The sequence below is a fragment of the Periplaneta americana genome, chromosome 7 (assembly GCF_040183065.1).
Source record: "Periplaneta americana isolate PAMFEO1 chromosome 7, P.americana_PAMFEO1_priV1, whole genome shotgun sequence".
NCBI lineage: Eukaryota > Metazoa > Arthropoda > Insecta > Blattodea > Blattidae > Periplaneta > Periplaneta americana.
The window spans coordinates 117,632,816-117,701,699 of NC_091123.1; the positions used below are offsets into that span (position 1 = coordinate 117,632,816).

Consider the following 68,884-nt stretch of genomic DNA (forward strand, 5'->3'; position numbering starts at 1 on the left):
CGGTAAAAATAAGGCTTTATTTTCTGCGTTTATGACAAACGTTTATTGGAACGTACCAAAACAGTAACATGAAGTTATGAATAAAATAGTATGAAAAACTTCGATATACAGTTATTATTGCTAATTAATAATTATTCAATACTTGATTACCACATATTTACACAATATGATAAGTCCATACATAGTATTCCGCCTATAGACTGCGACAATGTAGAAACGTTTTACAAAATATTATTGATATAGCAGTAGATTAATAACAATATTAGTACAGAGATAACATCACAGAAAATATAATTAAACGAATAATCATGCTGCACAACTGTTGCAGACGCAAAGATTGATACACTAATTATTAGAGATTATTATTATTATTATTATTATTATTATTATTATTATTATTATTATTATTATTATTATTATTATTATTACTAGAAAACTTGATACGGTTCTTGCATTATTGTGATTGTGTTCTCCGTTTATAATAATTACAATTAGCCTACACCCAATAACAACTATCAGATGTGGCAAAAACAAAATCATTCCTGTGTGGGAGGGGAAAAACTACAATATTTATATTAGATTTTAAAGCAAGTTTTGTAGTTGTACTATGGAGAGGTTACTTAAACACTGCAAAGTTTTCAAATGATAAACATCTGTGATGTTAGTACAAGTTCATCACTGTAACAAGAACGAATGTCTAACGCTCGTCTTATACCTTCAAGGATTTATTTTACCCATCATGCATGTGCGCTACCTATCAGATTATGCTATGAACTACTTGGCTCTCGAGCGAAAACGTCCGATGCAGACCTCTGATATCCACCCTTCCCGACATAATGCCTTCAGAGTTGATGAGGTGGTCAGTGTTCGAATTGAAAGGGGGAAGCCGGAGAATTTCCCCATTCTGGATTTTTTCCATCATATTCAGTGCTGTGTTCATTGCCAACCAAGAAAAGAAAATTTCCCTCTTTGAATATACAGGCTGTTTCCGGACTAGTGTTACAGACTATCAGGGATGATGGCAAAGGGCACATGTATCAATTTGACATAAGGAACTCTGGTCCGGAAATGACTGAGTCAAAAGTTATAAGCAAAAATAGTTGTGTGGAAATGAAATCATTTTATTCCTCTGTACACCTTATTTATGCATATTTCTCTGTACATCTTACACATACTGTATTCATCTGACGTTGTTTACGTTGTCTACTTACAGTATTCCGTTCAGTTCGCTGTCTGAATGGTGGGGACAGGAAACTACACTAAAGCAATGCAGATAGCGTAATGTGTAACGAACATGGTCGGTCCTGATATGCATGTCTGTATGTGTACAAGTTGCAGTGTCCAGTCGATCAGTCTTAGTGAAATGTAGGAGTACACGAGAGCGGAATATGCAGACCTGATTTTCCAATACGGAAGAGCCAATGGGAACAATAGACAAGCTCACAGATTGTATCGGGCCAAGTACTTAGGAGACTTCCGGCCCATACCATCTTTCCACGACTGTTCCAAAGGTTGGGAGAAGGAGGGCACGTCGTGCCAAATTACAATTCCATTTCCACACAACTATTTTTGCTTATAACTTTCGACTCAGTCATTTCCGGACCAGGGTCCCTTATCTCAAATTGATAGATGTGGCCTTTCCCATCATCCCTGAAAGTTAATAACACCAGCCCGGAAACACCCTGTATATTTTAATATTATTAGTGTCATCAGCGTAGCTCAGTCGGCTAAAGCTCTTACCGATCCAGAGTTGCGCTTGTGCGCGGGATCGATTCCCACTTAAGGGTTGATTAAGTACCTGGTTGGATTTTTTCTGAGGTTTTCCCCAACTATAAGGTTAATGTCAGGTAATCTATGCTGAATCATTTGGTCAAAACCATCTCGCTATCAACAATTCCATCGACACTAAATAATCTAGTAGCTGATACAGCTTTGTTAAATAATCAAATTTAAAAAATATATATATATTATTAGTAGTTCACGTCGCTATGGAGTAACGATTATAATGTCTAACCGTGTGACGAGAGGGTCCGGGTTCACATCCTGGTTTGAATAAGTTACCTGGTTGAGGTTTTTCCGGGGGTTTCCCTCAATCCATTAAGAACAAATGCTGGGTAACTTTCGGCGCTGGACCCTCGACTCATTCTGTTGGCATTATCACCTTCATCTCACTCAGACACTAGATAACCATAGCTATTGATAAAGCGTTGTGAAATAACAAAAGATAGATATATATTATTACTGCCACACGAACAGCGATATTTTTTTTCCTGAAATTGCAGTCCCAAAAACTCACTTTTATTTTCTGTGTGTCGGTCAGAACATTTTCTCCTCTATAGTGAATTTGCTCTAGTGAACTTATTTTGAATGTGCCGGCCCGGATGGCTCAAGCGGTAGGGCCACGGCATGTCTCTATAGCTTGGTCCGAAGGGTTGTGGGTTCGAGTCCCGCCTCGGTCATGGGTGTTGTGTTTATATTAGTGTAAGTAAAACAAAGCAAACAAGTGAAAACGAAAACGGAAAACTAAGATAACTATGGTAAACGGCCTCTGGCCGTCTAAATTTAATAAAAAAAATGTCGTTTGTAAATATTACCTGAATTTCAACATTTAAAGAAAACGTTATCATTTAATGTAAAAAAAGTAACCTACATTAAAACATTTTAGACTGTCGTTCTAGAACTATGACAGAAATACTATACCTTCACTATTTTTGTAAATAAAGGTGTTGATGTCTGCTGTCTTCTACCAATTTACACAAATTAGTGCATAAATGACAAAGTGGGACTGTTGTCGGACAGTGCTTCTCCTATGTGGTTTTGTGATATTATACAGTTGGAACTAGTGAGTGGAATTCCATTGTTGTGAAAATATCTGCTAGAAAATATACCGATATCAGGATCTGAATGAATGAGAATGTGGGATGAACGAAAATTGAACCAAAAACGAAAAAGAGTATAAACGATAAATTTAAGAATGCAGGGCAAGAAACTGTTTAATTTCTTACGCGTATATAATAAGTGAAAAACAATTTCTATTTAGAAAAATCAGAGAATTCTATTTTCAATGTTACTCAAAAAATTATTAAGGTACTTGATCAAGGTTTTAAGCGTGTTGGTATATTTTTGGATATAAGAAGAGCTTTTGATACTGTAAGTCATCATTTATTCTTAGAGAAATTAAATTGTATTGGAATTAAAAATAATGCTTTCAATTTATTAAAATCTTATTTAAATGATAGAGTTCAAGCTACTAAAATTGATAATATATTAAGTGAATTTATTAAAATTAAAATAGGTGTTCCGCAAGGAAAAGTCCTTGGACTGATTTTATTTTTAATATATATTAATGACCTTTTAATGATAGATCTTAAAGAATATGAAGGTGATTTATATTCGTATGCTGATGATACCGTTTTACTTTTTAGTGGAAAAACATGGACTGGTGCTTATTATAATACAAGTTGCGGCTTAAAATTAATAAAAAAAAAATTGTTCGATTTAAATTCACTTGTAATTAATAAAGATAAAACAATACTTATCCCATTTTCTTTAAATAATAAAAGTAATAAACCAATTTAATCTATACTACAAATTAAAATGCATAATTCTGGTTGTTCCGATATAAATTGCAATTGTTCAGTTATTAATGAAGTTAATGAGGTTACATACTTAGGTATAATTACTACACACAACGATTCTTAGGTAACCAAACGCAGGACTTTTGAGGGAAAGGTTCTATATATGCATGCAGAAGGATCGGAAGATATTGTTTATTTGTTTATTAATTTATTCATTCTAATTTAATAACCAACATAATAAACAATACAGTTTAATATATTGATCTCATATTTTCTTATGGCACTTCTTAACCATGTCAGCACCTTTCTCGGCTATCATGATAGTAGGGGCATTAGTATTGCCACTTACGATTTGGGGCATTATGGAAGAATCTATTACTCGTAAGTTCTGCACCCCATACACCCTCAAACGAGGATCAACTACTGCATCAGGATCAGTGTCTGGACCCATCTTACACGTCCCCACTGGATGGTAATTACTATGTGTTCCCTGCATAGTCCCACACCTCCAATAAGGCTCAGTGCCATACCCAAGATGTGCACACTTCGGAGGAGGGGTCTTGTCCAGGACGAACCCATTCTCCTTGAATGATTTTGATTCTGCCAGTTTTGTAGCAGCTACAAAGCCGTCGATAATAGTATTCATGTCGTGATCATCGCAGAAGTTATTAGGGTATAATAGTGGTCTATCGAAGGGGTCCGAAGAGTTTATTGTAAGCAATCCTCGACAAGTCGGTCTCAGAATAGCTGGCATGAAGGTTATCCTGTTATAGTAACACCATGGAGAGACAGCATTATTTTCGCAATAGCCTGGTTCTTTACTATCTGTTGTGGAAGGGATCGTTGAAAACTGTATATCAGGAAAATCAATTGATGTGTTCGCATATCTTGAGTTCGCATAAGCTGTGACGGAAAGACTTCCTATTCCTGACCAAGGTCCGTTTCTATTAGTTTGAGAATATAGTATGGCATCTCTATTAATGTCATCGCTGTTCGGTCTTGTTGAATTGCCCACGAAGTAGCTGACGACGAAAGAACCTGTATGATCGTGAAGATTATGTCCCACTTTCAGATCTTGAATGACAGGTATTCCGAGATTTTCAAGAGTTTCTTTAGGTCCAATGCCTGATTGAAGGAGAAGTTGTGGCGAATTTATTGAGCCACAGCTAACAATAACTTCTTTCGAAGCTTTAATCTTACCATGGATACTCTTGTCTTTCTCTCCAACATATTCAATCCCAAGCGCTTTTTTTCCATCAAATAAAATTTTGGTGACTCTGACATTTGTAACTATTTTGAGATTGTTTCTAATGTGTCGGATTGGTGTTAGGAAGGCTTCGTTTGTACTTCTTCTTACTCCGTAATGATTTGTTGCCTGCAGATGAGCGACACCCAAGACCTGTCGGCCGTTGAAGTCGACTACTTTGTAACCTATGTCTTCAAATCCTTTCATTATTAGATTAAGGTTCCCGTCAGTATATGGAAATCTTCCAACGCTCTGATAACCACCAACACTATGATACGTCGTGTCATTAGCAATATCTGGATCCAGATTATTTTCTGATTTCTTGAAGTAAGGAAGAACATCCTTATAACTCCATCCGGTATTACCTGCAATCAAGTAAAAATATTAGTTGAGCTTTCACGCTTCGTACAAGAAGTTAATTTTTTCAGTTCATAACAAAATTCAGAAACAAATCAAACAAAAATGGTATTACAGGTACACATAGTTCATATATGAATTATCTAGGTTGAAGACCCCCAAAGACACTTTTGTTCAGAATTGAGTTATACCCAGATATTGCTTGCTAAAAATGAATACTAATGATTTATAAATTTTGAATTCAAAAAGTGACTAAATTTGAAGTAAAAAGTTTAATAAATGTTGTTATTAGATTGCAAATTCGCGCTATTTTCAACCAGTTACTGTCAAAAATCCTTTAATTTCTAAAAATGGTTATATGGGATTTTGAATGTATAGGATTCATGATATGACACACGGAAACTCTATGGTGACAAAATTGTTTAAGGATAACGAATACAGAGCTCAGTTTCTTTCAGATAGAGGTGAAGGTAAAGGTACAAGTGGTGGTGGTGGTGGTGGTGGTAGTGGTGGTGGTGGTGATGGTGGTGGTAATAGCAGTAACAGTAGTACTCTTAATCTTATCAGTAGTGTCAGTAGTAGTATCAGAAGTAGCGGTAGTAATAGTATAATTATTATAGACATATTAGAAATAGTATTGGTAGTAGCAGCAGCAGCACTTAGCAGTGGTAGAAGTAGCAGCAGGAGTAGCGGTGGTAATAGTAGCAGTAGCGATAGTAGCCTAACTGAAGTTGCGGTAACGGTAGTAGCAATAGTAGTTTTTGTTGTTAATCTTAATAGTACTGTAGTATTATTAGTATTAGTAGGTAGTATTGTCAGAAAGGAGACTGGAGAAAGTTACGCAACGCAGAACTGCATGTATTGTATTCTTCAAATAGCACAATCAGGAACATTAAATCCAGACGTTTCAGATGAGCAGGCCATGTAGCACGTATGAGTGAATCCAGAAATACATATAGAGTGTTAATTCGGATGCCAGAGGGAAAAATACATTTGGGGAGGCCAAGTTGTAGATGGGAGGATAATATTAAAATGGATTTGATGGATTTGGAGTATTATGGTAGAGAGTGGATTAATTTTGCTCAGGATAGAGACCGATGACGAATTTACGTGAGGACGGCAATAATCCTCCGGGTTCTTTAAAAACCATAAGTAAGGGAATAAGTATTGATAGTATTAATTGGTAGTATTAGTAGGTGTATTAGTAGTAATAGTAGATGTATTGGTAATATTAGCAGATGTATTGGTAGTATTAGTACATGTATTGGTAGTATTGGTAGGCATATTGTTAGTAGATAGTGGTGCTAGTATTAGTAGGTTGTGTCACTAGTATTAGCAGGTAGTGTTTCAAGTATTAGCAGGTAGTGTTGCAGGTATTAGTAGGTAGTGTTGCAATTGTTAGTATGTAGTGTTGCTAGTATTAGTAGGCAATTTCGCAAGTATTAGTAGATATTGGGTAGTGTCGCAAGTATTGGTAGTGTCGTTAGTATTAGTGGATAGTATTGCTAGTTTTAGTAGTTAGTATTAGTAGATAGTGTCACCAGTATTAGTAGATAATGTCACCAGTGTTATTAGGTAGTGTAGCCAGTATTAGGAAGTCTCGCAAGTATTATTAGGTAGTCCCGCCAGTATTAGTAGGTAGTGTCGCCAGTATTAGTGGGTAGTGTCGCTAGTATTAGTGGTTAGTGTCACTAATTAGTGGGTCGTGTCGCTAATATTAGTCGGTAGTGTCGCTAGTATTAGTGGTTAGTGTCGCTACCATTAGTGAATAGTGTCGCTACAGTTAGTGGGTAGTGTCGCTACTATTAGTGAATAATGTCGCTAGTATTAGTGGGTAGTGTCGCTATTATTAGTGGTTAGTATCACTAATTATTTAGTCGTGTCGCTAGTATTAGTGGGTAGTGTTGCTAGCATTAGTAGATAGTGTCGCTAATATTAGTAGGTAGAGTCGCTGGTATTAGTGGGAAGTGTAGTTAGTACTAGTGAGTAGTGCCATTATTATTGGGTAGTGTCGTTGATATTAGTGGGTAGTGTCGTTAGTATTTGGGGCTAGTATTGTTACCATTAATGGGTAGTAATATTAGCATTAGGGAGTAGTATTTTTAGCATTTAGTATTTTTTTCTTTTCTTTACTTTATAATTCATATATGTTTATTTTAATTTTCTTTCTGCAAAATTTATGTAAACATTTAATATTGTAAAATTCTAGTAGGAGAGTATACTGAGTCCTTCTGGGCTACCTCCAATGGGAGGCAGTTATTATAAAAAAATAGGTAGTATTTTTAGCATTAGTAGGTAGTATTTATAGCATTAGTAGTTAGTATTGTATTATTAGTGAATATCGGCATTGTTAGTAGTAGTAATTACTTGTTGTTAGCGGTAGTACTATTAAGTACTGCTATTCTTAACAGTAGAATTAGTAAGTAGTGGATTTGTTGCCGATAATATTAGTAAGTAGTGATAGTTCTATTATTAACGGTAGGATTAATAAATAATAGTAGTTCTATTATTACTGTTAGTATTAGGAAATACTCTAGCAGTATTGTTTGTATCAGTAGCAATAATATTTTATTTAATGGCGCTTTCTTCTTTTGATGTTATTAGTATTGAAGCTTACCATAGACAAAAGATAACAATAGCTAATACCATTTTAAACTCAGTTGTAGGGAAAGGTTTTTTGACCCGCAGTTAATCTACTACACGAACTCCCCTTTCTCTTCAGAAAGCTAGCTCACTTCTATTGGATTGCAAGGAAGATAATGTACTTGTTCGACTCTGATTGCATAGGATAAAAATAATGAAAAGGTGTATGCTTTAATATACTGCATGTGTGTACGTAGATCTACGTATGGGTACGATCATGTATTGCGTTACTATGCGTATGTATCACCACGAAGTGAAGAAAAACGACTAGAAGTATGTGAAATGTGTACAATGAAGAAGAAAGGATAGTGTGAAATGGACACCTAGAATAACAAACAAAGTTGAGTTAGAAAGAACGAATAATGCTGAATCTATCAGGAAGAGACAAAGGAATGGCTGGGTCATTGGCTAAGAAGAAATTGCCTCCTGAAGAAATGGTGAACGGAAGAAAATTTCGGAGCAGGAGAAGATTTCAGATGATAGACAACGTTGAGATATAGGCCTATGGATCTTGTGCGGGGACTTAAGAGGAAGGCGGAAAATAATGACAAAAATTATAACCTCAAACGGTCTTTTAAAGATTATTAAACATTTATGTGACCTTCGATTATAATTAAGGGAACTGTGCCTAATATCGCACCCATTTTGAAAAAGTAATATTTCAAGTATTAATATATTACAAAAATTTGAAATAAACATGGATTCTTAATACGGGGTTATTATGTTTATATCAGTGAGGTCAGATTTGAAAATTACTTTTATTTTGCATTTATTTTTCAAGTACAAAGGAAAAATTGCAAAAACGGTACTTGTAGAATTAGTGCTCCTAATATCGCACCCTTCTTTTTGTGGAAAATACATAGGACAAATGCTAAGTTTATTGTACAGAAACAAATTTTCTTACATATTTATTACATATATGTTGTATTTAAGCACAAAACATGTTATTTTTTAAAATAGCATACGAATACAGCTCGGAAATTATAAGATTTTCTGATACAATGTGTTTGACAGTAAATAACTACACATTCAACTGCTAAGGTATAGAATGTCTGTTAGTTAACGGTATACATAGTCCAGATATTTAGGGAACCAAATCTAACCTTCCAAACAATAAACACAAATGAAACTTTTGTAGTCATCCTCTCCAGAACACTCTTCGTGGCACCAAATTCCACATTTCTTGCATACGATCCATTTTTCTCCCCTTTTGTCACAAGAAAACTTGCCGTTGCAATATGGACATTCTGCGTCATCTTCACTGTCTTCATTATCAGTGGAGATGTATACTGGATCATCCAACTCTTCGCCTTCTGAATCTGAAGATATCTGGCTTTGTTTTTTCTGTCTCTTCCTCTGAGTGGGTACTTTATCAGCCTGCTTCTTTTGAACGCTTTTTCGTTCATATGTCTTCTTATCAGTGGGTGATTTCCTCTTAACATCATCAGCCAATTGGTTTTTATATGGTGAACTTGTTAGTAGAACGGCAGAACCACTTTTACGTCCTCTAGCAGTTGGATTTTTTTGTTGTATTGTAGGAACTGGTGAAATGTCAACAGGCGTAACAAAAGGTGTAGTTTGCTTCTCGACTGGTTTTGGTGGAGTTTTTGGCTCGTTGATACCGCTAGGGCCTGGCCGAGGTTGAGAAGTGTTGGCATCATGTAGTCTATTTGGTAAAGCTTCAGGTGAATGGTCACTTGCTTCATGGTTATTTGGGGAAGCTTCTTGAAATTCAAAGTCGCTGAAGATATGGCGGTTGGAAGGATACAGACCAGTTTTTCTGAAGCCATTTGTAGCTACAGCAACAGTTGCTGCTTTATTGAAAGCTTCTCCCAATAGCATACCAACCTGGTAGTGAGTCACTACTCTGCCTGCATTTTGTTTGAGCCACTGTTCAATTGCTTGAGCATAGTAAGTTTTGAAAGGTAGCATAAATGCCACATCCAAGGGCTGCATCTTATGCGTGCAATGTGGAGGTAAACACACAATATGAACACCATTAGCACGTGCTAGTTCGAGGAGCTCAACATTTCTAGTGTGGGAATAATGCCCATCCAACACTAGAATTACTGGGTCATCTTTCGTAGGCTTCACATTGCTGAGAAAGTGATGAAACCAATGAACAAAACTTTCATTATGAATCCAGCCAGATTTGTGACACACCGCTAAGCTACCATTTGGTGCTCCATCCAGAAGTTCGGTTTTCATGTTGACCCTTGGAAAAACCAACAACGGGGGCAGGAAATGGCCAGCTGCGCTCATGCAGGTCACTGCAGTGACTAGAGATCCCCTCTCTGAGAAGGTACAGATCCAACCTGCCTCTTACCTTTCAGATTAACTACTTTGTTGACTTTGTGTTGAACTACTGTAACCCAGTCTCGTCACAGTTGTACAGTCTGTTTGGTGAATGGTTTATAATGTTCATCAGTGGTTCATGAATGTCAAAAAACTTAATTACGTTCTCCTGATTGAAGCCTCTGACCCTTGCCATAGACGTGCTTTGCGGTTTCCGGAGACTCAATTCCTGGTGTCTTCTCAAGAAACTGTGCAGCCATTTCCATCCTGCGGCTTCATCGTTCTTTGAAAATGGATGCTTCAAACCATTCAGAGATGCTAACTGAAAAGCCATAGTTTTAACATCCTTTGCAGATAAACCATAAAATCGCTTCTCCATTTCTAAGCAATATGAAACCAAAGAATCTTCGAGTTCAAATGGAAGTACAGGTTTTCTGCCAAGTTTTGTGCTCACTAGCTTATCTACATCCTCCTCTTTGCTATTGACTTTATCTTTTAAAGTAGACTTAGGAACATTGAAAGTATTGGAAGCACGTTGCAATCCCATGACTTTGTTCCTAACTGATATGATTGCAGCCTTCATATCCTCCTCTTTCCACAGCTTACGACGTTTTGGACTCATCTGCAATGGCAATTTTTTATGAACCTTCGAATTACCAGATTCATTGTAGGATTATATTAGTTTGCAGTAACATCGTCCTAATATCGCACTGTGCGATAATAGGAAAACAGTAAGTGTGCGATATTGGGCAAATAACATACACGAAACATGATAGTTTGTTTCAATAAAAATAAAAAGTTTACAATATTTCTTTAGCTCATTAAAAATATTACACGACTAACTAAATCAAACTAAGAGTGTATAAAAATTTTGCTACTTACCGTTAGTTGTACAATCGTCCCGAACAACGCACACTACAAATATTTTCACATTGGCTATTCCTGACTCAAGGCGTGTAGTGTGTATTGAAGCCCGTAGCAATCCATCTGCGGGCGCTAACGCTTCCTTTAATTGAACTGAATAAGCTACTACTCCATTCAGGGTCTTATGCCTGCTCTCAGCTCAGAAACCATGGGGTGCGATATTAGGCGCGTGTGCGATAATAGGCACAGTTCCCTTACATATTAATCTTCTTCTTTATCTTTTTGATTGAATTTTGAGTGAAATAAATCTTATGATACAATTTCCTTGCAATCATTATTATTACATTCCAGTGAATAGCCATCCATGCCGGCCACAACTATTCTCAACGGCGATTAAAATCTTAACCAGACTTTAGGAAAAAGTGAAATTTTTAACTTAGACTTTTTTACTTGGTTATTTAACGTTGTATCAATTGCGGTGTTATTTAGCGTCGATAGGATTGGTGATAGCGAGATGAGACCAAGTATTCGCCATAGATTACCTGACACACGCCTTACGGTTGGGGAAAACCTCGGAAAAAATCGAACCAGATAATCAGTCCAAACGGGAAACGGACCCGCGTCCGAGCGCAACTCTGGATCGGCAGGCAGGCGCTTTAGCCGACTGAGCTACGCCGATGGCCGACTTATAACTATGTTCTCTTTATTAGATGGGGGGGGGGGGTAATTTTGAAAATGACCGTCGCATAAAAATGCAACCATCTCCATTGTTCTCCAACGTTGTATTCCACAAATATTAAGGAGAACAATGTGAAAACAAAGAGAAATAGAAAGTGAGGCGAGCAAGTCGATCAAAAGTAAAACAAGGAGAATACATCAGAACAAGAAGAACAACGGACATACATGTGGAGCAAGGGAAAGACAAGGGCCACAAGGGGAATATGAAGAGAACGAGGGTAACACAGGAAAGTCAATGAAAATACAAGGAAATCAAGTAGAATAAGAAGCAGGAGATAAGGAGAACTATGGTAATGAGAGGATATTTTATAATCATTACTGTTAATATAATTATAAACTATAGAATAGGATTCAATTGTGTTACATTCAAATATTTCAAAGTTTTTTAAGATAGTATAACTATAAATTATCAGTAATAAATAGATTTTTACAATAGACTTTGTTTTCGCAATTCCAGAATGTCAGTACTGAATATGTGACTGCAGTTTCCGAAATACTGTACAGGGTTATTTCCGATCTCCGATAGCGAATTTGAATGACGTCATGTGCGTCAGGAATCACACCGACAGTTGAATTGCGGCCAAATGTGACAGACCAGTAGTGACTGATTTCATAATCAGACTGCACAGTGTATCACAGTAGCAATGCCCAATAATTTGTTTTAATTTTTTATTTTATTGTGTTATTTTACGACGCTGTATCAACATCTAGGTTATTTAGCGTCTGAATGAGATGAAGGTGATAATGCCGGTAAAATGAGTCCGGGATCCAGTACCTAAAGTTACCCAGCATTTGCTCGTATTGGGTTGAGGGAAAACCCCGGAAAAACCTGAACCAGGTAACTTGCTCCGACCGGGATTCGAACCCGGGCCACTTGGTTTCGCGGCCAGATGCCTTGACCGTTACTCCACAGGTGTGGACCCCAAGAAAATCGAGCCTTTTTGGGAGGGGTACATAACAACCCTTTCCGATGCCAAGTACAGTTACGTGAAAATCATAGGAGCCTGCAGAAAACGTGGTTTCCTTATTTTCAAGAAAGGCATCTTATGTGTACCTAATAAGACCGGCAAAGGTAGGATGGAATTAATTCCAGAGTGTAAAAAGCAAGTAAATCCACCACCGTCACAAGTCGCCGCATCCCACGAGATGATAGAAATTAATTCCATTCTAGCTTTACCAATCTTATTAAGTACACAGAAGATGCCTTTCTTGGAAATAACGAAATCTCGTTTAATGCATGATTCTTTTATTTTCACTTAATTGTACTTGGATTCGGTATAATCAGAAGTATTACATAAATTATTTTTGTTTATTTATTTTATTTTTATGTTAAAATTAATTTGTTCTTTTTGTATATGTTGTTAATTTTTTTAAATTATAGTTTATTTTTACTGTATAGGATATTTTATTAATTTGTAAAGGTAGATTTTTGTTGTACCTTGTGTATCAAGGTTTATTAAATTATATTATACAGAGTTGTTATGTACCCCTCCCGAAAAAGGCTCTATTTTCTTGGGAATTTCTGCTACGAGTCGCCGTGAACTCTTTGAGATCACTCACTACCGGTCTGTCACCTCGCGCCACAGTTCAGCTGTCGTGTGACTCGGTGACGCACATGATCTCATTCAAATTCTTGTCAGAGATCGGAAACAACCCTGTAAGTATAATAGATGCTAAAAATAAATTTTAACCAATTTCAACTAGCTATTTTAAAATTGAAATATTTTTAAAACTGATGATTACATACTTCATATATCATCATCATCATCATCATTATCATCAACCAGTTCAAACTTATACCTAGTGATACTTCGCGGTCTCTATGGTGTCATGCCTACATTTATAAGACGATGTTACAAATTAAAAATATGTTTTAGTTCACCAAAAGTCATTGGTTAGCAAGTCACTATCTATATCATCAGTGACTTCCACAGGTTGAGTTGGTAGTCGATCTTTAGTGGAAATTACGGTTGGTTGAAATTTGTATGCCCCAGACGTTCGTATTTTTTTAGAATCGGTGCAGAAAGTTAGTAATTGTGGCAGGACTGATTTTTTTCTGCGTTGATCAGCACTTATTTCCAAATATCTTTCTACATATCTGTGCCCCTTGTGTTTCTAGATTTCGTTTTAACACACGCAATTTAAATTACTACAAATTCTTTTTACTTCTGCATTCAGTTAAGAAAGAACCGACCTCGACATTGTAAATTCTATTTCTTTAAATGGATTTGTACCACTGGCATCACGATAATAAAATATCTCTCAGCAAAAACTGATAGACCTCTTACACCAAAGAAACTGGATTTCAACTAGAGTAACTAGACATAATTTTTTTAGATTCCCCAATAGCAAGTAAGTGACTATTTTCCCAACTAAATTGACATTAATATATATATAGACCTATGCTGAAGAATGTAGACTACAAGGAAAAAAGTAATAATGGGCCGACTTTTGGATGTCGTTTCATAGCGCGATTCACACGTTAACGAACGTAAGGATATTGACACGCCGCTCAGAAGAGTAATCTTTTGTCTCGTCTTAATAGTTCAGATGGCTGAGTCTTCTGCCTCTCATGCGGAAGGGACCGGGTTCGAGCCTCATACCAGTGTTCATGTTCTTTTTTTCTGAATAACGATAAAATAGGAGTTTTACTGTATTGGGACCGATATTTCAGTTTGTTTAACAAAAAGTGGATTAATTACTGCCCAACTCCTGCGGGTTGTTATTAGGCTTGACTTTGAAGTAATGTTAAGTGATAATGGTAGAAAATTCAGGTGCGTCTATTCGCCACTTTTGGAGATATTTATTTTCAGGCATTGAGGCACAGATTACGCGGAGGAAGCTGCTACTTGTTTGGCGAGGACAGAGTGTTTTTTTTTTTTTTCTGAAAGTAAAGAACAAGTTCATGACTACATGCTGAAGAAACTATATGTGATTGTAAGGAATATTATTGACAATTCTGTATAGAGTATATAAAAATGGACTGAAAGTAATCGAACTCTTATGAAAGTTTTAGCTAAGAACAGAGATTGGTTTAATTTACTGTAACTGTGTTAAATGCAATTAGATCTTGTGAAACACCAGTATCTTGTTCTGAATTGACACCTGGTCCGAGCAGAGAAACTTCCTACGAAATTATTTGAGGAAAACAGTAAGAAATCTAAAAGAGGAAAAAGTGGAGGCATTGTTAGAAAGTACGAGTAAACACGAAGTAATATGCTGGTCAGATTAGTTTACGATCGGAATAACATTGAAGTGCGGTTTTAGAGGACATTTTTTTTTCTTCGTAAGTGTGTTTATCTGCCTGGGATTCGCGTTACGGAATGCACACTGGTTCCAATCCTCATGGGGGAAGAAATTTTCTCGTGAAATTTCGGCCAGTGTATGGGACCGGTGCCCGCCCTGCGGTGATGCACTTGAAGAGCTACGATAGGTAGCGAAAATCCGGCTTCGCAAACCAGCTATAACGGCTGGGGGGGATCATCGTGCTAACCACACGATACCTCCATTCTGATTAGATGATCGTCCACCTTTGCTTCGGCATGTGGACGTGCGGTCAGCAGCCGGCTAGTCGGTCTTGGCCCTTCATGGGCTGTAGCGCCATGGATTAACTTTACTTTTTAGGTGTGATTATCTTTATCTTGTTTGAGAAAGATAAACTATCTTCCAATTAATAGGTACCGGTAATTTGTTTTTATTATTATTATTATTATTTTGGACTAGGCCAAGCCGAATAATAACTAATAGGAGTTGGCCAGTAATTGTTCCACTTTTTTGGACCAAAGTGAAATATCAGTCCCAAGACTCTTTAAAACTCGATTATACTTACGGAAGTTCCAAATTTAGTTTTACTGCGCGCAAATCCATTTCTTTTGCGTCCTTTCAAATGCATTTCAGAGTAAGTTAAGACAATAGGCCTACTTGAAATAGAACGAATTTCAATAGCGATAGCGATAGCTAGTGTATCTGTGCTCTAGGTGTCTGAGTATGCGCAATATCTTGGGTCTGACAATTAAAATATTCAAGTGGTTCATTACTTTTTTCTGGTTCTGTGCATAATTTCCAAAACATTATTCAAGTATTTACTTAGTTTTCTTTTAAAACTTCAGACAGCCTCAGGGGCGAGCCGCTACAGAAATTTAAATACTTACCCCACTCCTCCCATAAGTCATAATCGTATCTGTTCCCACGGTTGTATATCATGTCATTGATGCTACTGCCACCTCCCATGACTTTTCCCCTGGGCCACTGGCAGGGTTCTCCCCCGCAGGACGTGCTCTCAGGCACGGTAGTGTACTGCCAGTCCAGATAACTTAATTTCAGATTATTTCCGAAAGCCGGTATCTGAGATTCGAACGGTTCTTCACCTCCTGCCTCCAGCAACAAGACATTCCAATCCTCCACTTCACTCAACCTGCAATCATTCACATTTTTGTAATAACAGAGATTATAATCGATGTGTGTGTCGCACTGTAACTGAAGCCTTCATTATGGCCATTTATTTCACAGAAAATTATAACTTTAAACGTAAGTTTTCAAAATCAATGTAATTTGACTTTTACATTATTGTACGAGTAATTACAGCTCTGAAATGTCTCTCTCAGGTAAAATAGTGCTTCATGTAAAATTGGAGTATAATGATAACTAGTTCCCGGATGTTAGGCAAAATGCCTTTTTTCAACTGAGTGTATGTATGAAAGACTTTCCACACATTTGGGGACGATAAGCCCAATTTTTATTTTGCCTTTTTTGGTTCCCGTTGCCTATTTTAAGGTTAAATACTATTTTTAGCCTTTTTACGTCGTTCTTGTACATTTTTTTTTAATTTTTAATGCATTTAAAATAAACTGCACATAAATTATATCAAAAATAAAAAAGAACGGTTGTACAAATTAAAAATATATATTCACCTCACACAAATATTTGCTGAGAAGTTTAATCTCCAGCAATACATAAGTTTCCAGAAGTCCTAAACTTTTCTCCCCTACCGATTAAGTCTTTTATATCACTTAACAAAGATGTTTGAACAGTTTAACCCTAAGTGCTCAGGTCACTTCGGGATTTACCAGCGAAAGAAAGGAGCTGAGGGAAGTATTAAAAGCAAGTCTCCAGGTCCCGTTGCTATTGTAGCTTGCACGCACAAGTCACGCGTACTTTGAATTCTCTAATCCCTTCTCACACCCCGCCTTTTGAGACAATACACAGTCGGTTTTTTACCGATCTCTGAAAAAAAGTAGAGACAGTACTTCTGAAATAAGTTGTTTTGAGTTTGCTCCAATCACTTCAGTAAAAGTAGAAAGTTCTTTTCGCACCTTGAGAAAACGTTCTCTCCGACAGGCGGCTCACTATGTCAGTTGACAACTTAAAAAGCATCTTGTTGTGACATGTAACCAAGGAAAGTGAGTACCATATGAGATAGTTTATCAAGTATTTTTCTATTTTTTTAATGTTTCCATGAATAATAAATACCTATTTCACTGCCTATTTTTACTATTTTAGTGCCTATATGCCTGTCTATTTTAACCAAAATAAATAGCTAAACATCCGGGCTGTAATAATAAGTATTATGGTTATTACATAACAGACCAGGTATGTGGCTTATAAAGGAGCTGTATCTTGAAAAAACGGAAAATTAAAACATGGCTTAAAAACTAAGTTAGAAGGCCACTGTTCGCAAAACCAAGCAGAACAGTTATCAATTCTAGAAGCCTCAGAATCATATAAGTAGCAACTTTACAGGACAACAGAATTGGTGAAAGAGTAGTAGCGGTCTTCAGAGATAGTCAAATTGCCATTGATCTATTTAAAAAACAACACCTTTAAACAAGACTACATAATACATAAATAAGAAATAGAAAAAGGAGTCCCCGAGAAAAAAATGGACTATACATTTTGGATGGATCGAAGCTCATACCGTAATTGTTGGCAACGAAATTCCTGACAGTTTGACGAAGAAAGCAGCTGCAGAAAATGGTAGAAAAGTAGTATCATGTAAAGAAGTCCAGAAGCACAATGTAAGAAAAAAAAAAAAAAAAAAGAAGGTACGGTAGGTCTTACAAAATGTCAAAACTAGTGTGACAACGCAAATAATGAAGACGTTGAAAGAAATTCTTTATATCTGTGCGACAAAGGAAACTGTAACCTCATCAGTCATAATTTTATTTCTATTTATTTCTACGAATTATGTTACCTAATTACTTTAATTTATCAATAATATTACTCTTCACCAAAGCGAACATGGTTGTATTGAACGCTAGTAATGTTATAAAATAAATAAACATTACGTTCTTCAGTTTAAGATTCCACGTTTTATTGATTATTTTATCCACTTTCCGTAATAGTAAATAATTCTGTGTGTTATTTTTAAGTGCTTTAGGCAGCGCTTCATGGAACCCGTTTCTTTCTATCATCTTTTTTAATTAGCTGCAGCTTTTAACGGTTGCAGCACATGTTAATTTATTAGCTGTTAGTATTATAAATTATTTTATCAATTTTATTTCGTTTGTCATAATATATAACAACACTGAAAGTTAAATAGGCCTTTCATACAATATAACTCCGCAAATAGTTGTAATTACGCAAATGAAATTTGCAACCGCCATTTTGCAATGTAGAGAAGCACTTTTTTCTCGTCAATTGGCAAAGTAAAAGCGCTTTACTACAACGCTTTTAATACACACTTGGTTTTACTTCCAAAGTACGTTCTAAAATCGACTCAGTCTATCTCAATTTTAAATCTGCCGCCACAAATTTGTACTCTACTGAACTCGGTTCAAACGAGTAATGACGTCACAGTAACTGCTCCGAACCGAACCGCTCCGTCCCCAGCCCTATTATTAACCGATTGTGGTTACGTTATCAAGTCATAGGTGAGGTTAAGGAACGTCATCAAGGCCGATGAAAGAAAATAAAAGCACGGCAGGATCAATTTCTGGTTCTGCACACTAAGGGTTAGCGGACTATCACTGCCGTTGCTTACGAGATTATACAAGCTGGCGCATAGCGCTTGAAATGCGGGTCTGAAGTGGTTCCCTCGTAATGCCAATTCCGCCGCTCGGAGCGCTGTTCCATCCTAAATATTCATAGCAGAACATTTAAATGACATTGACATTTGGGACATTTAAAGGACTCACCATTGCTTATTAAATGCTTCGTACAATATTTTATGGACAATAGACGTAATTTCCAAACTTCTACGTCTCAATTATATTACAATAAAAGGCTGTCATTCTTGATATTAAAAGATATTACATATTATAAACTAAGGTACTACCTTTCTGTTGTTCAATTAATACACCGAACCTTTTCGGAAATAATGAAAGAAACTTAATATATTTTACATGAACACTGTAGTCTACCCTATTCACGTATTCATTTATTATTATTATTATTATAATGAATTGAGGTACTGTATTATCTTCCATTTCCCTGACTTCATAATTTAATCATTTGTAAGTAGGCCTAACTAAATCCCTTTCTTTTTTAAAAACATATTGACGTTGGAGTGTTATGATTTTTACTAAAGCAAACAGCAGTCACAATACATGATTAATACAAATGTGCGATTTTTCTTGCACAACTTGCAGTGGTGAAATAAATATCTAATAGGCCTGCTGATTAACCTGTTACTTACAAATGGCTTTTAAGGAACCCGCAGGTTCATTGTCGCCCTCACATAAGCCTGCCATCGGTCCCTATCCTGTGCAAGATTAATCCAGTAGTGGGTAGTAATAGCAAATGCTATCATATTTTAGTGTGTGTAAACAGTTTTTAAATTAGGAGTTAGAATTATATTAATTAGGAAGTTAGACTGCAATATATGTGATTATAAATGGTTTTCGAATTTGACCATTTCCCAAAACTTAAACAAATATCTCAGGAATCTCAGGGACAATATTTTTTAGAACTTGCCGCCCATAGGCACTTGCGCATCTGCTCTCCCCGATCCCCAATTCATTTTTAGTAATGTCTGAATCTCGCTCCCCTGAGCTGTTTTCTGTCGTCACTCATGACAACATGTCAATTTAATGAAAACGTAAAGAAAAATCTTCGGTACACCATATGGTGATAATTGTACCTTATCACAACGAACAATTCTAGTAAATATTATTTATTTATTACTCCTAATATCGTAATAATATTTGATTTGGCTTGGAGGATGAGGGGAGTACGTTACACTAAACTCGGCATGCTCAACGTTAAAACCGCATTGCTGTATGTTGTATCCTAAATACTACAAATCGTATATGTGTCAATATTCAGCAGTAATAATTAACCATTGTCGTGGAATATTTCGCCACTATAAATGATGATGGTAAATCATACTCTTTTCCCCGAATAACGCTACTGATTGCCTTAAGGAAAGACAAGCTAAGAACTATATTAGTTTGATGATGATGATAATAATAATGATAATAATAATGTCTGAAAGTAACAGAAACCGGTAGTTCACTTTCAGCAATTATATCAAATTAGAGGGAACGAAATCTGAAGGAAAAACGCGGAACTGAAAACAATCAACTTGCCAAAGTAAATGAACCAGATGAACAATATAGTTTGGAAGCAAAATTTTAATTGAACAAATTCAGACTTTCGGGAAACAAAATTGTAAATTCCATTAAATGACGCTGAAAATCTGCATACTGATATTTAACAAGTCATCAATAAATCTCAAATAAGACTATAATATGCTTGTTATGTTTATAATCTTCGTACTCGATCAGTAATGCAAAATTAATCAAAGAAATTTCACGATACACAATGCTTGGTAATGGAACTATTCATCATTTAATAGGACTGCGAGGCGAACCTAGCGGCAGAAATTGTCATGACTCTCAGAGACCCTCTCTCGATCGTGCTATGCCCCAGCTTGTATAATCTCGTAAGCAACGATCACTGCCATGCAAGTTGTATCTGTCCTCCAGTACACTCATGGAGTTGTAAGTCAGTGTTCAGCAACCGGTGTGCCTTCACAAGGTGAAAGGTGTGACGCGAACTTTTGCCTATTATTGTAAGAAATTAATAAAATTAATTAAAATTAAATTCCTCTGTCTGCTGACACAATTAGCGCCCAGTTAGTGACATGGCCATGGATGGGCAACTCGTGCTCCCAAAGTGCTAAAAAACCTTGAAAGAGAGAAAGACAGACGGAGCCAGCCGCAGCAGTTACAAGTTGTTTGTAGTTTCGCTGCAAAAGCCGCGGTGCGCTCTGGCGGCTCATGCAGGTGGTCGTGATATCTATTCCATGATTTGAATTTCAGAATGACGCATGGTACAATAATTATAGTAATTTTAGACAGACTATACCTGAACACATAACAAAATTATTTTCTAGCTTTGTAAATTAGTTTAGTACTGGAAAAACAAACTGAATATAACCTTTTCAAGATACAACAAATATAGCTGCAACACTTATTTATTGTTACACTATTTGTTAATATTTCTTATTATATCTCTTATTTGAAACGTAGAACGCTAGAATTTACAAGTCTTTATACATTAAAGAGTATTCCTCTGTTCTCAGAAAGGTAATAGTCTGTATTCGCAAATAATAACAAATTCGACGAAGTATTTTTTACATGTCACGGCAGATGAAATAAGCTTATTTCTGAGCTCTTTCCTTACTTTGAGAGCTTTTACACTTCTTTCTTGTATTAAACTCTGCCTCAAGCACATATAGTATAGTATAGTATAGTATAGTATAGTATAGTATAGTATAGTATAGTATAGTATAGTGTATGGAAGCAAAGAGTGTATTTGTATATTCTAACTTAGGCAACATTACGAACAGTTCGATTCCTGATTTTGCTGGAATTTGAGTGGCGTGCTGTTCCTGTTCTGTAGATTTATTAATTTAAGCTATAAATTTTCAGGATTTTTCTATTGGCGTAAGCCAAAAAGATTTCAGAAAAATTTATATTCCTTATCAATTGTCACTGTTTCTCCAAACTTAACAGTGAATTCTGCTGTAGGTCTTGAAGTAGGGTCTCATATTTGATAAGAAGATTTTCTTATCACTCTTCAAGGTAGTTTATAGTCAAAGAAAGTGAAGTTGTCTATGTTCTACATGATACTATTACATTTCAAATTTATCCATAAATGTTCATAGCTAATCGATTATATGTGGTGCAATTCTGTAACTCGCACGCACAAAGTGTTAACGATATTTGATATCAGTCTCACCTTGTTGATATCCCATTTTTACCGTTAGCTGTTCCAAAGCAGATGCAGACAGTAATTCTTTACTAAAACCTTCACTGTTTATTTGTAACATAAAATGTCATGCATAATAAAGTGTAATAGAATACAAGCTTTACCTCTCTTCTTAATAAAAAATTATCTTTTTACTCGTAACTAAAGGGAAATGAAACGAGCCGCCACTTACTGCAGACGCGAACGAACTTGTGTCTTGAAAGAACCGCACACAGACAGTACAGCTAGTACAGAGTCCGTTCTACCTGCACTGAGATTGTGTTGACACTTTGAGAGCACGAGTTGCCCACCCATGGACATGGCCAATGACATTCAAGACATTATGAAGGAGAAAATAAAGAGCAGGCAGAAGTTCTCACTTCATATTGACGAGTCCACCGATATTAGCGGTCACGCACAACTTCTTTGCTACATTCGTTACATTCATGGGGATGTAATTGCAAGTAATTACTTATTTTGCAAAAAACTGCCCGAGCAATCGGTGAAGAAATATTTCGTAGAACTAATGAATATGTGGTCCATAATAAATTAACATGGGAGGATTGCATTAGCGTTTTAGAGATGGAGCCGCTTCTATGACAGGCCGAGTGAAAGAATTCATGGCAAAAGTACGTGAAGTAGGCCTATATCATAACCATTGTCTCATTCAGCGCGAAGCCATTGTTTTGCCATCTCCTCTGAACATTGTGATGGACAAATTAGTAAAAGTCGTGAACTTCATCAAATCGCGGTTCCTAAATATGCTGTTTTTTCTGTTTTGTGTTAGGAAATGGGATCAGAGCACGCTACACTGCACCTACATAAGAACATTGAAAGTAGAATTTGTCGAAGTGCCTTTGGAAACATTTTGGTTGTCAATAAGGAATGAATACCCGGCTATCTCTGACAAGCAAACGTTCTGATGGGGGCAGAAAAAAAAAGTTAAATTTTTTTCTTCCACCATGTTAATAATGTCAAAAGAAGTGCTTATACAAATTTTGGCCACTCGACCGCAATTACGGGGGGAAGTAAAAAAAATAAATTCGTCAGGGGCCGCTAACAGAAAAAAAAAATACAATTTCATTGGACAAATTTATTGGAACGGACACAGCAATTGAGCTATTTTTCAACATACTTTCCATCGGAACTGAGACATTTCTCATATCATGGAATCGACAGAGAGAGGTGCAGACGGAGTCAAACGCTGGTTCCCGTCTGAGACGGCTGACTTCCACGACACAAAAATTGATCCCATGGTATGACAAATGTCTCATTTACAATGGAAGTTATGTTGACAAACAGCGCAACAATTGTTGTATCTGTTTCAATAAATATTTCCATGAAATTGTGCTTTTTTCTATAAACGGCCCAAGGGAAAATCACTTTCTGGACGGCCTCGTAATTGCGGTCGAGTGGCCAAAATTTGTACAAGCACTTTTCACAGTATTAACGTGGTGGAAGAAAAAAATTTAACTGTTTTATCTGCCCCCATCAGAACGTTTGCTTGTGAGATGACAGTTAATATATTATTGCCATTTTCAGCTACATAATATATGAAGGGTACACGGGAAAAACGAACAATGTCACATTTCCATTAAGGTTGAGATATTGATCTATTTCGGTATATTACTGCTAAATTTATTGGTGTTTCTACTTGAAATGAAGGAAATGGTGAATGTATCCATGGTTTTAATTATCCTTTACCACTTTTGGTAAAAATAACACCAAAGTTTGTAGTAATACAGTGAATTAGATAATGACATCACCCTTAACAGCATTGTGACATTGTTCGTTTTTCCCGTGTACCCTTCATATGTGTGTGAACTGGGCTTCTCGACGTTAACATTAAAACATTAAAGAGGGAGACACTCAAATCCATCGATGAAAAAATTAGGCTTGCACTGTCAACGATTCTACCGCGGATCAGCCACCTGTTATGCAGCTAAGCAGGCCCAAGTATCGCTTTGAAAGTATGATTATAGTTATTTACTTTAATATTAGTACCGTAATTTCCCATAACTATGGTCCAGGCACCCAACTATGGTCCAAAACGCATTATGTACTACTTAGTCCCCCAAGAGTTCGGTGTTTGCCATTTAAGGCACCACTGTGATGGAATTATGTTCCCCATAGATGCTTCTATCTACCATTACACGTGGCAATGATATGGATGCTTAACAAGGTCAGTGTGCATCGTTCTATTGAATGTGTGAAGACACGAAATCATTCAGTTTGTGTTTGTCTGTTTTATTAAGCTCTCCAATGTAGAACTGGTAAATTATAGATATATGATTGTTTGTGTAATTAAATCTGGCTATATAGTGTTTACTTTCACGTAATAATTAGACTGGCAGAGGTTAAGGACTCTGCGTGAAAAATGTTTAACCTGAAGGCTAGAAGTCAGTCCTCAACTATGTACCACAATTTTTCGTGGACCACAGATGTATTTCATTTTGAAATATTTGTTTTAATGAAATGTGAACAATTTGATTTATTTACTTCTGCAAATACGGTATCTCAGTATATTCTAAAACACCATTTAACATTATAGTCCAGTAAATAAAGAAACAGGCTGTTCCAGTACTAGCACGAATAATGGTCAGGTAAAACGAAAACTTCAGGGTAGAAGGATCACAACCGTCCCTGTAAGTGACTGAGAGCGATGAAATTGAATTGGATACAGATTATGATGTTTCCGGTGTACTCTCCATATTTACAGACAGTGAGTCAGATGTGGAAAAGAAGACGAAATCTGTTACTTAAAATAATGCTAAAGGCACATAGTTATATGGTAGTTACTTATGAGGAGGAATTGTGACCAGGGAAAGTTTTGGAAGTGAAGAACAATGGAGCTGTTGATTCATGTATAGTAAGAAGCGGGAATTACTGAGGGGAGGCAATATCCGCTATTAGTAACATCTGGGTGGCCACAAAATCAGTTGAACATTTGGAAGAAAATTGAAACAATTTGTAAGTTTTTACACCTTTTAATTATATCCATTGTTTGGCGTTGAAAATAATAGCGCAAGTGATAATCAAAAAGAGTTTTTTTTTTCTGGAAAGCAATGTTTTCTTCATTTCATAATGGGTTTTCTGATTCTCACCTCATAAAAAAAAATGAGAAACTTCAGGTGGCCCGGTATTTTTGCCGGTGAGTGTAGTTGTTCATTATTGCAGGAAAATGACTTTCAGATTTCACTTGTTTATTGTATGTTTATACAATGTGTACTAATAAAAACAATCCATGTACTTTTCATTTATTTTTAATATTTCTGTGCTAGATTGTTTCTACCCTTAAATTAGAAACTCAGTTTATTGATTTACGAATAATTACAGATCCAGCTATAGTCCATTTATGCTTTCAAGCATGAATATATGAGTGGACCATAGTTGGGCAACTCAGAATACAACTATGTACCAATGCTTATTATTTTTTCAACACTTGTAATTAAATAATTTCAAACACATACGTCAATATTTATTTAATATACACTTACAAGAGTCCGAAGCCAAAATTTCACTTAATCTGGATGAATAGTATTGAATATACAAAGAAAAATGTGACAAATGCGGACCATAGTTAGGGGAAACTACGGTAATAGAAATGTCTATTTTCTACAGTGAATTAAAGTTAATAAATTGTTAATAAATACAAGAGTCGATTTTTGTTTGATAATGATAATGATAATAATAATAATAATAATAATAATAATAATAATAATAAATTTGATTACATTACGTGATTATATTAGGAGAGCCACATCATATATATTTTTGAGGGGCTTAACTTTTTGGTGTGCCTTGTTGAGTCTAGGCCTGTCTAGGGTGTGCCGTGAGTAGAGAAAGGTTGCGGAACACTGTTGTAAGTGACCAGACTACAAGAAACAGACTTCATGGAGCATCACTCTTCTCTCGACGCCCTCTCACAAGGGAAGGATTTCGGCTCGAACAGGAATTTCGTATCCAAAATTTGTATACAGGCCCATCGTTACATCTCTGTAAAGCTCCCAAAAGCATTTGTTTGTGCAATGTGTGGTTTGTCTGTTAGAGCACTGCACAAGTTGAGGGAGTAGGGAGAACACTGCACAAGTTAAGGGGATAGGACACCTTACCCGTAAGCCTAGCCTAGCCTAGAAGCTAGTGCGAGTGGTAAAATGTCTAAAACCCATTTAAGAACATTTTTCTCCAACGTTCTGTCTGAAAATATTGCAGCTAATGAAAAGTATATACTGTTGTGTGAGTCATTGAATGCGCACAAGGACGCAACCTTAATAAATGAATCATTCCAAAGCTAGGACATGGAATGTATGATCATTCCACCTAAAAAAACTAAATATATCCAGCCTCTGAATATATATGAGTAGCTTAATATCAAAGACGGACATCTGTCATATCCATAGTTTTGATCTAGAGGCAATTTTTTAATTCACAGTGTTCTTTGTAATATTTAACACAATTTATTTTATAAATATAGTGTTAGAGTTTGCATATGGATTCACTATAACTGGAAAGAGCATGAAAAATTGTATAAAAAACCACAGCTAAATAAATTTCGATTGAGGTCAGATGTCCGTCTTTGATATTAAGCTACTCATATTTCCTTAGACAATACAAAATATATGCTCGAAGGATAACACATTACATAAGGACTCTTGCTCAGAATCCAGAACTTGGGAAATAGAGTGATTATAATGAAAATGCACTCTGTTATTCATAACCAGTTGTCTGCTCCAGTGTACCGCCCTATGCTTCAGTATTCCTGACAGTCAGCTGGTTACGTGAATCCTGAACAAGTCTCGGACTTCAAAAATGTAATTCAGGTGGCATTTGATTTTTCAGCACTGGAGTATGGTTCAGAAGATTGTTCAGGTGTTGCTTCTGTGTGTTGTGCTTATTCATCTGATCCATGCTGTTTCATGCATTTTATAGAGAATCCTCATGTACATTTTTAAAGAAGTGTATTGACCAATACCAACCAAACGGAGAGTTACACAAATGAATGCTTTTACGGTCTTCATCACCATTGTGAGGTAAGCGTCTGTACAAATTTTTAACCAAAAATTCCTGTTCGAGCCGAAACCCTTCCCTTGTCAGAGTACCAGCCTTTCGGAGAAACAATCGGGCAGCGAGTCTAACATAGGCAGAAGAACGTGTCGATTGTCACAACTCGATTGCCATCTCCTTAATTTAGCTTCTTAAATTTCAAGAAGACAATACATCAATCGCTTACTGACAATCCGTTTTATCTTTTGAGTTAATTTTTACAGCTATAAATGATTAATGTATTTTAATTGATGTTACTGTAATTTATATATTATTAGGCCTCGCCCTCCTCATTGAATAATCAAGACTACTTTCTACAGCTAGTCGACATCATACCAATTATTGGAGAAAAATTCGTTCCGGCACTGGGAATCGAACCCAGGACCATGTCTGTAGTAACCTATTGGTTACTTATGACAAGAGTATATAATAATAATAATAATAATAATAATAATAATAATAATAATAATAATACCGTTCTGAATGGAAAAATTACTTACTTAAAAAATATGGCTTTTAGAGAACCCAAAGGTTCATTGCCGTCCTCACATAAGCTCGAAATCTGTCCCTATTCTGAGCAAGGTTAATCCAGTCCCTAGCATCATATCCCACCTTCCTGAAAGCCATTTTAATATTCTACGTTTCGGTTTCCCCAAAGGTACAGTATTTTTCCCTCAGGTCTCCCAACTAACACTGTATACGTATTTCTGAGTTTACCCTTATTATGTTAGATGAATAATACAATGTGTGCAGTTTAGCATTGTGTAACTTCCTTCATTCTCCTATAACTTCATCTCTCTTAGCTCCAAATATTTTTCTAAGCACCTTATTCTCGAACAATCTTAATCTCTGCTCCTGTCTCAAAGTGATAGTCCAAGTCTCACAACCTTACAGAACAACTGGTAATATAACTGATTTATAAATTCTAACTTTCAGTATTTTTGATAGACTAGATGAAAAAGCTTCTCAACCGAATAATAGCAGACATTTTCCATATTTATTCCGCGTTTAATTTCCTCCCGAGTGTCATTTATATTTGTTACTGTTGCTCCAAGATTTTTTAATTTTCCCACCTTTTCAAAGGACAAATCTCCAATTTTTATATTTCCATTTCGTACTATGTTGTGGTTACGAGACATAATCATTACCTCTACAAAAAATCTGTGTCACAATCCTTTTGTTCGCAGGTATTCTATTGTATATTTTTACGTGAAAGTTTCCTAAATATCTCAGAATGGTTAAAAAGAGTGGGGTTAATTACGAACCTGTTTGCCAGAACGCATCCCGCAGTACCTCCGCCGGCAATGATGAAATCGAATACTTCGTTGTCTTTAAGCGTCTTCGGAGACGACAAATCGGCCGGGGTCTGCGTCGCAAAGAAGACGCCCATGATGCTCACGAAGCTCTGCAGCGTACTGACGGCAGCGCAGGTTAAGGCTGGCATCGTGGCGGTTGCTCTTGATTGCTAACGGGCACTCCTCGGCTATTTATTTAATTTGCAACAGGGAAAAGTGTCATTAGCTTGTCCCCCAAAGCGGCTATTTGCATATCATTTACCTGTCCTATTTGATAGGAACGATATATGTTGCCAGAAACCGAACTCTTTGTGTACTTTCAAGCACGTTGATAACATAACCTATAATTAAGTAAAAAAAGATGAAGCAACAATATCCTGCTGCATTCTTGAATTTCAAGTTTGAAATGCAATGATCACTGGTAAAATATAGATACTGGAAACCTTGCCTAATCCTTTCAGATATCGTTATCACTTGTTTTCCAAGAACGGGGTTACGTATCTACATTTATTGTTGAAGTATTCATGACGTCAGACATGTAATATAAAAGTCCGAATTAGGGTAACTTGTAAATACAAAATACCACAATATGCAGAACATACTTTCCATTACTGCGTTATAACTTCCCATACACACTTTTATTTTATTTATTTATTGATTTAGTTTTGTTTTATTAATTTGTTTATTTATTTTCTCACATATTCATTTATTTATTTCCTCATTTATTTATTTACTTATTTATTCATTTATTTATTTACTTACTAGCCGTACCCGTGCGCTCCGCTGCACCTGTTAGAAATAAATATAAGGTAATTACATAATTAAAATAGGACGTTTGATCCAGGGAATATTCGTGTTTGATAGAAGGATGAATTGTTTAATATATTACTTAATTTAAATTGTATTTAAATAATGAAAATGCGATCATTTTGGTCCAGAGAGCACTCATTTGGTGCAATGACAATTCCTTTAACATGTGTCTTAATTGTTATTACATGCTATGAAGATTGACATTCCATTTAGTTTTAATGTGTATACTTTATATTACTTGCTATATGTTTCCATTGAATTATGGTAATAACTTAATTTTAACCATTGTTTTCTACGTCTTCAGTAAATGGCGCTTGGCCCACTATATTTCTGAACTCTTCAAATAACTTAAATAGTGATACAACATATATAGTGGTATTTCTTTCTTTCGAAAAGGCAAGAATTCACGATCTCCTATGTACCATTGCCATGGAATGAATAAATGTGTTTTTTTTTCCTACTCATAAATTTTATATTTTGCACATAGGAGTTACTGCAGAAACAACAACGCTATAATCTGAGGCGGCGGTGAAAATTTATTATATTGTTATTTTAAAAGCCTTGTATATCCTTAAATATCAGTCCTTCAAAATTTTGCATAGAATAAAACTTATCGGAAATCATTCTTAAAGAAACGTTTCTTATGTAACATTTTTCACAAAAATCAATAATAAGCGAGATTTTTCGATTCATTTAATTCAGGCCCCCTTATAACCTCCCTTTTACATAACGTATTTTGAATGCCATATAGCCTAAAATCTAAGTTATAACGAACTTAATTTATATTCCAATTTTCATCGAAATCCGTTCAACCATTATCGCGTGAAAAGGTAACAAACATCCAGACAGACAGACATACATACAAACAAAAATTAAAAAAAAAATGATTTTCGGTTTCAGGATTGTTAACTATACATGTTAACACCAATTATTTTTGGAAAATCGAAAATTACCAGAAACATTTTGGCTACAGATTTATTATTAGTATAGATTTACTTATTTATTTACTTACTTAGTTATTTAGTATGACTTATAGGAAAATAAACAGCCTAAATGCCCATCAAAGCACCTCACATAAATAATGTAAACGAAGAATTTAATTAAGTACAATTATTAATAATGAGTTACATGAGCGGCAGTTATAAATTAGGAATAAAAAGAGAGGCGTGGTTAATAATGAATCTAGATTGACATAACAACAGAAATTTAATAAATCGATAATAAGTTATTGTGGGACCGAAAAAATGGAAAATTTGAGTTATTCCAAGTAACAAAAATGTGCTATTACATGAATGACATGGATAGTTTTTCATAAATTTGGCTTCGGAATAACTTTTTATATGGGAAAATAAATAAATTTCCTCAGTGAGTTGAACTTCTATAACTTTTTAATTAATGGTAAGTTCATATGAAATACGTTCCTCAATTTCTAGGTATTAAATAGCAAGTTTCTTCTAGATCTAACTGCAAGAATATGAAATGATATCATTTTGAGTATTTCAGCTAAATCAATATTATTTGAAGACATCCTCGGAATAAGGATGTAACCAACATAACTAATTCATGTTTCATGAGAAACGAAAATAATTTCAGGGACATACGAGTATATCATTACGCCTATATTTACTATGACAATCAGTTGTCTAAACAAGAATACAAGTATATTAAGCTATTGAATTCAATAATTTATTGTTATAAATGAATGCTTCGAAATTGCTTTTCCACCTACATCACATAGGCTATTTCAAGAATCTTACGTTACATACTTTTTGCGGGGAGGTCTTCATTTGTTCGTAGCTGGTTAGCGCGGCTGGCCGCGAAACCAGATGGTTCGGGTTCGATTCTCGGTCGGGAAAAGTTACCTGGTTGAGGGTTTTCCGAGGTTTTTCCTCAACCCATTATGAGAAAATGCTGAGTAACTATCGGTTCTGGACCCCGGACTCATTTCACCAGCATTATCACCTTCATCTCATTCAGACTAAATAACATAAGATGTTGATAAAGCGTCGTAAAATAACGTACTAAAAAGTCTTACAAATATAATCGAGTAATGTCAGTAATAATCTATGTGGAACTGGAATGGACAAGGTACTTTGGATGTTTTATAGAAATCTAAGGAATTTATTGTTTCGACTCAAATTCATTATTAACTGCATTGATTCGTAAGAGATTATAACCTGTTGTCCTAGTCTCAATTAAGATTACCATATTCCTTAGAGTCGAAGGTGAGACCAAATGGTTGACTATTGCAGAAACTCCTCGGTAATTTTACCCGTCAAGTACAGTAGGCCTACACCAGTCTTGCGATGGCGACTAGTACTTTAGAGCGAGAGCTCTTTTCTGCCCGCTGCGCGCGCGCGGAGCTCTTTTACCTGTAAACATTGCTAAAGGATGCACAGATCTTAGAACACAGCGCATCATGACGGAACGGAAGCGCTTAAAGCTTTCAAGGAAGAGTGGAAGATACAATATTTATGCTTCGAACATGGTGATGAAGTCCAGTGTTTGTGTAAAAAATATATCATTTGCAAAAAAGCAACATAAAACGGCATTATTAGACGCAATATGAAAAAATATATATAGGCATTATTCAGGAGAAGAGAGAAAAATTGTTTTCGGAATTGACATCGAAGGTAAATTAATTTACTTTTGGGTCAGTAGACTGTATCTAGATTCCCTTTATTTTTTTATTTTATTTGTTACTTCTTGCTTGTTTCTGGATATTTACTTTCATTAGACTAAGTGTTATTTAATTTAGAAATAATATTTTATCTTTGATTGCACTTTAACTTATACTATTTCTAAGCTCAAAAAGCTAATTCACTTTCATTCCAATAATTATTTTCAGGATTTTGAGCAAATATGAAATAACATTTTGAAAACTTTGATGCAAGGAGCTTTTCTAGTAACGTCAATATAAAAATATCCTTAAAAATATAATTTCAAAACTATTAGACCTAATTGCATCAAATTTTGTACAGGTGATATTATTATAGATTTGTTTATACAGTTTAGATTTCACAAATTTTGGCCGAAAATTGTGGAAGTTTTAAAAATCATACGTATCCCCTTAAATGATTGACCCCAAAAATTACGATGGCTCTCAATATCTTAATTTAATTAATTTGTTTTTTTCGTATTACGTGCATCTCACAAATCGCTCTAAGAAAACTCATTACATAATCACGACTGGAGAGTAACGACAATTTTTTACAATCACACAATCAATATAATCTATTTCAATCAATACTGTCATTATTATTTTTTCAACAAATACTCAAAAGTACTTAGAGATCACATACTTGGAGCAGGTAGACCCGATTAGTTTCTCCTAACCAATGAAGTGAAGTATTTACATAATAAATAATTGCTTTTAACAAGAAAATTGTTTACATACAATTAATTTTTCCTATTTCTCTTTTTGTTCCTAAAAAAAATCCTTCCCTTTCCGATTAGTTTATATATGTACATGTATATTAAACAACTGAATAATTGGCCCTATTATATAGCCAGAAATTTAGTAAAGCAAGTTATTGTAATAATTGCTGCCTTTATTCACTGCATGTGCATGTACATCCCTGACATCTACGTTACGACGCTATGTAGCGGATGCGCTATGCGCTCGTGATCAAGGTCGAGCTCTTCTACCATGATTGGGAGCTAATATCGCCTCATCCCTGTCCTACACAGAAAAAAATGGACCGAGTCCTGGTAGCAGTTCTCGCGAAGATAGGCAACAAGCTTCGCAAGACTGTCCGCAAGTAGCATACATATAGGAGTTTTTATTTACTGCAAATGCGGAATGCTTTGCATCTAGAACTTACGTTAGTAAAATTAAGCAGCCCATTTTTTTCCTGAATCTGTACAAGTATTATTCTACACGCGGCCATAAATCTTTCTTGCTTTCTCTATGCTTCTGCACTTGCAGGGGCATCAACCTATGAGCCATGAAAATGCGAATAATTTGATGATGATAATAGGGGAGAGTTGGGTAGTATCGGACAGTGAGTTTCTTTCATCTACCACCAGATGACAGTACCTGAATGATGTGGTTACGTTTCTGTATGCGACATCACAGAAACGTAACCATGTCATTCAGGTACTATCATCTGGTGGTAGATGAAAGATACGTAATGTCCGATATTACCCGATGTCCGATACTACCCAACTCTTTTCTAAATCTGATTCAACAATAACATATATTATTAAATGCAAGAGTACCATATAACATGTTAGGGATTTTACTAGTGATATGTTTTTTTTTTTAATTGGTTTACTTGAAATGTGTGAGATATGTAATTTATTACGTCCATTTACAGATGTGTAGTCTGAACATACAGTATCTTGCTACAGATCGAGACGTGAAACCTGACATGTAAGCTACGCGAAAAGGGAAAGGGTGGGAGATCAGAAACAAAGTTTGTTTCGGTTTGGTTAATATTACACGAATCTGCCGACTCGGAAGTTCAATTCAGACAGAAAGCTTATTTTCTCCCTTCATATCCACTGGCGATATAACCACTGCGCGTTTTCAAGGTCACAGAACAGGTCTTTTCTCCTCTACTATAATTTGTCAACAATAATTTTAATGGTCTATATCAGTGGTCGTCAGCACTCGCTGAAATGGGTAAAGGGTATTCGGGGCAACATCATATGCCCGTCGTGCATCAGGGAGAGAGCATAGCTGCCAGCAGTTACGGATGCACCATAGTGCAGTCTCTTATCCGCGGTAAGAGACGCTAGCCAGAGGATGCTCTGTGCTGATGACCGCTGGTCTGCATAGTGCAATTCAAAATGTTTACTAGTAATTTGTGCACTATGTTATTGAAGATAATAGCAGAATGAATTAAAGAAATTAAATAATTAGTGAGCCTAAACATTCAAAGGCATTGTATAACTGACAACACACATCAAATAATATAGAATACAATATCAAATTGATATAGTGTTGGAATACGAACATTTGCATACATAGTCATAGCAGTAGGCCTACAGTTCTCAGTAACTATGCAAGCTCCTACGTTACTATTGCTATTAAAGGGCTGGATAGTCTGATTACCATTTTTGCAATATACATACTATATTTTCAGATATAATTTGGTTTTTAGATATCATTCTACGTCATATAATTTGTTTTATCAAAATTTTTAAACTTATGAAATATTGATTACATTTAAGTTAAAAACATAAGTATTTAGGAACATTTTTCTAAGGAAATCTTTGCATTACAGCTTCCTAAAAATTGAATAACATTTCCAATGCAGTTGACTAGATTTATCGCCATTTGCATCATATTATGAGTATTCGTTCAATAGAAAAAAAACTATTTTCCAACCTGAGAAACATTTATTTAAAAATGTTCATATTTTTTCATACTTTTCTGGCTGTAAATTCCATAATAATTTTGATAACCATATGAAGGTGGTCATCCTTCTTCATTAAAATATGAAATGGGAGTGTGCAAAATTTCAGCATTCTGGCCCCTGTAGTTTCTGAGAAAAATGTTCCTAAAATATCCATGTTTTTAACTTAAATTCAATTAATATTTTTCAGGTTTAAAATTTTTTATAAAATCAAATATACGAGGTAGAAAGATAATCTAATATATATACCGTACCTCTAAATATTGTGTGTATGCTGTAAAATTTGTAAATCAATTTATTCAAAAGTTGAGAGTAACAGTAAAATTACTCCACTTGTGTCACTTATACACAACAGCCAGCCATCGATCAGACTACCAAGTCCCCTTAACAAAGAGGCTCAAGCGCATAACACGAAATAGTACCTACGTCATGACACGAGTTTTTTTTTTTTTTTAACCCACGACTTAACGCTAACTCTATCTATATTTATAACTAGGGCTAAGAATTGTATGCCGTTACATTGCGCTTGCGTTGAGGTGGGGGATTTCAGTGTGTTTCGTTCAGCAGTAAACTTTAGTTGATCGGTTACATTACGACCGAATACTGCTATTCGTAACAGGCAACATTCAACGGTCTGCACCTGTGGAGTAACGTTAGCGAGTCTGGCCGCGAAACCAGGTGGCCCGTATTTGAATCCCGGTCGGGGCAAGTCACCTGGTTGAGGTTTTTTCTGGGGTTTTCCCTCAACCTAACAAGGGCAAATGCTGGGTAACTATTGATGCTGGACACCGGACTCATTTCACCGGCATTATCACCTTCATTTCATTCAGACGCTAAATAACCAGAGATGTTGATACAGCGTCGTAAAATAACCTATTAAAAAGAACATTCAAGGTGTTGTAAAGATGAATAATACTGTAGCGAGATGCCGAGGACGAAATTTGTGACTTAATTTAAAATGAGGAAATTTGTAATAATGATACAGATATTGAGATAAATAATGCTTGTGTAAAATATTTAAAATATTCTGTCATTGTTTCTGCAGAAATGGAACGAAGTTTCTCTAGATATAAGGCTGTGTTTTCTAGCAACAGGCAATGATTCTCCTTTGAAAATTTGAAAATGTGGTTTATTATTCACTGAAATGAAAAATGATGTAAAACAAAAACGTAATACACCACCATATTAACATAGTGAAATAATAAGGCTGATATTTGCCAATGTTATATTAGGTGTATTTTCTATAGATAGAAAATAACATGTAGTCAATGACATTATGGTGAAACTGAATAGTTGGAACACGAAATAAGAAAAAATGTAGCAAACAAAATGAAAAAAATACTGGATAAAAACATTATGCATATTTAGCTCTATGTAAAATTTGTGACTTAATATCAAATGAGAAAATGTATTAATGATGATACAGATTTTGATGCAGATAATGCCTATGTAAAATATTTCAAATATATGATTGTTTCTGCAGAAGTTTAACGAAGATTTTCTAGATGTAAGGCTGTGTTTTGTAGCAAAAGTAGTCATTCTCCTTTGAAAATTCCTCCCATCTACGTCTCGGCCTTCCCAAAGGCCTTTTCCCCTCTAGCCTCCTAACTAATACTCTATATGCATTCATGGATTTGCCCATACGTGCTACATGCCCTGCCCATCTCAAACGTCTGGATTTAATGTTCGTAATTATGTCAGGTGAAGGATACAATGCGTGCAGCTCTGCGTTGTGTAACTTTCTCCATTCTCCTGTAACTTCATCCCTCTTAGCCCCAAATATTTTCCTAAGAACCTTATTCTCAAAAACCCTCAATCTCTGTTCCTCTCTCAAAGTGAGAGTCCAAGTTTCACAACCATATAGAACAACCGGTAATATAACTGTTTTATAAATTCTAACTTTCAGATTTTTTGACAGCAGACTAGATGACAAAAGCTTCTCAATCGAATAATAACAGCCATTTCTCATATTTATTCTGCGTTTAATTTCCTCCCGAGTGTCATTTATATTTGTTACTCTTGCTCCAAGATATTTGAATTTTTCCACCTCTTCGAAGGATAAATCTCCAACATTTATAGTTCCATTTCGTACAATATTCTGATCACGAGGCACAATCATATACTTTGTCTTTTCGGGATTTACTTCCAACCCTATCTCTTTACTTGCTTCAAGTAGAATTTCCGGCTTTTCCCTAATCATTTGTGGATTTTCTCCTAACATATTCACGTCATCAGCATAGACAAGAAGCTGATGTAACCCGTTCAATTCCAAACCTTCTGTGTTATCCTGAACTTTCCTAATGGCATATTCTAGAGCGAAGTTAAAAAGTAAAGATGATAGTGCATCTCTCTACTTTAGCACGCAGTGAATTGGAAGAGCATCAGATAGAAACTGGCCTATACGGACTGTGCTGTAAGTTTCACAAAGACACTTTTTAATTAATCGAACTAGTTTCTTGGACTAGAACAACTCCCATACAAATGAATTCTCTAATGCTTATAGCGTTTGATTTGAAAGCAGAACTTTTTAACAGGAATGATAAATTCTCACAATAGGGACAGTAGCATACAGATTGATAATTACATGATGACAGTTCTACATGTAGTGGTTTTAATTCCTGAAATTTTCTAAGCTATTTTGTATATGGGAATACTCTGACTTAAATAACTGAAAACCTTCGTTGAAATTGAACATCAAGACCCTTTTTTGAATCTATAACTACTTTTTTAATTTTGGATTTGTTACAATTTTATAGTCTTTCTTGCCAGGACACTGACGTGATATGCTGTATAAACATGTTGATAAAAGTCTTGTACCAATTTTTAGTCTCTTCTGATATGGAGGCAACTCTCTTAGTTTTTGTTTGTTCCTCATTTTCCACACAATAAGCTCTTTCAGAACAACTTTTCTCTTGCATGGTCTTGCTGGAAGTGAAGTGTGAACTCCTCTTACAGTTTTCCTAATGTTTGTGGTGATTTGTATGGGAAATGAAGAGCTATGGACATCTGCTCTTTAATTAGCTTTTTTTCTCTCTCATATTACGCATACAGATTTTTTCTACTTCTGTTCCCTTCTTCTTGAACTCATTATTTCTTTCGCTTTTTGCCTTTCTTCGGCTATTTTATCTGCAGTCCTGAGTGCACGACTGTTTTGTTTTCTCCCCTTGGAAGTATTTGCTATGCTCTAGAACCCTCTATTAAATAAAGTACTTAACGACAGCAAGACTTTCACAGGAAGAGTCCGTCTATTAGCTTATAGCTTTTCAACATAACATGAGGCGTGACTAACGTAACATCATTTTAATGTTACGTTAGTCAGAGTAATACTTAAAAACTCTTTTTAAATTTAAAATTAATTTATGGATGATGGCACACAGTATATGTAGCACTAAGAAAATGTAGCATTTTAGTTCAACAAATAATGTACATGTTTCAGGACCTGAAAAATATTTCATTTTTGTGACTAACGTAACACCCAAGATTTAGTTTGTATTCAACATGTTACAAGTACTTACTGATTCAGAGCAGTATTCAAGTACAACCACAAATTACAATACCTGTACTACCAGTAAAGGGCATAGTTTTGCAGCAACGATCAAGTCGTGTGACTTTTATCTTGCAGTTAGAAAGGTTATTAGTGATGGTGCAAAACGTACTCATAACTCACGCCACTCTCCTAGAGGAATGAAGCGTCACAGTGTGTTTCTTTTACGCGGTATTATCAGATTAATGAAGCTCTAGTAACATATTGTATTATTAATAATTTTCAGTTGATGGGCCGAAGACTTAAATTTTGTATATTTATGTCCGCTTTATCGTGAAATGTCCCTATATAGTGCTGTACACATAGCAGTGACTAAAGGACAAGCGTGAACAAAATGAACTTTAAATAAAATCGAGTTACATTATAAAATTCCTCTAACTGCTGAAATGTAACAATTGCCAATATAATAACGATACTGTTATGCGAGAATAAACATTTTAACACGTAATTTCGCCAGAATTGCTTTTTCGATTACCGTCTGACACTAGCCTTTACGTCTCGTAAAATAGTGTTTGAAGAAGTAAGTTTACGTAAGCACAGCGCGTATACCAGAATCGAACAGCTTAATCCTTACTCTTGGCTTTGTTAAGCTCATCAATTATATACAGAGTCCGCCAAAAATGTATACACTCTTTGTCGGACTATATCGGGATATTGATATTGTCAATTGATTTGAATTACGAGTATGTTGTAGTATGGTCTTTCGCTCAACAGATGCCGGTACTTTCATCACGATAATAATGAGAAAACAAAATGGCTGGAGCACGCTTGACGTTCAGACAGCGAAACATGGTGTTTGATAAAAAAATTCTGAAAAAACATTCTGAAGTAGATCATGACATTTAATAATATCGTTGAAGTGCAGCGTCAGTGGAGGCAGGAGTACGAAACAGAACCCCCAACCCTCCTAACAATTAAACGCATTATTGGCGAGTTTGAGGCGCATGGAACGATTTGTGATATTCACAAAGGAAGATCGGGAAGACCGAGTACAGCTACAATTCCTGCTTCGTCGGCGAACGGAGAACATTTTGGACATCGGAAGTAACCATGTGCTTAACTGAAGACAGTAGTACATGTGTGATCAGTATTTAAATAAATAATAAATAGTTTTCGTTCCTTAAAGAGTGTATAAAGTTTTTGAAGACTCTGTATACGCTTCATCTACCTGTACATCTACATATGTGCTGCTGAAAACCGTAATACTGTAATTTTCGCTGCAAATCTAAGAATCTTCGGATACATTTCATAATTTAAGGAATTGTAAAGCTAAGAAAGTCCTCATTATACTTCGATTTCAATAGTGTAATATGTGAAATATCAAATATTTACAGCTACAACTCTCCAGGCAAATGGAAAACCCTTTCATTACTTCTCTTCCCCTCTTTCTGTGCGTCCTCGTAGGGGAAGAGAAATGACCCGCGGGCAGAGCAATCTGTCAGTGGCGTGAGCTTGCCCGTACAGGCTTGAATATCCACTACTGGCTTACGTGGATAGACAAGCAACTTTTAAATTGGGAGTTGCTTCCTGTAAGAGTTGGTCTTGCCCATGTGTGGGCAACTTGTGCTCTCAAAGTGTCAACACAACCTCAGTGCATGTAGAACGAACTGTGTACTAGCTGTAGTGTCTATATGCGGCTCTTGCAAGACGCAAGTTTGCTCGCGTCTGGTGTAAGTGGTGGCTCGTTTTAAATAAAAGACAATATAATCCCCAGATTATTTCCCCTTAATAATGAGTCGAAAGAGAAAGATTTTTTTATTAATAAGGTAGGTAAAGCTTGTATTATGTTCTATTACACTTTCTTATGCATGGCATTTTATGTTACAAATAAACACATTGAAGATTTTAGTAAAAGAGCATTGCCTAGATCTTGTTTATAACAGCTAAATGTAATAATGGGATATCAACAAGGTTAGCACGTGGGAGTTACAGAAGTGCACGAATATGATCGACTAGCTAAGAGCATTTATGGATAAATTTGAAATGTGGCAGTATCATGTAGAACATAGAAAACTTCACTTTCTTTGACTATAAACTATCTTGAAGAGTGATAAGAAAATCTTTTTATCATATATAAGACTCTACTTCAATACGTACAGCAGAATTCACTGGTAAGTTTGGAGAAACAGTGACAATTGACAAGGAATATATATATTTTTGAAATCCTTTTGGCTTACAGCCGATAGAAGATCCTGAAAGTTTATAGCTTGAACTCATAAATCTACAGAACAGCACGTCCCTCAGACTCCAGCAAAATTAGGAATCGAACTGTTCGTAATGCTGCCTAAGTCAGAATTTTCTTTGCAACGAGCTCTTCGCTCCTTGCTGTCTCCGTTTGGTACAATTTCTCCTTCATTCAAGCCACAGAGCTAGAAGTCCAATGATGTTAGGTCTGGGGACCGGGCTGGCCAGGCAATGGGATGACCCCTTCCAATCCATCTACCTGGAAAATGGTGTTCTGTCCATTGGCGTACTGGAAGTCTGAAATGTGCTGGAGCACCGTCTAGTTGATACCGTAGTTTCTACAATGGAGATACATCAGTATGGATTGGATAATGTGCAGCGAGAGGTCAGACGACGTGTTGAAGCGTGTGTTCTTGCGAGAGGGGCACATTTTGAGCATCAGCTCTAGACAACTGACAATTAGCCTACCTTCTCTCAAGCAGTCATGTCCGTTAGGTATGGAATCAAATGGGGATAGATACGATGTGATATTCGTGTAACTCGGAAACGGGGGTGAATATTGAAAAAGTGTATTAGGATTTTTTGTTGCAAATAAGATCCTGAATCATGTCTTTAAGGATTGACCTGAGCTTTCGATACACCCTGTATGTGGGCGTAATTTTACACCGCTTCTTTAGATGTCAGCTCCGCGAGATGTCACACTCTCGTCAATGCTACTAGTATAACTACAGCTGTCCGGTATTATTGTAGTAAGGTATTTGGTACCTGTTAAATATGGAAAAATGAAAACATGAAAACTATTTTACTTGTAGCTCGTATGGTAGCTTTTACATCTTTGTAAACCAGTACCAGAGGTCTGCATGGGACGTTGTCGCTCGAGTGCCAAGTAGTTCATAGCATAATCCGATAGGCAGCGCACATGCATGATGGGTAAAATTGTCACGAGCGATAAATCCTCGAATGGTATAAGCCGAGCTTTAGACATTCGTTCTTGTTACAGTGATGAACTGTGTAGTAACATCATAGATGTTCATCATTTGAAAACTTTGCAGTGTTTAACTAACCTCTCCATAGTACAACTACTATAAAACTTTCTTTTGCCACATCTGATAGTTGTTATTGGATGTAAATGTAATTATTATAAACGAGGAACACAATCACGATAATGCAAGAACCGTATCAAGTTTTCTAGTAATAATAATAATCTCTAATAATTAGTGTATCAATCTTTGCGCCTGTAACAGTTGTGCTGCATGATTATTCGTTTTATTATATTTTCTGTGACGTTATCTCTGTACTAATATTGTTATTAATCTACTGCTATATCAATAATATTTTGTAAAACGTTTCTACATTGTCGCAGTATATAGGCGGAACACTCTGTATGGAACTATCATATTATATATGTGGTAAGTCAAATATTGAATAATTATGAATTAGCAATAATAACTGTATATCGAAGTTTTTCATACTATTTTATTTATAACTTTATGTTACTGTTTTGGTACGTTCCATTAAACGTTTGTCATAACCGCAGAAAATAAAGCCTTATTTTTATCGTGTGAGCAAACATGTGTATCTTATCTGTCGCCTTCCATACAAGATAAGACATGTCGGTGAGATGTCCTTGTACTGTGCTTCTATTTATTACGAACGTATCACGACCGATCTTATCTCACTCGAGGGTGAGACACTCGACCGAGTTCAAGCGAGCGATTTAACTCCAATGCAGCACTCTTACCACTTCTGTAACTCCCACGTGCTAACCTTGTTGATATCCCATTATTACATTTAGCTGCAGCAAGAAAATATTTGTTTTATTAAATTAGTTGCATCCGAAAGGATCAATCTATTTGACAATCTATATAATAATAAAGCATGTGTCATCTCTATGACTCTAATTTATTCTTCTTTTCAGGCATGTTTTATAATCATTGTTTTATATTTTAAATCACTTAAAAGACGTCCGTCGCGCTCAACAGCTCCGTATGAGATATTACAAAGTAGGCCTAATGCAGGACGAGACACGAACCAGTCTCTATGGGGAAGGGATCGATCAACGCTTTCCTACAGGGAGTCGAACCTAAGATTAGTATCCATACTCAGATCACGTTTACGTGCCGACGTAATCATAATATCAAATGTTCTATACGGGAGCGAAATATCCCGATCTATTTTTATACTCGACGAGTTACATAACTTGGTAATAGATCAAAGAGTTACTTTAGGTCAGAGATCGGAAAAATATGTAGTCGCTACTACATGCACGTTGAAGTCTTACCCAAAGCATAAAGCTATCGATGGTGATGGCGTGCGTGGGCATGGTTGCGGCGGCTGACACGTTCAATACCGTACTTCGCAAACCACCACCGTCCCAGTACTATACCAACAAATTTCTAAGCTAGAGACAAACATTCTTTCTTTCCCTTGATAAGAATATCCACACTTCCCGACATAATGCCTTCAGGGTTGATGAGGTGGTCAGTGTTCGAATTGAAAGAGGGAAGCCGGAGAATTTCCCCATTCTGGGTTTTTTCCATCATATTCATTGCTGTGTTCATTGCCAACCAGGAAAATAAAATTTCCCTCTTTGAATATACAGAATGTTTCCGAACTAGTGTTACTAACTTTCAGGGATGATGGCGAAGGGCACATGTATCAATTTGAGATAAGGAACCCTGGTCCGGAAATGACTGAGTCGAAAGTTATAAGCAAAAATAGTTGTGTGGAAATGAAATAATTTTATTCCTCTGTACACCTTATTTATGCATATTCCTCTGTACATCTTACACATACTGTATTCATCTGATGTTGTTTACGTTGTCTACTTGCAGTATTCCGTTCAGTTCGCTGTCTGAGGGGTGGGGACAGGAAACTACACTAAAGCAATGCAGATAGCGTAATTTGTAACGGACATGGTCGGTCCTGATATGCACGTCTGTAGACAGCAGTGTATGTGTACAAGTAGCAGTGTCCAGTCGATCAGTCCTAGTGAAATGGAGGATTACACTAGAGCGGAATATGCAGACCTGATTTTCGAATACGGATGAGCCAATGGTTACAGTAGACAAGCTCACAGATTGTATCGGGCCAAGTACTTAGGAGACATCCGGCCCATACCATCTTTCCATGACTGTTCCAAAAGTTGAGAGGAGGAGGGCACATTGTGCCAAATTACAATTTCATTTCCACACAACTATTTTTGCTTGTAACTTTCGACTCAGTCATTTCCGGACCGGGGTTCCTTATCTCAAATTGATACATATGCCCTTCGCCATCATTCCTGAAAGTTAATAACACCAGCCCGGAAACATCCTGTATATTTTAATATTATTAGTGTCATCGGCGTAGCTCAGTCAGCTAAAGCTCCTACCGATCCATAGTTGAGCTTGTGCGCGGAATTGATTCCCACTTGGGTTGATTACCTGGTTGGATTTTTTCTGAGGTTTTCCCCAACTATAAGGTTAATGTCAGGTAATCTATGCGGAATCCTCGGCCTCATCTTGTCAAAACCATCACGCTATCAACAATTCCATCGATACTATTTAACGAAGCTGTATGAAGTACTAGATTATTTAATCAAATAAAAAAATATTTGATTGGTAGTTCACGTCGCTATGGAGTAACGATTAGAATGTCTAACCGTGAAACGAGAGGGTCCGAGTTCACATTCTGGTTTGAATAAGTTACCGGGCTGAGGTTTTTTCCGGGGTTTTCCCTCAACCCATTAGGAACAAATGCTGGTAACTTTCGGCGCTAGACCCTGGACTCATTCTGTTGGCATTATCACCTTCATCTCACTCAGACACTAGATAACCATAGCTGTTGATAACGCGTTGTGAAATAACAAAAAATGTATTGTAAATTTATTTCAACTCAACAATAATGTAACTTTATTATCCCAACAATAGGATTTACTTTCCACACTGTAGCACAGTATTCGTTAGTGCACTCCACTGACGACAATGACAATTTACTTGGACTATTACGAACAACAATGAACTGTTAATCTTAACTAATATTTACAAAGTACTATTTACAAATCAGAACTGTCAGTTCTCAGTTCACAGTTCTTCTAGCTCAGTCACTAGAGTTCACAGTATCTCGAACCACAGACCTTCAGAGACAGTCCACTGTACTCGAACTCAGGTCCCTCCAACTGCGGTCCACTGCACTCGAACTCAGGTCCCTCCAACTGCGGTCCACTGCACTCGAACTCAGGCCTTGGGATACTGACAAAGTTGCGGACGCACACTCAAGTCGAACTCCGGTACACAAGACTGGCTTGCTCTGTTCACTGGCTTACTCACTGAACTAATCATGAATCGCACTCTGATTTCACTCGCGTTTCTTCTTTTATAACCACAGCGACGTAGCCTGGAAAGTTCCACGCGTGTGTCCATTCTCGAATCATCTCGTACGCTGCTGCTTCGACGGACTCCTCTAGAAGATTCGGGAGGGTCCGTCCTCCCTTCACTCCGCAAGTAGCAGCTGCGCGCGCAATCTCCCTCGCCGCGTAGGACCTTTCCCCTCTCTTCTCTCCGCCGCGCACCGTCCCTCAGTGCTCCGTGGAGCCCGCGCGATCTGCTCTCTTGCGGGACGCTGGTCGTGAGTTCGAATCTCACGTCGCTGTCACAATATATTATTACTGCCACAACGGCTTTGGACAGCGATATTTTTTTCCTGAAATTGCAGTCCCAAAAACTCTCTTTTATTTTCTGTGTGTCGGTCAGAACATTTTCTCCTCTAGAGTGAATTTGCTCTAGTAAACTTATTCCGAATGTCCTTTGTAAATATTGCCTGAAGTTCAACATTTAAAGAAAAAGTTATCATTTAATGTAAAAATAGTAGCCTACATTAAAACATTTTAGACTGTCCTTCTAGAACTATGACTGAAATACTATACCTATAAAGGTGTTGATGTGTACTTTCTTCTACCAATTTACACAAATTAGTGCATAAATGACAGAGTGGGGCTGTTGTCTGGCAGTAGATCTCCTTTGTGGTTTTGTGATATTATACAGTTGGAACTAGTGAGTGCAATTGAATTGTTGGGAAAATGTCTTCTAGAAAATACACCGATATCAGGATCTGTATGAATGAGAACGTGGGATGTACGAAAATTGAACCAAAAACGAAAAAGGGTATAACCCGATAAATTTAAGAATGCAGGGCAAGAAACTGTTTAATTTCTAAGCAGAATATATTAAGTGAAAAACAATTTGGATTTAGAAAAATCTGTAGTACAGAGAATTCTATTTTCAATGTTGCTGAAAAATTATTAGGGTACTTGATCAAGGTTTTAAGTGTGTTGGTATATTTTTGGATATAAGAAAAGCTTTTGATACTGTAAGTCATCATTTATTATTAGAGAAATTAAATTGCATTGGAATTAAAAATAATGCTTTCAATTTATTAAAATTTTATTTAAATGATAGAGTTCAAGCTACTAAAATTGATAATGTATTAAGTGAATTTATTAAAATTAAAATGGGTGTTCCGCAAGGAACAGTCCTTGGACTGATTTTATTTTTAATATATATTAATGACCTTTTAATGATAGACCTTAAAGAATATGAAGGTGATTTATATTCGTATGCCGATGATACTGTTTTACTTTTTAGTGGAAAAACATGGACTGATGCTTATTATAACGCAAATTTCGGCTTAAAATTAATAAAATAAATGGTTCGATTTAAATTCACTTGTAATTAATAAAGATAAAACAATAGCTATCCCATTTTCTTTAAATAATAAACGTAATAAACCAATTCCATCTATACTACAAATTAAAATGCATAATTCTGGTTGTTCCGATATAAATTGCAATTGTTCAGTTATTAATGAAGTTAATGAGGTTACATACTTAGATATAATTGCACTAGCCAACAAAATTTTACCTTTTTTTATAACTGGAATGAAAACAGCTAATCTGTATGTTTTCGGGTGTGCTGATAAAGAAAATGATAGTGAAAATGCAAGATTAGCTCTCGTTTTGAAGTTATGATAACTACATGTTATTGCCTAGATAAGCTTATTGCATGTATTTACCATGGTGTTATCCCTCGGGGGAAGGTCAATGAAGGCGTAATCACTTTGCCTGGCGTTTGTAGTTTTCTGCTGGTGATTCCCTAGTTAGTGTCCAGCAGTAATCGGCTAACATTGATGCATTCCACTTTCCCTGGTATCTCATTTCCACGTCCGAAATTTGCTGGTGGAAGCGTTCGCCGTGCTCGTCGCTTACAGCACCACAGTTGTCAGGGAAGTAGTCCAAGTGGGAATGTAAGAAATTTATCTTTAAGGACATATTTGCACCCCAGTCTATTGTAGCAGTACAGAGGATTTCCCACAAGATTCTTATAGTTTTCTGCCCTCTTATTTCCTAGAAAGTATGTTGACACTTGAACAAAGGCATCGCAAGCTAACTTTCCATCACCTATCAGGATGGTCGAAAAATCGAAAAATCGAAGGAGAATTGGGAGGAAAATTTAAAAGATACGCAAAACGCGTCCTTGCAAGGGGTTGGGGGCTGTACAAAACTAAATATGTGAGCTCCAAGCCTGTTGGCCACTAGTCTCACTCCGGGTTACGCTGCTCCCCTGAAGGAGCTCTAGAAAATTTTGAAGGGGAAGCCGAAATTGGACGTAACATCTTAGGTACCACATACGCGAGGGGGGCTGACATTGATCAATTGATCACGGAACGGGGCGAGGAGGAGTTGGCTGGTGTTTGCCGTTAGGATGGCAAGACGCCGTCATCTGTTGTTCGATGACAAAGCATGTGAAGGCCGTCGGAAGAAGCGCCGTGTAATCTAATCTGCAATTTGAGAGGTCCCTGTCCTTTCAATTTGCGACTTATTGAGTGACCTCGTATATTTAATAGACTATATTATCTGAACTAGGGCATACATCGTTTATAATAAGGGTGGAATATATATGGGGAAGGGCATATAGGTCCGTGGCCCATTTCTTATAGGGCTCATCCCGACATTTGTCTTACGCCTGAGGAAAACCACGGAATACCTTAGGCGAGATGAGTTGTCTCATGTATAAGAGACTAGCCAATTTGGCTATTATGTAGGAGGGTCAGGATGGTGTTGAAATGCTCATTTTTGTACAGTTTGCGTATCTGGAGACCTACGAAAATCCCGTCTTTTATTTTCGCCTCACTAAGACGTCCATGGCCTTAACGAAGTTTTTCATTAGGCCCAAATTTATATGAAGAGCAGGGAGAATTATATTCTTGGATTCAACCAGTTGCTCGTGTATAACATTGTGAGATCCTGGTTCAAGTGATTGACGCTTAGGCCAGTCTTTCTTTTTATAATGAAGTGCTTTGCGCGGCTATCCCAGAGGCACAGGAAGCAACAGAATTCGGTGCAACCGTGTTGTAGCCCAAGTAATATGGCTATGACTTTCAGATCCCCGGAAATCTGCCATTCAAACTTGTCATAGTTCAATCGCAATAACAATTTTTTCATGTTATATGTTTCTTTCATGTAAGGTGCATACCCAATCGGAATTGATGGTAACACGCTGTCATTATGTAGCAGCAGCACACTTGAGACTTACTTTGGAGGAGTCGATGAACAACCTCCACTCATCACTTTTATAGTCAATGGCCATAGCTGCCATTAGTCCCTGTACATCACTACAAAATACAAAGATTTTTCACGTTCGAAACATAGAAGGGATGGCATATGGCGGTTACGGAACGCAGTCATATTTACCGTCTTATCAAAATCATTCCACTGTTGTAGTCTTGACGCCAACAGTTCAGCTTTACTTTTCGGCAATTCAAGATCTCGCACTAGGCCATTAAGTTCACACTGTGTTATTTTGTGAATCTCTGTACACTCATCGTTACACACAAAATCAGCACCTTTCGAAGAACTGGGTTTTGAAGGTGATGGTGCAGCACTAGTTTCACTGCCGCCCTCAACTCTATCATTATCACAATCAGCTGGGACAGGAACAGGCAGTCCGTCTCCGTGAGGCACCGGTCGCATGGCCGACGGTATGTTAGGATATGTCAAGGAAGACTTTGTCTTCTTGGAAATACCATGTGTTAATGGAGTTGTCATACAAAAGTAACAATCATTCACATGGTTTGATGGTTCACGCCAGATCATGGGTTTGGCAAAGCCCATGGAAGATCTTTTACGATTCAACCACGAATGAAGACTCAAGACAAATGATGTGCAACATACATGAAGAGCCCAGGGCTTGTCCTGATCCCCGATTTCACAGCCAAAGTACAGTCTGTACGCCTTCCTAAAATATGGATTTTGAGGGGAAAATGATAAACCGAACAGACTGAGTCAAGCGGAATTGAGTGATCTCAGTAGAGATCTTGACCTGTCAAAGGAGAAGGCAGAAATTCTAGGGTCTAGACTACAGCAATGGAATCTTCTCGAACGTGATGTCAGGGTCTCACAGGTCAGACAACGTCGCAGGAATCTGCTTCCCTTTTTTGAGAAGAAAAACAATCTTGTTGTTTGCTGCGACATTAATGGCTTGATGAAATGTTTGAATTTGAACCATGATCCAACTGAATGGAGGCTATTCATAGACTCCTCCAAGCTTAGTTTGAAAGCAATCGAAAGGGCCTATCTTCCTCAGAATGGACCAATGCTTTAAAAATGTCAAGCAATATTTCGGCGGTTCGCGCAATACCGGGCAGAACTCTAAGCACAACCCGCTGCCGTCATCCAGACTGTAGCGAGCTTGAAACACTTGGACACGTGCTTGGACAATGCCCCAAAGGCTAGCTGCTGATCAATGCTAGACATATCGTGTACAACATGCTTTGGCGATATCGTTAAAAACTTTAAATTGGGAGATTCATGAGGAAGTACATTGTGTATCATCAGATGGTTCTTTTAGACTGGCAGACATTATTGCTATCAACGGACGCTTAAAACGGGCTCTTGTTCTTGACCTTACTATCCGTTTCGAAAGAAACCTAAATCAGGCCACTGAAGTTGATATTGAGAAGAAGTCCATATATGAACCTTGTCTGCCGTATCTTTCTCAAAAGTACAACGTCCCTCTTAAACAATGGTCCGTCATTGGTTTGCTGTTTGGCAGTAGAGGTTCAATCACAAAATTCACATGGAATTATCTTAAGGAACTTCACATTCTTTTTGATTATGTAATGTCTATTCTTATAAATATTATCAAGGATTCTCTTCAAATATTACATCATCATCTCTATTTCAATTAATCAACTTATATTTGCCTTCAACAATTAACTTTCTTTTTTCTTTAATGTATCACATCACATTATATTGTACATGTTTATTTTATTCAAGACCCTTGTGGTCACTCAAAATTCTTTGAGCTGATGTCTATAATTTAGAAATTTATTACTTCACAATGGTAACCGTCTTCTTCCTATTCCTGTTGGTCATGCAATTCACATGAAGGACACTTATGCAAATATGACAGCCCTCTTCGACTCAATCAAATATCATGAACACAAGTGGAAAATCTGTGGTGATCTAAAAGTCATTGCTGTTCTCTTGGGAATGCAACTGATGTACATAAAATATTGCTGCTTTTTATATACTGTATGTGGGACAGCAGGGATAGGAAATCACATTATATTCAAGCAGACTGGCCTGCAAGAAATCTTAATCCTAGCGAGAAAAATGTCGTTGCCGAGCCTCTCGTGGACCCAAAATATGTTCTTCTTCCACCCCTACATATTAAGCTGGGTTTGATGAAAAATTTTGTCAAAGGTATGAACCAAGAAGGACAGGCCTTTAAGTACGTAAGAGAGAAATTTCCGAAATTAAGTGATACCAAAGTTAAGGAAGGTATTTTTGTCGGGCCACAAATTCGAGAACTGCATTTGACCAAGTTTTGGAAGGGAAAGAAAAGGAAGCTTGGGTAGTATTCAAGAGAGTTATTCATGGATTTTTAGGCAACAAAAGAAATGATAACTACACTCAGTTGGTGACAGTGCTCCTGCAAAAATACCATCAACTCGGATGCAACATGTCCCTTAAAATCCATTTTCTCCATTCCCACCTAGACTTTTTCCCTCCTAGTTGTGGAGCTGTCAGTGATGAACACGGAGAAAGATTCCATTAGGATATTTCTGTTATGGAACAAATATATCAGGGCCGTTGGACCACATTACTGCTAGTCTTTGTGTAGGGATGCTCCGGAACTCGCTTACAAGAGGCAAGCTAAACGACGACGATCTCATGAAGCCACCACATGATTCTCTTCAGACCCAAACATCTGCCAGGTATTCTTCCATCAATTTAGAACTCTTAGAATGTAACTGCCATTTTTTTTTAATTCAAATTCACTTTCAATGTTGTTGGCATATGTAATTAAAATGTATCGTTTTATCTTAATCCGTTAGACTGAAATACTTCGAAATACTTCCACCTATTGTGTATCACAGAATCTAGAGCTAAGAAAAATTCTTCATTGTCATATTCGTTTTTCTCAACCCAAAATTAGTAAGAATTGATCCACGAAGTGCAGGAAACATTAAAAAAGAAATTTTTTGTTGGCCAGTGTTATAATTAAATGCACCCCCCTTTAACTTGGAAAGGAGAGCTAATTCGAGTTTTTGATTGTCGTTTTCGTTATCAGCGTGGTCGATATAGTTCACGAACATTTATTTCATCGCAGTTACATTTTCACTGTTGGCTAGTGTTAGTGATAATCATTTAAAATGGAATAATCATATTCATTATATTATTTTGTAATAAAGTACGTAAAACATTATGTTACTTTGTTGTTCTAAGAAATATTTTGTCAATTAACTGTTTACGTATAATTTATTTAGCATTATTTCAATCTACATTTATATATGGTATCATAGATTGGGGTGGAACTTATAAATCCAATCTTTATCCGTTAATTTTACTACAGAAAAAAGTATTAAAAATTTGTTTAGAAAAGCAGAAAGATTATCCAACTGAATTGTTGTTTAAACATTTCAAAGTTTTCAATATTAAACAAATGTATTATTTTATTTTTTTAAATATTATCATAGAAATTTGAATAACTTTGAAAGGTATATACATAAATATAGAACTAAAAATATGAATTCTCTGCGTTTGTGTGAACCAAAATGTAAAACCAATGCAGCTTTTTATCATAGCATGAGTCAAGGTTCCAAATTATTAAACAAATTTTATTCCAATATTATTTTAACCACAAATCCTCTCCAAATTAATAAAAGAATAAAAAAAAATTGTATTGGATTTATAGTTTGGCTTTAAACTTATTAAACACTTTTTAATCTGTATTCACTCTCAATTTTTATTTTATTTTTGTCTGTATTGGAATCCCCTTCTGAGCACCAGTCTTACTCATTCAGGAGTGAGCTAGTTTATCTTTCATTATATTTATTAACTTGTATTCATTTCAAACTTACTAGCAATAAAATAAATAAATGAATGCTGAAGACTATTGAATATAAAAGTGATCAATTTAACTCTAGTTTATCGTCTTTCAGTGCAAGAACATTTAAAAACATCATTAAACATTTACAACTTCAGAAGTTTCACTCCTGTCGCGTGTAGAGATAATGGGTGTTACACAAGCAATAGTGGAATAACCTTCCGGAATGAGAATATATGGCTCAGACCTGAAAGTTTCATCAGAAAACGAATCAAATTTTTTAAATATTATTTCCAGGCATAATAAAACGATTTATTTCTTCTGAAAACAAGTTTTAACAAGGCTACACTTAAACTTATGTAAAATAAATCAAGAGCAGCCAGTCTTTCACTCATGTTGACACTAAATCAGGGAGAAAGTTCTATGAAACTTTGAATAAATTCAAGTCTCTTATCAGTTGTGATTGTATGTGTTCTTTGCCTTTCAACTGACCTTATCCAAACATTTCCTGTATTAAGAACTGTTTAGTGAACCTTGCCTCAGTAATTACTAGACCTAGGAATTTTAGGTGCTGCACCTTAATTTTTGTTTTTATTTGCTATTTAAATGTCCAAATTGGCTTGTCTTTCAAAGAAAGCATGAAATAAACACTCCTATCTGTGTTTTAGTTGCACCTTTTTGCACCGTTTTTCAATGTCAGCATCTTTTAGCATATTTTGTCAATGTCAACACCTTTTTTGCACTTTTTTTCCTCCTTTCTTTGGCTCGTTTGTCGCATTTTATTCTTATAAAAACTAAACAAGGAAAACCGAACGTGTGTGGCCTGACAAGGCTTCTATCTACGCCATTCTACTCTACTGTTGATATTTTTAATAAGTGGACAGACCTCTGAATATTTTTTATTAGAATTGACTATTTTAGTGTGGTACTTCCTTTGCTTCAGTGCAGTCCTGTTTGGCGAAAGTTTCAAATTCGTTTGCCCTTCAATGAACTCCCGTTTGGTAAAATTTCTACAAATTACTTTTAGCTTCATCGCTTCACTGCTAGACGAAAACTACTGAACAAGAAGAAAAGGAATTTGAGTTTGCTCCTTTATTGGCGAAAGATTATTTCTTTTCCTCTCCTTGTCTATATCATCTGCTGTATTGACTGAACCCCAAAACAAGAGGACTGTCTCTTGCCACGATCGTAGGTCAATCAGCTGACATTTTCACCAAGGAGGATGAAACTAAACTTATTCAAGGAATATTATGGATTTATTAATTTGTCCTACAGAATAATCTCTGTAATGTTGACAATTAATATTTGAGGAGAAAAATTCGCTCCGGCGCCGGGGATCGAACCCGGGTCCTTGGTTCTACGTACGAAGCGCTCTGACCACTGAGCTACGCCGAATTCAATCCACAGCACCGGATCGAATTTTCCTCCTTCAGTATTTCCCTTTGTGGCCTGACTCCAAGTTAGGCATATATGTTGACGTATATGTCTAATGTCAACTGCCAATTGTCAACATTACAGAGATTATTCTGTAGGACAAATTAATAAATCCATAATATTTTCATAGCTAGCAGTGCATCATAACTGCGGAATCCCGGCCAAATAAGTCACTCAACTGAGTGCGCTCCTAGTATAATGGCAGTTGACATTGGACATATACGTCAACATACATACCTCACTTGGAGTCAGGCCACAAAGGGAAACACTGAAGGAGGAAGATTCGATCCGGTGCTGTGGATTTAACTTGGCGTAGCTCAGTGGTCAGAGCGCTTCGTACGTAGAACCAAGGACCCGGGTTCGATCCCCGGCGCCGGAGCAAATTTTTTTCCTCAAATATTAATTATTCAAGGACGTTCCTGTCCTTATATGTGATGTAATTGGTTTTGGTACTGTTTGTAATGAACATTTACATTTGAAATTTGCACCTTTTTGACCAAAATTTCTCACCTAAAATTCCTAGCTCTAGAATTACATTTTTCCATTGCTCTCACACATAGACAGTTGTAACTCGCTTTCTTCATACCTAATGCTAAAGAGAGATAGTAGCCTATATTACTTGCAGCTAGAGAAGAGCATCGCCCTCGTTTGTCCCCAGTATCTCTGCCTATGTTGAGACGTATGCTAAACTCTTTCTACGAACTCAAGATAAGTCACTACAGCAGAGATCACGACTATAACATCGTGTATGGCTGGTCAAGAAACAAGAACAGCAAAGATTTAGGTAAAATAATTAAATAATCGATAAATAAACCCGAACATGTTGATAATTCTGATGTCAGTGATAATTCGGAACGTACCGGTAATAAAGAAGATGTATAATTTGGTACCTCAGTAACTGAAATGACCTGCAAGTGGTTTAAAAGGACTATTCCATTTACACGTTAGTCATCTAATAGAGGATCAATCAAGACCTGTGATTCTGTCGCTGTGACAGGTTTGTCGCTGGTCCCGATTGCAACTATTGTTCGAAAAACATGGCTCTGAAAAATTGCCAAATGCTTTTCCCAATATGTGTCTCTTAGCGATGATGGCGACGATTATATGTAACTATCATATGTGACTGTTTCAGACAATGTCTCCAAGTGAGAAGATTCATACTAACTTGATTGACAAGATAACTGGGATCTATTACACAGGCCTGCCATGAAGAAAATTTTTAAAACATTTTTAGCTCTCCTTTATGCATTTTTGTGCAGAAACCAGAAATTATATAAAAATCGCACATCACGCATCATTTTTACACAAGACCATATTTTATGTTTTATAGTATTAATATACTGGTCATTTTGCTGCATTTATAACCCAGTGTTGTAATGTACTAACCTGGTGATAAACATCAGAAACATAATCTTGAAGATTAATATTTCAAGAGAAAAATTCGCTCCGGCGCCGGGGATCGAACCCGGGTCCTTGGTTCTACGTACCAAGCGCTCTGACCATTGAGCTACGCCGAATTCAATCCACAGCACCGGATCGAATTCTCCTCCTTCAATGTTTCCCTTTATGGCCTGTCTCCATGTTAGGCCGGGTTCGTTCCCCGGTGCCGGAGAGAATTTTTCTCCTCAATATTAATTGTCAATATTACAGATATTATTCTGTATGACAAATTAATAAATCTATAATATAATTTTGAATACCGTATGATCTAGAAAGTGAAAGTCCTGAAAAGTTTACCAGTTTGAACTCAATGATTTAATAACAGATTTAGGATTACCCAAGGAAAAGGCTGAGTTCTTACGCTCCAGATTAAAATAAATGAATTTCCTGGCACCAAGAACATTTCTTCGTTAGTATAAGAGTAGAGAACAGGAATTTACTCCATACTTTTCACAAGAGGGTGCGTTAGTATACTGCAGTGATATTCCTGGTTTGATACGAAGTGGATGAATGGAGACTTTCATTGATTCCTCTAAAAGACGTCTGAAGGCAGTGATCAGTGCTTTAGCACAATGGCAATAAGTATGATTCGGTACACCTTAAAGAAACTAAAGCGAATCTTGAACTTGTTCTTAAAGAGATAAAGTATAAAAATCATAACTGGATGATCTCTGGAGATCTGAGAAAGTTGTGCATGCTTCTTGGTCAGTGTATACTAAGTTTCCATATTTCCTCTGTGAATGGAAAATGGAACACCAGAACAAGAAGCAATCATTGGAAACAGAAACGCTGAATACAAAGATCATCTCTTGAACCTCACACAAGAGGAAAAGCAACAAACGCAACCACTATGAAGAGGAAAAGTCGGTATAAGACATTTAACGAAATGTGAGTTGTTAATTTTGACAGTCTAATAGTTTTTGTACAATATGTCTTTAATATTTTTCCACAGGACATATCTCACCTCGTCACTTTTCATATTAAATTAAAAAAGGGTACATTCAATTGCTAAAAGTGCCAATTCATGTTGCGGAAAAATGGTACGTGATAGAGGAAATTTGACCTCAGTTTTCGAATCAGCTCCCCAAGGAACAACAAATGTGGCATACAAATGTAACATACATTAAAAAACTTTTTATGATCCTTAATTTTGCAGATCTCTGTTATCGTCCCACTCAAGTCTATGATATCCAAGCGTGCAGTGCTCATCAGAGGTGTCAACTGTCAATGCTGAATGTTTCTAAATACTACGTAAAGAGGTCTCCACTTTCAAGTAAAATACCCCAAATTCGAAATAAATAAATTATCTATATTTTTTGTGTAAATACCGAATAATAATAATAATAATAATAATAATAATAATTATTATTATTATTATTATTATTATTATTATTATTATTATTATTATTATTAATGTATAAAACACGCATAACTGTTCAATTTGTTTTTCTCCTTATAATGATACAGCAGGCCACGTTCTCCTTTCCATTAATTCTTCACCAGCATGTGCTTTACACAAAGACTAATATTACGATGAACTGTTAGCATATTAATAATGCAAGGGCATAAAAACTTTGAATACAAGTCTGAAGGTGAATTAAATCAGAAAATAAGCAGACCAGTGGTCTTGTACCAAGTCCAAGTGTTTGGGCATTAAGTTTAATAAATAATAATAATAATAATAATAATAATAATAATAATAATAATAATATAGGACGAATAACGGGAGTTTAGACAATCAGTGAACTTCATTATACCTATGTATGATAGGAACAACGTAATAGTTCTACTTGTTCTGCTAGATCGAAAAAAAATCACAGTATTTCCTATGAAAAATCTTTACGCGCCTATGTCAGCCAACAGAAATCGGCTGCGTTCGTCCCAAAGTCACGTGGCTCGCCTGTGTTTCGATGTTGATACCCCTCAGCAGCCTTCTGCGCAGCTATACGCGCTCTCTACATTATACTAGCTCTATGGCTGTGAGTTTACTATTTTAAAGAAATATGCTAACAAATAGGTTTCACAAATAATCATCTCCTTAACACCATACCATCCCTTAAACATCTTGTACGAACGTTCATATCATTTTTTTATTTGAGCGCCAGTAAAAACTCGCAAGCAGCTCTTGATGCTTCTTCAGCATCAACTTAAATAACTTTTAATTTTCAAAATGCCTACCACTTTTCTATGTATAAACAGTTTTACAACTTCTTTAGCAACTAACAATGTAATAAAAAAACTGAAACGCGTTCACTGATATTAACAGATGTAAATCTGAACCAATTTTAGAAAAATATAATATTTTTTACGTATAAGTGGGAAAAATATTATATGTAATTCGAGAGGTAAGTAGATGTGACCATTCTCGCCCTCTCTGTCCTCGACTGGTAAATACTACATATCTCCTTTGTAGCATAAATAACTATACTTCACCACTGGAGTTTTTCCTTTTGAATACAGTCGAGCCGATATAACGGTAAACCTTGTTGCAACGATAAATTTTATCGCCCGGCGTATTTCCTATACTTTAAATATGATATTTTATCCACCATAAGAACCATGGTTAAATTTGAGAGAAACCTTGACGGAACGATAAAAACATAATAGTATAAATGTTTTAATTTACTTGGTTTTCATATTCAGTACTTCACTTGTAACTTGGTATCGCCCTCTTAAAATGTTTTCTCGTTACTTTGTCGTTCATATTTTTGTTAACCGATCTTGGCATTCTGCGAAAGTAGTATGCTACAATAGAACTCTATATACCTGCTTCAAGGGCGCGTAACCCTTAAGAATTTTTGCCTTTATGGTTCCCTTCCACTGTCTTCCTGATCGCCTGGTGCCTTTTGCATTCGACTGTTAATTTTTATTGATGGCTGCATTTAGTAATTTAGGTAGCCGATTAAAACTGACTGAAGTGGCTAAAAGGTATAGATTTGCAATATTCATAAAGAAACGCAAGGAAATAGAGGAAAGTGTCACAATTGTTAAAATTAATCCTGAATGTAAGCGTTTAAAAATTGCTGCAGCAGAAGACGTTGACATTTCTACCTTGAAGTGGTTCAATGTCTCTAGTATATCACTGAACTATCTGATAATGATAAGAAACACCCTTGTTGCTGAAAACCTCGAAACCAAATTACAGAGTACAATTGAGGGGAATGGCTGGAAGAAGGGCGTAACTCAGCAAACATAGTTTTGAGATAATCAACAAAAACTATCTGTACCCTGCATCTCTTGCTGGAATATGACATTATTCATACATATTAGGTATAGGGTGATACGTTCTCTTGTGATTACAATGAGTTCCATGGTTAATGTTTAAATATTGTACGAGAACGAACCATTCATTTTTTTTTTATTTACGCCCTTCTTCCATATAAGAGGACTGAAAATACTGCAATACTGCTAACTTTTCTATATTTCTGTAGGAAAGGTTAGATATAGGTCTATACTACAATAATGAAGATAATTACAATGTTTGTTATACAAAAAAATACACATATACGTGTATATATGTATATATTCTTTATTGTTATTGTTTACTGTTAATAAAATAACACTCTTATAATATGTTCGTTTATTAAATTTTTATCACTACATTAAAATAATTAAACCTACTTATTTCTCATTATCATTTTAACTGAAAGTACCTAGAATATAGGCTTACAAACACTATACCACTTTAAATGACCTAATAACCTAACATAAACAACATCTAGAATCTTGTGAGGCCTATTGGAGTGTTTGCATTTCATATGTCATTACAGTATCACTTAGTTTCACTATATTTAGTACAGTTATTACTCGTTTCTTAGATATTTTAAACAATGACAGAATAAAGGACTTGCATAAAAATTCTTCAGTCATGATACTGTTGAGAATAAGGTTCTTAGGAAAATATTTGGGGCTAGGAGGGATGTAGTTACAGGAAAATGCAGAAAGTTACACAATGCAGAACTGCATGCATTGTATTCTTCACCTGACATAATTAAGAACATTAAATCCAGACGTTTGAGATGGCCAGGGCATGTAGCACGTATGGGCGAATCCAGAAATGCATATAGAGTGTTAGTTGGGAGACCGGAGGGAAAGAACTTTTGGGGAGGCCGAGACGTAGATGGGAGGATAATATTAAAATGAATTTGAGGGAGGTAGGATATAATGAGACTGGACTAATATTGCACAGGATAGGGACCGATGGCGGGCTTATGTGAGGGCGGCAATGAACCTGCGGGTTCCTTAAAAGCCATTTGTAAGTAAGTCACAATACTCTATACCCAAGAACATTCTCGGTGCTGTGGTTTTATAGTTGTCTGACGTTGCTTAATGGTTCTCCTCTCCAGATATCCCATAAGAAATATATCCTGTTGGTTTTTGATTCCAGTTTAAAAAAATTCTCAATGGAAAATGACTTGTTCCTCTGTAGACATCTCATATTTCTTCTGGCAGCAACTGGCTTAAATATTTTGCTGCTAACCTGTCAGAAATATGGTCGTTCCTAAATGACTGACTGCTAGCCTGGATCTAACATTTTATAGCACTGCATACGTCTTATTATTACTTACTTATTCATATTAACATCTTCCCATCTACGTCTCAGCCTCCCCAAAGCCCAAAGGTCTTTTTCCCCTCCGGCCTCCCAACTACACTCTATATACATTTCTGGATTCGTCCATACGTGCTACATGCCCTGACTATCGCAAACGTCTGGATTTAATGTTCCTAATTATGTCAGGTGAAGAATACAATGCGTGCAGTTCTGCGTTGTCTTTCTCCATTCTCCTATAATTTCATCCCTATTATCCCCAAATATTTTCCTAAGAACCTTATTCTAAAACACCCTTAATCTCTGTTCCTCTTTCAAAGTGAGAGTCCAAGTTTCTCAACCATAGAGAACAACCGGTAATATAACAGTTTTATAAATTCTAAGTGTAAGACTTTTTGATAGCAGACTAGATGACAAAAGCTTTTCAACTGAATAATAACAGGCATTTCCCATGTTTATTCTACGTTTAATTTCCTCCCGAGTGTCATTTATATTTGTTACTGTTGCTCCAAGATATTTGAAACGTCTATATTATTAGTACCTTATATTCATTCTCCATTGACAAAAATAAATAGTAATATTGTATCTCTTCCAACATTTTCCTGATCTATTTGTGAAAGGTTCGCCGTAATTTAGTCGTCGCTTGCTAGATTATTCTTTCATAGTTTGCTAAACCGTTTCCGTTTTCTATCTTTCCGTATGTAATTCATTTTCACTTATACTTTCAACATCAGAAAGGTTATTTTCACTTCCATTAGGCGAAAAATGGGATAGATCAGGACATTCGTTAAACAACGCAAACACGCTTGCAGTTACCTTCGCCAGTCTTTGAACCACACTAGTAAGATAGAAGACGGATGCAGTTCATTAATACCTCTCTATTGCAATCTATTGGGAGTAGAGGCATAACATTGTGGTGGTTGGTAGAAACGCCGCCAAAGAACGCATATAGCCATTTTACGGATAAACGTCGTGATTCGAATTACCCTCTTCTTCCAGCTAACCTCTCAATTATTGATTAAAAACGTGCTTGAATGTTAAATAAAATTGTACTTCAAGTACAGTAATCAAGTGTAAATGATGTCATTTCATAGTATGTGATTTTTAATTGGTTATTTTACCGCGGTTTATCAGCAACTTAGTACAGTATCTGAGTGACATGAAGCTGATAATGTCAGTGCGAAAGTACCCAGCATTTGCTCTTAATGGGTTGAGGAAAAATTCCGGAAAAATCCTCAACTAGGCAACTTGTCCCAATCAGGATGTGAACCCGGGCTCGCTCGTTTCACAGTCAGGCAGGCTAACAGTATGTAATGTTGTTTTATACTATTTCTACTATTCTCTTTTAGAATATAAATTTAGACAATATTTGTTAATCAGTAACCCTCATGTAACAATACAATTTTCATAGTCCCCAGACACGGCAATCATGTGGATGGAGTATTGCCTTCGCGATCGCCATCAATGTGTGTCTCACAATAATCGGTTTTCTTCTTGGCGAGACGTGATGGTAGGAATCCCTCAAGGGTCTGTACTAGGGCCTCTATTTTTCGCTATTTACATTAACGACATCTCTACTGCCCTTAAACATTGTCAGCACCATCTCTATGCAGATGATCTTCAGATATATATACATTCACGACCAAACTCACTTAATGATAGCCTATCAAAATTAAATCATGATCTTACGTTAATCAGCAGCTGGGCTAGAAAATGCGGGCTAAACCTTAATCCCGGGAAAACGTAAGTAATTCTACTAGGACATTAAAGATTACTATCTTCCATCAGCATTAATACACTTTTGCCAGTGACTTTAAATAATACTATAATACCATTCAGTACTGCTGTTAAAAATTTAGGTTTCCATTTCGACTCGAATCTCAGCTGGAATGCACAGGTAAAATATGTCTGTAAGAAAACTTTCTCAATCTTGCATTAACTGAAAAGACTGAAAAATTTCTTTCCTTCTAAACTGAAACAGATCTTGATACAGACCCTGGTGATGCCTTACTTTGACTATTGCGACGTTTTGTATAGTGATCTTAGTGTTGAATTGTCATTGAGGCTTCAACGTGTTCATAATGCTTGTGTTCGTTTCATTTTTAACAGCCATCGCTATGATCATGTCTCCGAGTATTTCTTTCAATTATCTTGGCTTCGTTTACGGGAGAGACGTTCAGTTCATTCACTCTGTTTGCTGTATCAGATTTTAAATAATTCCACACCTATTTACCTAGGTCCTCGCTTCACACTTTTAGCATCCCACCACAACCGTGATACACGTTCACAGTATAACCATGTTCTATCAATTCCATTCCATCAAACATCTCTCAACTCTGCTTCCTTCACAATACACACAGCTCGTTCCTGGAATTCCTTGTCACAGGAAATCAGGAGCAGTTGGAGTCTAAAATCTTTTAAGTACACACTACTTAGAAATGTTTTTAATGAACAGAACTAGACTCTTGCGGAAGTTTCTAAGTAGTCTTAAATGACCAAGTTGTTATTTTTTTCTCCTCTCTCTTCTTCTTCTTTTTTTTCTCTTTTCTTGTTTTTTTTTATTATCTTGATATATTTCTTAATCATTTGTGTTTGTATGCCATTTAGTACGAATTTGCTAATCAACATTTTAAGTCTTGTAACTCACATGTATTCTCCTATTAGTATATTAACTGTATAATATATCTCAAGTGAATTAAACGTCGTATTTATCTCGGGAATTTTAGGTCTTATAAATTATGTGTTTGTGTGTGTGTGTGTGTGTATTCCCCTTTATATTATGTAACTGATTTTGATTATGTGTAATTTTCTACTATATTTTTTATATTACATAACCGATCTTGACTATTTGTAATTTTATATTATGTAACTGATCTTATCTATTGTAATTTTCTACTATATTTTATGTAATTTCTAAGGTATTTTCTTTTGTGTTGATTTGTAATCAAATTTTGTATTTCATGTATATTATTGAAACCTGGTTGAGTGGAAGAGAAGGCCTCATGGCCTTAACTCTGCCAGGCAAAATAAACCTACTACTACTACTAAAAATTGAAGGGTTGAGAACCACAGTGGGCAAAGCGCCATTCACTAAAACCGTAGAAAACAAGGGTTAAAATGAAGTTATTACCATAATTCAATGGAAACATATAATAAGTAATATAAAGTATACACATTAAAACTAAATGATATGTCAATCTTCACTAAACTATGGCATTCACTTAACTTTAACCCTTGCTTTCTCCATTTTTAATAAATGGCGCTTGGCCCACTATAGCTCTGAACGCTTAAATTGTTGCATCAAGGTTGGACTGTAATGCTATAAACCCCCTGGTTGGATTACGTGGATCCGTGGAACACCAATTGGGAATAACTGTTCTTCCGTTACTACCTAGTCAATTTAGGTAGCTTTGTATCACTTTCAAGTGATATATTCTGTTTGCGACAATTTTGGAAAAATTCTAACTTCTGTCACTGGTCTTACTTAAGAATCAGTCTCCTCGCTAAAGACGCTTGAATTTAAGAATAAAAGCTGTAAGTTACCTTCTTGGGAAACTTGAATGGAGGAAACTCAGTGGTGTATTTCTAAGAAAGAAAGTGTCCTGGCTCTGGGATTTCGATAGAACCTGTAGTAGTTGCCCTCGTCGTTGTCGTCACAGTCTTCAGCTTCATCATCATCACCACCACCACCACCACCACCACCACCACCACTTCCTCAGGAATAGTTATGGAATGTCAGACGAAAATACAAAGTTTCGACTTTAGATATAGAGGTTGTTGGGTCTGTGGAGTAGAACTCAAGAAATTGTTTAAATAAGAAAAACATATTATGACCTTTTATAAATGCAAAATTTTACGATAATATAAAACTCATAAAAGTGCTCTGACGCCGCCCGGTCTCGAAAAATAGTACACCAAGGGCCCGCCAGGCCTGAAATACATCTCTAGAGAAACTTATTACTAAGCAATAGTCAACGATGTACAATGTCTGGGAAGCGCCGTCGTTGTCCACTGAGAATAATTCATTCTCAGTGTATTTATAGCTAGCATATTAGCCGATGTAGTTCTCTCTGCAATAGGAGAGTAAAAAGTTATTGTTTCTTACAGAATGAATCACCAATCACTGGTAGAAAGGAAGTGGCTTTAAACAATAGGAACATCTCTCGTTTAGTGTCCTTCTTCCTTGTACTTTCTCTGACGAAAGAAACGGGATGATGAACTCTAGTACATGCAGCAATCTCTGCTATTTGATTGTATCACTTCTACATGATACCAAGATAGAAGTGTCGTGGATGTACAATATTGAAATAAACTGTGAAACATGACTAACGATCTTTGAGACGTCCCAAATACACGGTTAAATATATATAATATGTCACTTGTTTACTGACTTATACATGTATGTGTTTATTTACACTGCAAGTGGGCAAGCACCCGGTGGCAGTGGTACAAACCATATAAACAATACACAATAAAATTACAATACACAATACAATTATACACACAATACAATAAAAATGCACAATAGAATTACACACAATAATTACAATTAATAACAATAAATAAAATTACCTAATTGATAAGTGAACCTAATTTTACTTTACAACCTACATATGAGCCGTTCAGAGCAAAAGTGGTGTAAGCCAAAATTGAGTAATGAGGTTTAAAGAAAAAATTCTATAAAATACAGCGCAAGTAGCAATTAATATGTCCTTCTTGCTATCCACTGACTACTAATAGTTTAAATAAATTGAAAATTAATAGCTACTTTGCGCTGTATTTTACAGAATGTTTACTTTAACCCTCATTACCCATTTTTGACTTACACCACTTCTGCTCTGAACGGCTCATATGTATAGGCCCTACATAGGTTTCACATTGCTACGGATAATAATCTTTCACTTTACTCTCATCTCACTCACTGCACTGGCAATATGACACGTTTCACTGACACTATAGAACACATTTCATTGACACTATAAATTATCACTGATCGAACCTATTCACTACACTGTAAAACCATAACTTCACTGACTCACCAGGCTTCACTGATACAACAGTTCAAATAAGACATACAATTACACCCTTATTCCTACTTATAAACAGAACTACATTTAAACTTACAATTCAACCAAGGGAGTAACTCGTCAGACTAAATAAATAAATGTTGCCTTAATTTTAATTTACACTTTATACATAATGTTTTAAGTTATTCTTGAATCTCCTTAAGGAAGGACAGCCCTCAAAGACCGCTGCAAGTAGGTCAATCCAATCATTTATAGTTCTGTTTTCTGTTTCCTACATTTGATTTTAAACTCATGATCGTTAATATCATAGTAGGCCTACGTTGGCTTCTCTAACCTAGCCGTTATGTCTACCCATGCTTTTTGACCTAGGAGTCCACACCTGTGGAGTAACGGTCAGCACGTCTGGCCGCGAAACCAGGTGGCCCGGGTTCGATTCCCGGTCGGGGCAAGTTATCTGGTTGAGGTTTTTTCCGGGGTTTTCCCTCAACCCAATACGAGCAAATGCTGGGTAACTTTCGGTGTTGGACCCCGGACTCATTTCACCGGCATTATCACCTTCATATCATTCAGACGCTAAATAACCTAGATGTTGATACAGCGTCATAAAATAACCCAATAAAAAAAATTGACCTAGGTGTGCTCTGTACAATGATGTTATTCTAGTTTTTCTACGTCTGTTTTCCAATGTTTCCCATTTAAGTTCTTTTATCGTATCATTTCCAATTATCGTAGCATTGTTGTTATTGCTTATCCGATTCTTTCCGTTCTTCTTTATTGTCTTCTTGTCTCACTATTTTCTTACTTCATTTTCCATCTCTTCACTTATCTTTCCTTTCTACCCTCTTGTCCGTCCTTGTTTCGTCCTTTGCTATTTTAGCTTACTATTTTTGTATACATTTCTTGTTTTACTCCTTTCTCATTTGTTCATCTTCCATTCTTTCATCTTGTCTATTTTCGTTACTCTTCACCCGCCTGACCTCCTTTCTTTGTTTCTTTATTTTGTATTTCTTCCTTCTCTTTTTATGCCGTTTTCTTTCATACCACAGTCTAGTATATACAGTCACGAAGCTCAATATGTAATGAATATGCATCCATAGATAGTTGCTAACCACTAGGATCGCTACTAACGCCTCATTACAGATAATGCGAAATAGTACCTGCACAGTCTATTGTTCCTAGCAACTTCAACAACTCAAGCTTCGTGACTGTATATACTAGACTGTGTTCATACTCTTTTCATTTCCTCCTCTCTCCTTGCTCTTCTTGGCCTCCTCCTCCTCTCTTCTTGTCTTTCTATCTGTCTCTGTTCTTTCTTTCTGTATTTTATTTGTCTCTTTTATTTCTATCTTTCTTACTTTCCTTCTTCGTGTTACAGTATTTTTCTAATTTTTATTTTTCTTTCTTTCTTTGCATCTTTCTTCTTTCATTTTTTCTTTGTATTTCCTCTCTTTTAGTCCTATTTATTTCTTACTTTGTCTTCCTTTTTCCCTTTGTACATTTTTTTTTTCATTTTCTCGTTCTATACTTCTTTGTTCTTTGTGTACTTTTTCGTTCTTTCGTTGTGTGACGTATTTTCAGCAATATAACTCCCAAGTTCATTTTGCGAATGTATCAATAACGGAATAGCGCCAAGCATTTGCGGAGGCAAACAGCTACAGTAGAATAGAGCACACCAGGGTTTGAGGGCTAGGGAGCCCTGACGCTGCCCTGTGTCTGCCCAGGGCGGACCCCCACTCCTCTCTGTCGCTGAGGCTGTGGTGGTGTACGAATGCATGCGATCATCAATTCTTCCCCTCATCTGTTCGATGATATTCTTCAGGCATTGCTGGGTTATGCGTTCCATTAATCATTCATTCATCCATCCATATGGTGTACTATCGTTTGTGCTTAATTGTTTTGAATAAGAATGAATAGAATTGCGTCGACAGTCGGTTCACGATTTAACCCCACTTGGGAGGGCTTGTATCTTGTCTAATCTGACGACAACAATGTTCAATGTTTAATATGCCATATAATGTACGGGCAAAAACGTACAACATTAAGCGTCACTTTGAAGTTAAACATTCTGATACTCCCGCTCATATTATCGGCGAAGAGAGGAAGGAAGGCATTAATAACGAAACTAAAGATCGAAATGCAGTCTTCTTACGACGAGGTAAAATATCATTTCAACTAATTACGTACTCTAAGGGCAATATAATTAAATTAATGGCTAGGTTATTGTAAGTTTATTTTGAACAATTGTCAACAATGTATGAGAATTATTATAAAAACGTTTATTAAACTGTTAAAGGATTTTCTGTCCGTTTAACTGTGTATGTATTTTTTGTATAGTGGAAATGCCATTAAAAATTCCTTTTTCCCTTTCTTTCACAGCACATTGAACCAACTTCCGAAAGAGCAAGCTATATTGTTGCCCTGAATATCGCCAAAAGTAGCCGGCCTTTTACTGAAGGAATGTTCGTAAAGGAGTGCATGATTTCAACGTCAGAGATATTGTGTCCTTCCCTGGTGACGTTATTTGAGTCAATTAGTCTCTCTCCACAAACAATCTGTCGCCGCGTGCAGGAACTTCGTTAACATTTTTATGACGCCTTTTATACAATGTTGAGCAGGCTCCAGTCAAATTCCAAAGAGAATTGATAAGGCTTCAGTGTTATACAATTTTGAAAGCTAGATATTACAATATTCCAAGCGGCCTCGTTGCGTTTTATAAGAACTTGGAACAAAAAGAGTTCCCGCTTATCCATTCATTGACATGCAACTTAATTGTTATGTTTGGCTCTACATACCTTAGCAAACAAAATATATTCTTAGTCATGAACCGCAATAAGAGTAAAACTAGGTCATGTTTGTCCGATGTTGCGTTGGAAGCAGTGTTACGCATTCATTCTGCTCAAACAATTTTCCCTGATATAGCTAAGTTGTTAAAATCAAAGAAATGTCATTTGTATTCCTAACTACAGAAAAAAAAAATATATATATATATATATATATTTTGTTGTATTATTTTGTAATGGCCAATTGTTATAATTCTTGATTTTTTTCTATGTGTCATAAAATGTGCCATCTATATACCTCACTGGTTTACTCCACCCCTTGCACGTATTCGACCCCCTCAGCGATCGGTATTCCGTCTCTTTCCCACTCACTCGCTGTCTCTCTCCGGGGCTCGGCTCGGCTCCTACAAACCTTGGGCAGCCACGCGGTATCACGGTGGCTGCCCACTTGGAATGGTCTGCTGTAAGTAGTACGTGTTTTACCAGAACACGACGACAAGAAAGGCTGGTTCACAATAAACCGGGAACGAGAACCAGAATGAAAACGAGAAGCAGAGGACGTGAATATGAACATTTTTGATTCACAATAAACCGAGAACGTAGACGACTGTGCAGATCGATATGCATGTCAATAACAATATGTAAAGTCGATATTACGCATTCTGATGTTATTTGTGTATAATTGACTAATGGCGTTCTCTCATGAGTACAAGACAGCCAACGTAAACACAGATTAACCAACTTCGAAATTTCAACTGAAACATTTCATTAGGTACGGTACTATAAATATGCCCATGCATCTTTATTATCACAACCTATTTTAAGTCTACCATAACGTAAAATAATTAGAGAAGAAACATTTGTAATAGAACAAAAATGAACACAACAGTAGTTATAGAATTGAAGCTTGAGTATGTAGTGTGTAATACAACCAATACAGTAATAAAATATGATTCACTTACGATCGGTGTTCAAAGATGCAGCTATTGAAAGCCACGTATTCTCCTTCATTTTCTCATCTTTATATTGAAATCCTTACATTTACGATAAGAGGCGTGCCGCTTGTCGTAAATATAAGGATTTCAATATTAGAATCTCATCAAATAAAAGTTGCTCCATGATGCACAGCACAGAACAAAATAATGTATAGGTTATGTCACGGTCTTCTTGCTACAAAATATACGACGACAAAATAGTTTTTAGATGGCAATAGAATGAATCTAATGGGCTGTGATCGGAAACGTGAACGCCAAAGTTGAAACTTGGCCAACTCTCCGTTCCCGATCCCGGGCTCCGGCATGCTTTTCGTTAATTGTGAATGCTCACATTTAAATGTACACATTTTAACAATTTTACCGTTTTCGTTCCGACTCTCTTTTCCGGTTTATTGTGAACCAGCCTGAATACGAATGCATCGAAGGCTAGCATACATGTGAAACTGGAGTAATATCAAAGCATTTGCGATTGAGAACACATGTCCGATCAGGCATTACCATCATAATAGGGTACTTTAACGATCATCTCGATAACGGCATCGCAGAAAGATACTCAATAGGCAAACAATCTTCTCCTTTTTCTATCTCTCCAGGATTAGGAACTTTTGCCTGTTGTGGCCTCAGCTCTTATCCTCAATCTTTCAACAATAGGCAAACAATAACACGTATTATTTCTTTGTTCATGTGTTTAATTAATTTGTCACATTTGACTGACAGTGGTTGCAATTGCTTAATCACAAGTGCTCATGATTCCTATATGAAAATTAATAGGCAATATTTTCTGTTCTGTAGTGCTGTTCTTGGATGGGGTTTTCCTAACACTATATATAGAAAGTGGTGTGCTGTAATAAAGAAACAGGAAAGCTTCTAATAAGTATACGGTATATTTATAATGCTGACATTAACTTGTGGAGATCTAAGTACTTATAGTCCTATATAACTGACAGACCTGTCCACTGTACATAGATAAGAGAGATATAATTCTTTTTCTAAAAAAAAGAATGAAGTAGAAGTCTTATTAATGTGTGCGAAAGTATATCGGTACCTGTTTCAGTTTTCCACTTGCGATAAGATTGGTTTGACTTACAGTACACGGGGTGCAAGGAAACGTATCACATTAATTCTCACAAGTCATGGAT

General features: G+C 36.2%; 1 protein-coding gene across 1 annotated transcript; it reads right to left on the bottom strand.

Annotated features, from left to right (window-relative positions):
• Positions 1-3,764: 3,764 nt before the first annotated feature.
• Positions 3,765-28,433, bottom strand: LOC138703385 (glucose dehydrogenase [FAD, quinone]-like). Its single transcript, XM_069831211.1, has 3 exons — positions 28,221-28,433; positions 15,873-16,135; positions 3,765-5,189 (listed from the first exon to the last, which is right to left on the bottom strand). Exons 1-3 carry the CDS (start codon positions 28,397-28,399, stop codon positions 3,844-3,846), a joined length of 1,788 nt encoding a protein of 595 aa, XP_069687312.1. The 5' UTR covers positions 28,400-28,433; the 3' UTR covers positions 3,765-3,843.
• Between the last annotated feature and the right edge of the window lie 40,451 nt (positions 28,434-68,884).

Coding starts and splice junctions, on each gene's coding strand:
- LOC138703385 (XM_069831211.1), bottom strand. CDS start 28,399: ATGCCAGCCTTAACCTGCGCTGCCGTCAGTACGCTGCAGAGCTTCGTG. Junction 16,136..28,220: donor GGATGCGTTCTGGCAAACAG/GTTCGTAATTAA, acceptor GAATGATTGCAG/GTTGAGTGAAGTGGAGGATT. Junction 5,190..15,872: donor TGACTTATGGGAGGAGTGGG/GTAAGTATTTAA, acceptor ACTTGATTGCAG/GTAATACCGGATGGAGTTAT.